The sequence below is a fragment of the Brassica rapa genome, chromosome A05 (genome assembly GCF_000309985.2).
Source record: "Brassica rapa cultivar Chiifu-401-42 chromosome A05, CAAS_Brap_v3.01, whole genome shotgun sequence".
In the NCBI taxonomy this organism is placed as follows: domain Eukaryota; kingdom Viridiplantae; phylum Streptophyta; class Magnoliopsida; order Brassicales; family Brassicaceae; genus Brassica; species Brassica rapa.
The window spans coordinates 9,014,061-9,084,131 of record NC_024799.2 but is presented as its reverse complement, the minus strand read 5'-3'; the positions used below and the strand labels follow the sequence as shown (position 1 = coordinate 9,084,131).

General features: G+C 35.7%; 6 protein-coding genes and 1 long non-coding RNA gene across 17 annotated transcripts; 1 reads left to right on the top strand and 6 right to left on the bottom strand.

Moving 5' to 3' along the window:
• Positions 1-127: 127 nt before the first annotated feature.
• On the bottom strand, positions 128-3,227 carry LOC103868341 (serine/threonine-protein kinase STY13). 2 transcript variants are annotated; one of them, XM_009146451.3, is made up of 6 exons: positions 2,119-3,222; positions 1,927-2,036; positions 1,649-1,845; positions 1,378-1,552; positions 1,171-1,305; positions 128-1,092 (listed from the first exon to the last, which is right to left on the bottom strand). In XM_009146451.3, exons 1-6 carry the CDS (start codon positions 2,384-2,386, stop codon positions 883-885), a joined length of 1,095 nt encoding a protein of 364 aa, XP_009144699.1. In that variant the 5' UTR covers positions 2,387-3,222; the 3' UTR covers positions 128-882. The 2 variants fall into 2 exon arrangements, with proteins under 2 accessions (XP_009144699.1, XP_009144700.1); XM_009146452.3 differs by having other exon boundaries at positions 873-1,092; positions 1,171-1,298; positions 2,119-3,227.
• Positions 3,228-22,385: 19,158 nt separating this feature from the next.
• LOC103868339 (paired amphipathic helix protein Sin3-like 6) lies at positions 22,386-30,301 on the bottom strand. 3 transcript variants are annotated; one of them, XM_009146450.2, is made up of 7 exons: positions 29,498-30,301; positions 29,176-29,301; positions 28,877-29,057; positions 28,682-28,780; positions 28,473-28,577; positions 28,313-28,371; positions 27,816-28,120 (listed from the first exon to the last, which is right to left on the bottom strand). In XM_009146450.2, the coding sequence occupies exons 1-7, from the start codon at positions 29,581-29,583 to the stop codon at positions 28,108-28,110; spliced, it is 669 nt and encodes a 222-aa protein (XP_009144698.2). In that variant the 5' UTR covers positions 29,584-30,301; the 3' UTR covers positions 27,816-28,107. The 3 variants fall into 3 exon arrangements, with proteins under 3 accessions (XP_033148777.1, XP_009144698.2, XP_009144697.2); XM_009146449.3 differs by having other exon boundaries at positions 28,317-28,371; XM_033292886.1 differs by lacking the exons at positions 28,473-28,577; positions 28,682-28,780; positions 28,877-29,057; positions 29,176-29,301; positions 29,498-30,301 and adding an exon at positions 22,386-23,075 and having other exon boundaries at positions 23,150-28,120; positions 28,317-28,382.
• A 1,230-nt stretch (positions 30,302-31,531) lies between these two features.
• Positions 31,532-37,995, bottom strand: LOC103868395 (paired amphipathic helix protein Sin3-like 6). Of its 5 annotated transcripts, none has more exons than XM_033292891.1 (6): positions 36,282-37,995; positions 35,662-36,085; positions 35,465-35,563; positions 35,256-35,360; positions 35,096-35,154; positions 31,532-34,893 (listed from the first exon to the last, which is right to left on the bottom strand). In XM_033292891.1, exons 1-6 carry the CDS (start codon positions 36,365-36,367, stop codon positions 34,881-34,883), a joined length of 786 nt encoding a protein of 261 aa, XP_033148782.1. In that variant the 5' UTR covers positions 36,368-37,995; the 3' UTR covers positions 31,532-34,880. The 5 variants fall into 5 exon arrangements, with proteins under 5 accessions (XP_033148782.1, XP_033148779.1, XP_033148780.1 ...); XM_033292888.1 differs by having other exon boundaries at positions 35,100-35,154; XM_033292889.1 differs by having other exon boundaries at positions 35,256-35,563; positions 35,662-35,842; positions 35,960-36,085.
• Positions 37,996-43,330: 5,335 nt separating this feature from the next.
• On the bottom strand, positions 43,331-43,930 carry LOC117134104. The gene is made up of 2 exons (XR_004458258.1): positions 43,792-43,930; positions 43,331-43,534 (listed from the first exon to the last, which is right to left on the bottom strand). It is a non-coding gene; the product is annotated as an uncharacterized LOC117134104 (long non-coding RNA).
• A 2,494-nt stretch (positions 43,931-46,424) lies between these two features.
• LOC103868337 lies at positions 46,425-50,246 on the top strand. 2 transcript variants are annotated; one of them, XM_033291859.1, is made up of 12 exons: positions 46,425-46,748; positions 46,962-47,165; positions 47,265-47,362; positions 47,527-47,653; positions 47,753-47,905; positions 47,991-48,311; positions 48,406-48,525; positions 48,698-48,771; positions 48,861-48,912; positions 49,034-49,117; positions 49,193-49,766; positions 49,851-50,246. In XM_033291859.1, exons 1-12 carry the CDS (start codon positions 46,656-46,658, stop codon positions 49,889-49,891), a joined length of 1,941 nt encoding a protein of 646 aa, XP_033147750.1. In that variant the 5' UTR covers positions 46,425-46,655; the 3' UTR covers positions 49,892-50,246. The 2 variants fall into 2 exon arrangements, with proteins under 2 accessions (XP_033147750.1, XP_018514301.2); XM_018658785.2 differs by having other exon boundaries at positions 47,265-47,446.
• Positions 50,247-52,054: 1,808 nt separating this feature from the next.
• On the bottom strand, positions 52,055-56,526 carry LOC103868336 (acylamino-acid-releasing enzyme). Of its 3 annotated transcripts, none has more exons than XM_009146444.3 (17): positions 56,297-56,526; positions 55,912-56,082; positions 55,523-55,832; positions 55,191-55,418; positions 54,913-55,128; positions 54,743-54,817; positions 54,425-54,563; positions 54,088-54,239; positions 53,926-54,008; positions 53,685-53,806; positions 53,523-53,601; positions 53,261-53,441; positions 52,989-53,172; positions 52,721-52,912; positions 52,580-52,648; positions 52,416-52,492; positions 52,055-52,300 (listed from the first exon to the last, which is right to left on the bottom strand). In XM_009146444.3, exons 2-17 carry the CDS (start codon positions 56,048-56,050, stop codon positions 52,234-52,236), a joined length of 2,313 nt encoding a protein of 770 aa, XP_009144692.1. In that variant the 5' UTR covers positions 56,051-56,082; positions 56,297-56,526; the 3' UTR covers positions 52,055-52,233. The 3 variants fall into 3 exon arrangements, with proteins under 3 accessions (XP_009144692.1, XP_009144694.1, XP_009144693.1); XM_009146446.3 differs by having other exon boundaries at positions 54,913-55,125; XM_009146445.3 differs by having other exon boundaries at positions 56,244-56,426.
• Positions 56,527-63,879: 7,353 nt separating this feature from the next.
• LOC103868334 lies at positions 63,880-67,962 on the bottom strand. Its single transcript, XM_009146443.3, has 3 exons — positions 67,105-67,962; positions 65,212-67,005; positions 63,880-65,142 (listed from the first exon to the last, which is right to left on the bottom strand). The coding sequence occupies exons 1-3, from the start codon at positions 67,336-67,338 to the stop codon at positions 64,723-64,725; spliced, it is 2,448 nt and encodes an 815-aa protein (XP_009144691.2). The 5' UTR covers positions 67,339-67,962; the 3' UTR covers positions 63,880-64,722.
• Positions 67,963-70,071: the final 2,109 nt, after the last annotated feature.

The window sequence follows — 70,071 nt, the reverse complement described above, 5'->3', positions numbered from 1 at the left end:
ATTTTCCTTGTCGTCAAGTTTTTCTTGTGGTATAAGAAGAGTTTGGACCTACGAACTATATTGTTGTTGCTTGTTTCTCCAATTAAATTATAAATTGTAGTCCTTAATAATGGGTTAGGTTAGATTCTTTGATTTTGGGGCCTTGTTTTAGTCTCTAGGATCCGAAATGCTTTTTAAGCAATCCAGATATCAAGTTTCTTTGTAATCAAACTAATGGACCACCACTTCCGTTCACTCGGCCTCGGCCTGTAGTTCCCATCTCATGCGACATGTCGTGTGTTAATTTTTCGGAGACTCGAAATTCATGTGTTACTGACCATGCAATCATCACATGACCTTTTTCTGTGCTTTGATTTCACTCGCACGATATAACGATATCGGGAATCACTTCTAGTTAAGTCATCAATCATTTTACTAGACCAGTTCAAGCACACTTAATTTTAGAATTTTAAATGAGTGTGTGCCCGAAAAATAAATTCACGCCAAATCAATTTTTTAAGTCTTTCCACTTATACCAGGAATCGCGATGTCACACAAACCTTCGCTAGTTAATGATATTTGTATTCATAGCCAAAAAAAAAAAGTAAACAAAATGCATAGAGAGGAAGGAACTTAAACAATCACAAAAAAAAAGCGAAAAACAACCGAGAAAAATAAAAAAATATGCTCTGTTTTTTTTTTTTTTTACTTTTGTTCACACCACACAAAACCATCACTTGATATTTTTGTTCAACTTTGAATATTCGCAACGACCAAAAGAAAATTGAGAAAAAAAAAGGATGTGTTTCTTGGAGTAGAAGAAACAAATATCATTCAATGTGAAGGAAAAAGAATGAAAACCAGACGATTAAAGAAAAGAAAAGAAAAGAAAAGGGAGCAGCTTTAGGGGCCACGAGCTGGAGCAAAGCAAAAGCAGCCGCCAGGAATTTGATCTTCAGGTATCATACCGCCGCCTTTACTGGTATCAATTCCTTCAAGCATCTTCACCACTTCCTCCATCTCTGGTCGTCTCTGCGGATTCCCATCCCAACATTTCTTCATTATATTCGCCAATACCGTCGGGCAGCATCTCGGAATCTCCGGTCTCATATTCTGTTAGAAAACAAGTTTCAGAATTTTGTTCTACGAAAACGTACGGCATTTTAAGGGTTGTCATAGGTCAAAACTCACATGTAAGACAACAGCTGAAGAAACATCGACAAAGCTAAGATCAGGATAAGGCATTTCACAGCAGTAGATTTCCCATAAACATATTCCAAAGCTGTAAACATCACACCTTCTGTTGTATGGCTTGCCATCTATAACCTACGAAGAAACTCTAATTTTATATGATTCCTGTTTTAGAAACAAACAAAGAGACCGTAGAGAAACTGTTACCTCAGGAGCCATGTATCCAAGAGTGCCCGTTTCTCCAGTCATGTCCTTTGGATTCAGAGCTTCCACTCTCGCTACTCCAAAATCTGCTATTTTCAGATTACTTTGAACATCCAAAAGCATATTCTCTGTTTTCACATCACGGTGCACAATCTTCTCTGAGTGCAGATAGCTTAGCCTGCAACAAGCAACACATACTGCGGTTTTGCTTTTTCAGTCTTCATCACAAAAGTCTATATTATAAGTAGTTGTGTTAGAAAATTCATTGATTTACCCTCGAGAGAGGTCGAGAGCGAGTTTGATAACAACTTTGAACGCGAGTTTCTTGCGTCTATTACGGATCAAGTACTGTTTCAACGTTCCACCAGAAACATATTCCACAACCACACAACAAGCTCGTTGAGGTAACGAGTTTTCTGAATCAGCTGTTGGTATTTTCAGATTCGTTGTTCCCATTGATGCTCCAACAAACTGTTACATTCACAGATGAAAATATATCCGATCCATACACTTTACTCACTTATGTGACCTAACAAACTTATTTTAACTGACCTTAGTGACATTTGGGTGGTTTAGTTTGTGCCAAACAGTGACCTCTTGACGAAATAAAGTCCGATTTGTTTTGCTTTCTTGACCATCATCTTCCCAATCAAGCACCTTCACTGTCATTACTCAATGAAGGACCAAACAAAGTCATAATCTATCATAAAACCTACTTGACGTTTTTTTTTTTTTTAAATTTACCTGCAACAGCTTCACCATCATAGATGCCTTTATAGACCGTCCCAAAAGTACCACGAGCAATAACATTTCTTGTTTCCAACTTAGCCAAATTAATCTCCCACTCTTCCTCCTTAGCTTTATGAGTTATCTCAAGGTTCCTCGACCAAACCCTACTCAGATGTTTCTCAAGCTGTTTATCTAAACTCTTCAAATCGATCTTGTCTGCTCGAAAGATCCTGTCTTTCTTCCCAACACCTCCTTCTTCTTCTTCTCCTGATCTCTTCTCCATGTCTTGAATTCAAATCAAAGACTCCAACACAGACCACACAACTTTCAGAAAACAAAAATTCTAACTCAAAGCTTATCTTTTCATCATTATCATCACAAAATCAAGTTTTTCTTCGGAGTAATATATAGCCAATTAAATGAAACTAGGCGGGAGTTATATAAAACAATCTTTTGATAGGAAGGTTAAACAAATGCGACCAAAATGATGAAAAAAGTCTAAATTTTTAATCAGAAAATACTTTCAACAAACTAAAGATCATGCATATGCTCTCAAACTCATTTTTTTTTGTGAACCAACAAAAAAATTCTCCAAAAGAAAATTTGAACCCTACAATACGAAAAAGTAAACCCTAAGAACACGTTTGCTTACTATACGTATGATCTATCTAATCTAACACAATAATGATCAGGGGATATTGATACTAAGACTCATCAATAAAGAAAACAAATCCAGAAGTCAACTGAATCATGCAGTAGGACATGCGGAAAACAAAGAACCAGAGACATGCAATAAGATTGTTGAAAAATTCTCAAAATCGAATTTTAATGATGGCTTCCGAATTGTTTCTCAAAAATATCCTCTTATTTTTGGTGTGTGGATGAAAAAAACAGAGAATATCTCAAAGAGAGAATCAAAGAAGAGAACAAACAAAAGAAGGCTTAGGAAACGTTGGAAGAGAGATGGAGAGTAAAAGACGGAATGAGAAGCTGTTTCTTTCATGCAGATTTTGTGGAGACGTTTTTATTTGTTTCTATCTCAAATTTATATATCAACAAACAACGCAGATATTTCATCAAATATACGTATCCATTGTTTTGTTTTAGATTATTATTTTTCATTTTTCCATATTTATTTTTACATCAATACTATTAAAAAGGAAGGATTCTTAAAAAATCTACATAACAAAGTTGTTTGGACCATTTTATTTAACTCATTATTTTTTTGTCTTACCTTAAACTTAGACTAACAATATGTTACCATATATTTCTCTAACAATAATTTATTCAATTCCTTTATTTATTCAAATACCACTCCTAAATCTTAATTATTACTATTATTATGTTTACCATTTTGACTTTTAATCATAAAAGCATTAAAACTAATGTTTTATATTATCACTTTTATCATATAATATATAATTTAAAGCAAGAGAAGCTACACGACATATATGTGTACATTTTAACTTGCTCTTTCCTTTATAATAACGTAATCATATCATATATAAATTTTCCCACTAAAATCTCATATTATATACTAAACTTTCAACCGTCTATAGTTTGATAGATATTTTCATATTTAAAAATGAGTTTTCTAAAATATATTTCATCAACCATGTTTTTGTACAATAACGTTAAAAATATATATCAAAAGGTTGTTGGATCCGATATGGACGTAATGGGTCCACATCTGTTCGGGTATTTAGGATCCTAAAAAGATTCGAAATATCTAAAAAATCTGAAAAATATCCGAAACACGAAAAGTACTTGAAACTCCAAATAAATACCCAAAAAATTCAAATACCTAAAAATTCAAAATCTTATTCAAAATCTGACACTGAACTGAAAATATCCAAAATTTTATCCAAATACCCAAAAAAAAATTAATTTGAAAATTTACCTGAAATTAAAAACTATAATCGTAAACCAAAAACCTAAAAACAATATTCATAATGCCGGAAACATATTCAAAATATTCAAATATACCAAATAAACACAACATATTTATGATCGGGTCTAGGGTAGGATCTGGACTCAAACAAAGACATGCGGGTCCAAAAAAACCCCCAATAGGTTATCTTCTCTGGACATGAACTAAACATATATTTTCGGGTCGGTTCGGTTTGTTTTTTTGATCCGGATATAATTTTCATGCCTAAATAAAACTTACGTAAAAGTGTACATATAACATATCAAATGAACTAATTCATAGATTATATAACTGTTAAAAATTATATTTTTCGATATAATAAAACTTTGTATTATAATATAATCCCAAAAACCCGCGCTTTCCAAGCACGGGTCAAAATCTAGTTATTTTTTATAACAGTTCCAAAAATTAATTGACAATGTATATTTTACTATGTTGTGGTCGGGGTTCGAGAATACTGCAGGTAGGTAGAGCCGTTTGTTATGGTCATCTGCTGTAGAGAGCGCTGGTCCATCGAAGATGTCATACATATAGAACCGTCCGTCGATCCAAGTGTTTCGGAGGAGAGCGTCATGTTAAATCATTATTCGTGGACCTGTTCATCAATATCATCATATGTAATAAAGTTAGAAATTATACGATAATATAAATCCAATGTTATAAAATGATTTTCTTATTAAATAGTTGACCAATATCGAAAGTTTTCATAATATAATATGTGAGCACAGCAAAAGCTAGAGATGATTATGGCTCTGAACAGGGATGTGTTTTTTTTTAATACATATATGTTGAATTAAAGTTAAATTATAATAAAAGTCATAACTCAATGTAATTCAGAATTAAAATTATTTGATAGAAACGGTAGATTTATGTTAGGAGTGAGCTTGATGTAAAAAACGAGTTACTATATTTTTCAAAATTATTATTTATTAATATTTTTGATGTATAAGTTGCAGTTACATCTTATATATTAAAATATAAGTCATGACTTCTTTCATGTGTGATTTTTTTTTTAATTTGGACAATCACTTAGAAATCTTATTAAATGTATTTTATTAAGACTAATAATACATAGAATCTTTAAAATACTTTAATCATAATATCTTTTGATATCTTTTCATTTTAAATATAAATATATTTATTTTAAAATTCTAACAAATCTGTTTTAAAATATTTTTACAAGATCTTCATTTTCGAAATTATATTTAAATATTTTCACTAATTTTGAAATTAGTTTGAAATATTATTATATAATAAAAAATTCAGTAATCATTTATAAAAAGAAAAATAAAAAAATTCGGTGATATTTTATATATTATATAATCATAATCAATCATATTAAAAGAAAATCTAATACGTTGGTAAAATGGGTTAACATTAGCAAACTATATAATACATGTATAAAAATTAACATGTATTTCTTTAAAGATTATAATATAAAATCTTTGTAACTACTTTAATCATAATATATTTTCATTTTAAATATAATATATATTTATATATTATATTTTCAAAATTCTAATAAATCCTGTGTAAACATATTTTAACAATAATTTAATGTATTTTAAGTTATCGTTTGTAAAATGAAAAATAAATAAATTATATCCTATTTTATCTACTTTATAGTCATGATCATGTTAAAATACAATTATTATACTTAAATATGATAAAAGTATATTCAATTGATAAATTTATAAATTTTATATTCATAAATATAAATTATTTATTTTAAAAATATAATATGATGATAGAACGGCTTAAATTTAGCAAACTATATAATACATGTCTAAAAAATAACATATCTTAGACTTTTGTAAATACAATAATATATTATCTAAAATGAATAAGCATAAAAATATTAGTAAAAATAAATACATCTTTGAAACACGGGTCAGAATTTAGCATAAATTAAATACAAAATAATTTTCAAATATGTTTTCTCATAAATATATTAATTTGCTTAATAACTAAATACAAATACAATAAGATAAATATATAATAATAAGTAAAAATACATACGGTTTTAAAAATTGATTAATTATAACATGTAAATTATAAAATTATTTTATTTGAAATAGTTATATAAAAATTTAAGTATATGATTAACGTTAAAAATATATACCACTAATGTTTAAAAACAATAATTTATGTATAGAAAAGTGAAAACAAACATCCGCGCGATTGTGCAGGTCAAAATCTAGTATTATTTAAAACTAGACTAGACTTTGATCCGCGCATCCGCGCATTTGTTATTTTAATTTGTAATGTTAACATTTATAAAAATGTTCGGTTAGTAGATGTTTATATATGTTTATTTATTTTTGACCTTTTGATTTTTGTTTTCTTATTCAGTAATATAGATAACTTATTTTTTCTATTGGATAATTTATATATTGTATTTGCTTATAACTTTTCTAAATTAGTATTGTTTTTAAGCTAATTTTATTATGGTTTGTATTGAACGTATTATTTTTGCAAATGTTTTTTGGCCGAATCACGTGGTCTACAAGATTATTTTTAAAATTTTAATAATATATTTTACCGCAAAGTGAGAATTATGCATATATATATATACATATATATATAACTGAAAAAGAGAAAGCATAATTAAACATATATAATAACAAGTAAATTAAGACATATATTAAACAGATTGAAACATAACTTAAAATAATAAAACAGAAATATGGGCGGTTAGACCAGCCACTTAAACACAAAGCATAATACTAAAACGAGAAAAAGAAACAAGAAAATATGATTGAAACTTTATTTATTAAAAACTTACTTAAAAAGAGATTGTAGCAATGTTCTCGATTAGGAGGACATGAGAGAATGAAACAGAGGATATGAATGAAAGAGTAGGAGAATGAGAGAATGAAAACTTGGTTTACAACTGAAGCAAAGATTCCTTTATATAGGAGTTTACACGGGTGAAATTATGCATCAAATAAAAATCAAAATCAAAATCAAAATAAAAGTGGCATGTATGCATAATTCCACTAGCAAAAGCTTGCTCCATTAAGCTTCATAATTGTTTGATGTCTGCTGGAAGTGGAACTTGGTCTCATGGCTACAGGAGATATCACTTATTTGATGTTTTGAATTTTTATCGGTATTGCGACAAGAGATAGTGGAAAATATTCATAACAATGTAACCGTATCTGACAGGGTTGCAACAAAGATACGTTTTAGATTTTGAGGAGATTTGCATTTCTTGGGGAGAGAGATTTAAACTCCACTGTTACCAAAAATTTCTTCATTGATATCTGGCACTTGGGACCCTGAATCACTCTCTGAAGTACGAGAGATATGATCTCACATTGACGGTAGAAATTGTACGGAGATAGCCTTAATTTCTTCTTCAGATTTTGCACCTGACAACATTGCTAACATTTTTTATTTTTGAGCCAAGAAGTTGTCTCTGGTGTTTGGTTAAGTGTTTGGATTTTTTAGTTTTATTCTTTTATCCAGGTAAGAATATTTGACGGATAAAGGTTTGAGGGAATTTTGTATTTATCCCACCATTTGACTCTGATTTTTCTTCGGATAACAGAAATTGGATCAGAAGTAAATTCAAGGGTCCATGAAAATACCCAAGGAAAGTGAAATTTTGAATGGAAGAGGGCTAGTGGGGGAAATTTATTTTCTTCTTCAGACGGAATGAAATTTGTCATGAAGATTTGGAATGATTTTGGATATTGAGTTTAAATATTTCTGTGACAAAACCAAAGTAGTTCCACCATGGTATGAACCAATAGGAAGATTTGGATAAGTTACAGGTAGTGTCAAATAAGATCAACCACGTGTGTTTGTGTTTAGGAGATTGGATCAAAAAAGAATTGTAGCATGCTTGGCAATAATCCCAATATTTTAAGATCTTCTGGAAAATTTAGATTCTCGTTAAGATCATATTCCCAATCACATGGCGCAATGATTTTATGGATTTTGAAGATGGAATAAGCAGCATCCGTGTGGTTTTCGTTTAGATAAAAATGTTTGAAGGACACTGAATTTTTCATTTTCAAAATGCTTTGAAAGAATAACACAGTTTTATATGTATTATGTGGTTTAAAGAAATTGTTTTTGCCAAAATATTTTCCGATTGTTAGAAACGGATCATTGTTTACAAAAAATCCCTTTTCAATATTTATAATATTTTGGTATGTGTGTTTTTCAAAATACTCCGATGGAGCGGTTTGGGAAATCTCCTTCAAAATAATTTGTGAATTATTTAAAGGTTTTGAAACCATTTTTGAGGTCTGGTTTTCTCTTGAAATATTTTTTGAACGGACCTCGTTATATTTTGAAATAGATCGAGAAGGAAGGTTTTTGGAAGATTCTCCTGACTCTTGCTTTGAAAAACTAAGTTTGAAAGCTTTTTGCAACTGCAACATTTGATTCATGATAGCTTTTGGAGATTGGAGAGATTTGAGGTTTTTGGTATTTCTTCCTTTTTAGCACTCTTTTTTTTGTTACTGAGATCCATGGTTCTGTTTTTGGGTGAGTATTTGTAGGTTCGGGTTTTTTCTGATATTAGTTCCAGGGAAATTTTATTGCCTTTGTCAATCATCTTCTTAACTATTAGCTATTCTATTAATATTAAGACAGAAATCCAAAACATAAATGAGATCTCCAAGGAACCTTTGTAATTGAGTTTTATCAATAATTTTGTCTGGAAATTTATTTGCAAATTCTAAAGATCTTTCAATAGGGGTTATCATACCTTGTGATATGTAGTGACCTAAAACTTTGATCTTAGTTTGAAATAGAGACATTTTTTGTTTTGGAAACAACAAGACCATTTTTTCTTGCAACGTAATAAAATATTTTGAGATTTTTGAAAGGTTCATCAATAGAATGTGAAAATAGTAGTATATCATCAATGTAAACAATGCAAAATTTAGAATAATTAGAGAATATATCATTCATGATTCTTTGAAACTCAGAAGGTGCATTTTTTAAACCAAATGGCATTACATTCCATTGGTACTTACCAAAAGGGACTGTAAATGCTATTTTATAACGATTATTTCCAGATATCTGAATTTGCCAAAATCCTGATTTTAGATCGAACTTTGAGAATATGGGGGCTGAGTAAAGTCTTTGAAGTAAATACTTTTATTTGGTATTGGATATCTAATCGACTTTTAAAGCAGTGTTTAAAGGTTTGTAATTAATTACTAATCTTGGGGTTCTTCTTTCAATTTCAGAATTTTTATTTACATAAAAAGCAGCACGAGACCTAGGGGATCTTGATTTTGAAATTAATCATTTTTCTAGAAGATCTGAATTTTTTTTTCTACAATGTTTTTCTAAATCTGAGTTCATTTGAATTGGACGAGCTTTTGTGGGAATCTCATTTTCAAGAAAATTTTCATCATAAGGTAAATCAACAATATGTTGTTTTCGATTTCAAAAAGCAGTTGGTAAATCCGAATAAATTTCTTTCTCAAATAGTTTATTTAAGTTTGAATTTTTTTCCTTTATATATTTTGAATTTAAGGTTTCTAAGGTCTTTTGAAGTAAAACTTCTGATTTTAAATGTTCTAGGTGGAAGGTTTTACTATGAATTAAAGAGTTTAGAAAGTTTTCTTGTATAGAACAAGCTTTTATTAAGTTTAGACTTCGCTTTTTTGGTGTTTCGAGGAATTTAAAAGATAAATTTTATATTTTGATTTTATAGGAAATTTCATCATCCATAACCTTATATGGTGTGATAAAATTAATAAATGGAGTTCCTAAGATAACATTTTGATATATATCATCTGTGAGAACAAAAACAGTATAATGAGGATATTTTCTTTTAATATTGAAGCTTCTACTTTAGATGTTATACGAAGTTTAGAGTTATTTGCAGCAGATAGCTTTTCTTTAGTTTCTAGATGAAAATTTTTTGGAACAAGCCCAGACTTGATGCAATTAAGATTTGGACCAGTGTCGAACAAAGCCATTGTATCAATTTTGTAATTTTCAGAAAAAAATAAATGCTAACTCTAATTTTATATTTTTGAGAAGTTATTTTTCGTAGAACGAAAAGTAAATCATTAGGGGCCATATCTAGACATTGAATTTGTTCTTTGAGATTTTCATCTTTATTATTTAAGCAATCATTTTCTTGTTCTTCCGACCTAGAATCATGACGATCTTTGATAGAAGATATAATCGATTAAAAATATTCAGAATTTTGTTTTTGTTTTCCTTTGAGGATTTTTAGATCATTTTTTACTTCTTTGATTTCAATCCTAAGATCTTGTATTGTTTTTTTCGAGGTGTCTTTCTTTCTTTTGTTGAGAATGGTGGTGAGATCATAAGAGGATTTGGAGGAACTTGGACCATGGGATTTTGGGGAATTATCTATGTTTTTAACATCTTTTTCATTTAAGAGGAAATGATTTTCTCAAGTAATTTCTGTTTTAGGCTTGGATCAGAAATGGAATTTAATATTTCAAGTTGTAATTCTTGATCTTTAGTGAGGACATAGATATTCTTTTCATTTAACTCTGAACTAGATGATGAACTATTTAGTTCATCAACCTGGAGGGCTTTTTCAGAAGCCATAGATGGGTCAGAGTCATATGATGGAGAAGAATCATCTAGTAGAAGATTAGATATTTTAATTGAAATTTCTTCTCCGAGGTTTAGTTCCCGGATTTTGCGATTCAAAGGAAATTGTTTTGAAGTGTGACCTTTCTTATTGCATTTGAAGCATGTAAGTTTTTTATAGAAAGTTTTTTTTGGCTGGAGTTTCCTTTGAAGGAAATTTATTTTGGGGCTTTTTCCATGAATTCTCACGACTTCTATAACTCTTATAGTTTCTAGAATGTTTTCTAGACTTATTTTAGAATACTGGTGTTTCTTGCAATCTCCTACACAAGATTTACTACCATGATTGGGGTCTATTTCAAATTGTTTACAGAATGATCATAATTCTACTTTCTTTCTTTTGAGTTCCCATTTAAGATGTTTCTAGAGTTTCGGGTCTTGGCATATCCTAAAACCTTCTTGTTGACAATACTGATCAACTATAAGTGAAATCATCATAATCTATTATTTGGGTTCCCATGGAATCTCTAATTTTTTTTCTAACTTTGTCTCCTAAGAGAGTAGGAAGGCCCACTAGGAATTTTTCTTTCCAAAAAGGTTGGTTAGACTCCTGACGAAGTAAGACTCTAGTAAGAAATGTATTTTTGTACCATTGGAAATCACTTAGTTTTTTGCATTTAAGATTTGAAAGGAGTTCAACATTTTTATCTCTAAGGACCGAGGGATCTCCTATAAAATGCAATGTTATGGCTATGACTAAAGTAGCAACAGCATCTTGTTGAGAATTTTTGAGATAATCTAGGATTGGCACATTATCTTCATCCATTTTAATTGAATCGAGGATTTCTGTTCGTTGCTGATTGGTTAGGAAATTATCCCACCATCCTTTAAGCTGTCCCGAAAAACCAGCTATGAGGAGTTCAGCTATGGTTTTATCCTCATTTCCTATTTGGATTCTATAGACGTTTGCAGCCATTGTCATTTTTTGGAGGAAAGATAAAATATTATATTCAGATATACCATCAATATTCCAGTCATAGAATGATGATGAGTTAAACCTAGATTGTTCTATTGGTTGGATTTGTCCCTAGATCAGGGGCTGAGATTAATTGACGATCTTGATGGTTTTGCCAATCAAGACAGTTTATTTTTGGGACATAATTTTGATCAGAGCATTCACTAATGTCTGAATCATTGGCTAGAGGGTTTATTTGGATTTTGGAAGTACGAGTGTCGAGGATATCAGAAATATGTGGCATGCTACTATATCCTATTTAGCTTTCCTTAATTGACTTTGGAGAGCACGAATGAATTCTAAGTTTGTGTCTTGGTAAGTTTTGATACTTGAATTGAAAATTTGGAAAGGTTTAAACATGGGACTTTTGTTTTTCTTTTCAGAAGGAGACTCCATCGGAATGGGGTTTTGATTTTGGATTGATTTCTCAATCCTATCAAGTTGCTTGCTTATTGTACCAAGATTAGTGTTTGAAAAATTGTTTTGAACAATGATATTTTTTACATTATCGTTATCATCTTCTTGAGGTCGTTTAAAAGGAATTTCTTCAATTGGGGTTCCTAACCAATCTAGTTTTATCCCTTGGGAAGGAGGATGGTTGGAGAGAATAATTTTACCATTAGCAAGTATTTCCCATTCAGGAGTTTTATTGCGACTGGTAATTGGATTCACTGTTTTACAAAAAGGGAAATTTATATTGATCTTAGAAGTATAATCTTCAAACCAACTAAAAAATAATTTTTTACCTTATGTTGCTTGAAGATAATTGTAAAATTCATTCTGAATATTATTTCTTTCTTTTAAAAAGTTCTGGAAGAACCAAAACCTTTCTGACTATTATTTTCAGAGTAAAAATCATCTCTTAAAAACTCTTTGTCAATTGAAAATTATTTTTCTAAAACATTTAATTCATTTAACATGTTAAATAGTTTACAAGAGTTGAAGAGTTATATATATAGGAGTTTAAAAGAGTTATATATATAACATAATGTAGTAATTCTTAATAAGAATTTGATGGATTTGGTCAACAAAAAAAAAGAATTTGGTGGATCCATTTTTATAAATATTTTTGGAAACAATTGGGCCTAACTATTGAGCGAATTATAGACATGAAAATATATTTGTAGTATAGTCAAAGAATATTTGTTTTACTTGATTTTAAGAGAATAAATTCCAAGTTTTATTAGCTAACTAGAGATTTTTTCCGGGCTACCTCCGAGATTAGATAAATATAAATATATTTAATATATATTAATGAACGTATATTACATCCTTTGTTATAATATATAAACCATATATTGAATTAAAAAGGAGTAAAACTGACAATTTATCAATTTTACAATCTAAAATACATGTAGAAAGATGAAGAAACGAGAAATGAATAAAAAATAGTTAAGTAAGTTATAAAAAATAGTTAAGTCAAAAGTTTTAAAGATAAAAATTATGAATGAGAAAATACTTAAGAATCATAAATGTGAAATATAATTAATTATAAAGACCAAAATGCAAATAAAAAAATGAAACTTCAAATTTAGAGTTTTGAGTAGTGAAACTTCAAATATGAAGTTTCACTTCTTAAAATTCTAAATTTGAAGTTTTGAAGTTCCTTTTTGGAGAGCAAAAAACTCTATATTTGGAGATATATAGTTTCTTTGAAGATGCTCTCAAAACTCTAAATTTGAAGTTTCATCTTTTTATTTGCATTTTGGTCCTTATAATTAATTATATTTCACATTTATGATTCTTAAGTATTTTCTCATTCATAGTTTTAATCTTTACAACTTTTGAATATTTTAAATATTTCAAATTTATTTTTATAAATTTAAATTTTTACACATAATTTTTTTAAAAATTAAAATAAGATTTATTATATTTTAAAAGTAGAATTAGACAATAAGAATATTACAAAAGAAACTTAATAGATTTTTGTTTTAAGAAGATACATGAAGACATAATTATTACACAAATTTATAATTTTATATTTTAATATAAGATTTTATTAGTTAATATTACTATAATATTTTTATATATGTGTTAGTTATCTATAAAAGTTTTATACATTTATATTAATTATGAGAAATATAAGGAGTATAGTGTAAATTACAATTAATTTTGAGGTAAAATTTGAAGTTTTGCTTTTGGAAAATAACACCAAAATATAAGATTTTATTAGTTAATATTACTATAATATTTTTATATATGTGTTAGTTATCTATAAAAGTTTTATACATTTATATTAATTATGAGAAATATAAGGAGTATAGTGTAAATTACAATTAATTTTGAGGTAAAATTTGAAGTTTTGCTTTTGAAAAATAACACCTTAAAACTTCAAATATAGAGTTTGCAAATAGAGAGTCTTTTCGGAGATGCTCTTAGTATGCCTTGAATATTATTTCTTTGTGCCACTGGACCTTAGAAAAAAACTGATTATTTTATAACTGTATATATTTTAATTAAAGCAGTAACAACGTTCTTTTTATCAATAACAAAACCAGTTATTGATTTTCCTCCAGAAATGGGTACGGTTATTATTTTTGATTTTTTATGAACACTCAATTTCTCAGGATTTACCCAGTTGCATAAACTCAGTTCTACTTTTGGAAGAATCTCGATCGAACCTGCAAATAGAAGTGTGAAATGGTTTATGAGATTCAGTTTAGTTACAACCCTTGCTCGAAAAATCGGCTGTGGAGGCCGATTATGCGCTGGTTCACTGTGGCGAATTCAACTTATACGGTGAACAAATAAGACAGTAATGATGAAGTCAACCCCCTACGATGGCGCCGAGCGTAGGTATCAACTGCTCCGCCGATCACTGCTCCAAGTCGAACAGTAATGACGAAGTCAAGCGGCTTCCGCGCAACGAGGCGCCTATAAAAGAAGAGTAAGTTAATAGAGAAGAAAGGGGGGACACAGAAAACCACTGAGAGATAGCAGCTATGATCGCTGTTACCGGATTTAGGATTCAACAGTGCTTTATCCCCCATACTTTTGTGATCAGTGTGAATGTAGTATCAAAGTTACTTGATATGGCAGCTATGATCGCAGTTTCGGTTATCATCCCAGTTGTATAAATCTTGGTCTAACTTTTTGAGATTTGCAATGATACTAGGGTCTTTACTGATGGAAAAATAAAATCGTTAGATATCATTTTGGAAGTGTTTGACCATTTTGCAAAGATCGCTAGTCTGAATACTAGCATGGAGAAATCAAGTATAAAATTGGGCTGGAATTCAAGATGTTAGTTGGGGATGGATTTAACCCATCCACAAAGCCCATCGAACAAAGGGCCCAATCCAGCAGATCGAGTCAACCTCGGCTCGGAAGCCGATTCTCGGGGTATCGGCTTAGCCAGGAAACGCTGTTAGTCGAAGCGGAGAGCAAACGAAGCGGGACCAATCGACTAAGCGGCTCAGAGCGATCATCTCCTAATCAGGCCCGAAGGGCCGACAAGGCCCAATCGGTAAAAGGAGATTAGGTTAAGGTAATCGAACAGAGTATAAAAGGAGAGGAAAGCAAAGGAGAAAGGCATCGACACTTAGCTACACAAACTTAGCGGCGAGATTAGGGTTTATCATCCGTACAATCATCTCTCTGCTATTTGTACTTTTCCGGTTTAAGCTCTCACGAGCTCCGGCTTGCTTTTACTTTCTCCACCTTTGTAACATCATCTCGAAATCTAATAAACGCCTCTGTTCGACCCATTTCTAGTATTGTTTACTTCACCCGAGACCAAACTCACCTTAAACAATTGGCGCCCACCGTGGGGCAGAACAGACCCAGCGTTTCTAGACCGATATGACCACCGGAGGTACAAACCCAGATACCTCAGGAGAGGAGCCGGCACTCACGCCTCCTCCGCCTCCTCCCCTCCTCTCGTCGGAATTCATGAGTTCAGTCATAGCCCGACTTGCTCATCAAGAAGAAGTTCAGAAGACGACGAATGATCAGCTCGCCGCCATTGTCGCTGCTCTTAGCGCCTCCACCGGCAACTCACAACCGCTCCGTCGTTACCTCTTCAATACCAACCCTCCTACTCCGGCAGAAGGACGAACGACAAACCCAGTCGATCCCACTCTTCAACTCGCGGAAACCCTAGCCGCCGATGCTTCTCCTACAGCGTCAGATCCATCAACTGTCCGAGAAATCGCTGAGCTTAAACTAAATTTCCAACAAATGAGTTCGAGGATCCACCAAGCAACGAGTGCAGTACCCGAGATTGACAGTGTCATCGCATCAACATCGCGTACTCCTTTCACCGAGGAACTGACGGAGGTCAAACTCCGAAAGATGGACAAGTTGCGTCTTCCGGAATACAAACCAGGAGGAGACCCCGTCGAGCACTTGACGGCTTTTAATATTGCGGTAGCGAGGGCCAGACTCGCCCCCGATGAAAGAGACGCGGGATACTGCCAACTTTTCATTGAAACACTCAACGAGCAAGCCTTAACCTGGTTCTCAGGACTCGAAGAGAATTCAATTAGAAGCTTCAAAGAGCTCTCCTCGGCTTTTCTCAAGACTTACATCATGTTCACCAAGCGTGAAGCAATGGCGTCGACTCTCTGGAACCTCAAGCAAACGAAGGATCAGAATCTTCGTGATTACATGGAACGTTTTAAGTCGGTCGTGTCAAGAATCAATATCCCAGACCACATCGCCGTCGATGCCTTGAGGAACAATCTCCTTGTGGAATGTAAGTTCCGAGAAGATCTCTATCGATGCACCGCCACGACATTGCAAGATGCCGTTGCTCGTTCTCACAACTTCATTCGTATGGAAGAAGACACTAAAGCCATCTTGAGCAAGCACAACTCGGCGAAGCAATCGGCGCCCAAAAATGCCGCCACAGCTCACGTCGAACCTCGTCAGCATGCTCCAAGCGATAAAAACAACCGTAAGAACGGTCTCCTTTACGTCGTCGACGAAAACGGGAAGAAGTGGAACACCTTTCATCGGGAAACCGATCCTCCAAGCGAATCCCCCCGAGCAACAGCGCCAGCCACGGTCGCCCAGGTCGATTCGGCAGCGGGATCTTCCCGGACCCCACCAGGGCTTACTAAATCGTGCAAACTCCACGGTGTAAAAGGTCACGACACTTCAGAGTGCAAAACACTTTTTGCGCAATTCCTCTCCTCACTCGAAAGCGGTGAAATTAAGATTCCTCCTCCGAAGCCAAAAAGCGAGAACAGTTGGAGCAGAAACAAGGACAGGAAAAATCAGCGAAAAAATCAAGCAAAACCGCGTCAAGACGACCAAAAACCAAAGGTCGCCGAGCAAATCCCACATCAAGACGATGATGGTGACGCCTCAGCTGACGAAGATCCGCCAGCAGCCAGACAAAGGATTGAAGTCATTCGAGCCCAACCGGAGTCCTCATCAGACGAAGAGAGCGATCTCGAGGAAGCCCTCGACCCGTTGGACTTACGTGTACTCCTCAAACGAAAGACCACGTCAACGAATGACAAGACTCCCGGATCTTCCGATCTCCGAGTCGAGCTCAATGGTAAAAGAACTAAGCATTCGCTGAGCCCAGGATCTTCATTGGCAACTACGGAAGGCCATCCTATCGTCGATCTACGAGATCAGCTTAACGCGCGAGTCAGCGATTTGCGTGCAAAACTGGACCACAAAAAGGCCGGGTCGTCGAAAGAAAGCGAAGACCTCCGAGCTCTTCTCACCAGGAAGCAATCAAGTATCAGGCCGCGGATCAACGTCATTATGGGAGGATCTCCACCTTGCGGGGACTCCGTACGAGCAGTCAAAGATCACCGACGAATGGTGGACACCTCGCAGCGCTGGCCGCAGAAGTTCCCAACTGATCTCCCAATCTCCTTCTCAACTGAAGACCTTGTCGGAGTAAATTTTCCTCACAACGATCCTCTTCTCGTCGTTTTAGCTATCGATAAGTACGACGTCACCAAAGTGCTGATCGATACTGGCAGCTCGGTCGATATCATTTTTCGCGAAACTCTCGTAAAAATGGGAATCGACTTAAAAGACGTGAAACCGTCATCCAGGACTCTCACCGGCTTTAACGGTTCTTCCGAAGTAATCATGGGAACTATCCGTCTCTCGGTACAAGCAGAGGGAGTAGCTCGGATGGTCAAGTTCTCGGTAGTCAGCACCAAGGCTCCCTACCACGTGATACTAGGCACTCCATGGTTGTACTCCATGCGTGCAATCGCATCCACGTACCATCAGTGCGTCAAATTCCCGGGAATGGATGGCACGACTAAGACAGTGAGAGGAGATCAACGGGCCGCGCGAGATCTCTTAATCGCCACGGTCAAACTGCAGCGATCTCAGTCGCTAGTCAACTCGATCTCACCTCCTATCAGCAAGATCTGCCCACAAAAGGAAGAGGTGCTCGAAGTCCCAGTCGACGAATCGGATCCAAGTAAAGTGCTACGAGTAGGCGCTTATCTATCGGACGAGATGCAACGTGATATCACGGATTTCCTGAAGCAAAACTTGTCTACCTTTGCCTGGTCGATGACTGACATGCAGGGAATCGACCAGTCCATCACGACTCACGAGCTAAACGTAGACCCAAATATTAAGCCCATCCGACAGAAGAGACGAAAGTTGGGTCCCGAAAGATCCAAAGCAGTTGTCGAGGAAGTCGAGCGCTTACTAAGCGCGGGCTCGATAGCAGAAGTTCGTTACCCGGAATGGCTCGCTAACCCGGTGGTTGTCAAGAAGAAAAACGGCAAGTGGCGCATGTGCGTCGATTTCACTGACCTCAACAAAGCCTGCCCAAAAGACAGCTACCCACTTTCGAACATTGACAGACTTGTTGAATCAACTGCCGGCAATGAAATGCTCACGTTTATGGACGCTTTCTCGGGATACAACCAGATCATGATGCATCCCGACGATCGAGAGAAGACGTCGTTCATAACGGATCGAGGAACTTACTGCTACAAAGTAATGCCCTTCGGGCTGAAGAATGCCGGTGCGACGTACCAGCGACTTGTCAACCGCATGTTCGCTAAACAGCTCGGTACAATGATGGAAGTCTACATCGATGACATGCTCGTCAAATCAATCCGAGCAAACGACCACCTGGCACATTTAAGGGAGTGTTTCGACATCCTAAACGCGTACAAGATGAAGCTAAACCCAGCCAAATGCACTTTCGGGGTATCGTCCGGAGAATTCCTTGGCTACATAGTGACGCAGCGGGGAATCGAAGCAAACCCGAAGCAAATATCAGCTGTCCTTGATCTCCCCAGTCCGAGAAACTGCCGAGAAGTCCAACGACTAACAGGCCGAATCGCAGCACTTAATCGTTTCATCTCCCGATCCACCGATAAATGCCTCCCATTCTACGATCTCCTCAGAGGAAACAAGAAATTCATTTGGGACGATAAATGTGAGGAGGCTTTTAATCAGCTCAAACACTACCTTACGACGCCTCCTATCCTGGCTAAACCAGACATAGGCGACGTTTTATCTCTCTACATTGCAGTCTCGTCCGCCGCAGTCAGCAGCGTACTAATCAAGGAAGACCGAGGAGAACAACGACCTGTTTTCTACATGAGTAGAAGGATGACCGGACCAGAGACCCGGTACCCGACACTTGAAAAGATGGCCCTGGCCGTCGTCGAATCAGCAAGGAAACTCCGCCCCTATTTTCAGTCACACTCGGTAGAAGTTCTCACCGACCAGCCGCTCAGAACTGTCTTGCAGAACACTAACAGAGCTGGCCGCCTTACCAAGTGGGCGATCGAACTCGGAGAGCTCGACATCACCTACAAGTGTAGAACCGCCGCTAAGGCCCAAGTCCTCGCCGATTTCCTCGTGGAGCTATCTCCGGAACTCGCTCAGGATTTGGAAACTTCGGATTCGACCTGGATCTTGCATGTCGACGGTTCCTCAACAAACAAAGGCTCTGGTGCAGGAGTTCAACTTCAATCTCCGTCAGGAGAACTCATTCGACAATCGTTCAGTTTCGGTTTCCCAGCGTCAAACAACGAGGCAGAGTATGAATCACTCATCGCCGGTCTTCGCCTCGCCAAAGCAGTCAAGGCTAAGCGGCTCAGTGCATACTGCGACTCGCAGCTCGTCGCCAGTCAGTTCAGCGGTGATTACGATGCGCGCAACGATAGAATGGATGCTTACCTCCGAGTCGTACAGTCGTTAGCTAAAGAGTTCGAATTCTTCGACCTCACAAAGGTTCCCCGCGGAGAAAATGTATGTGCCGATGCATTAGCAGCACTCGGAAGCAAGCTCCGCGATCAAGTCAAAAGGACTATTCCAATCCATCGAATCGAGAAACCAAGTATCGACATCTCAGCGGAATCGGCTAACTTCGTCACCACTGAATCCGAAACAACGTCCTTGTCTGAGACCAACGACGACTCCGAGATGACAGAACAAGATCAACTGATACCAGATTGGAGGACTGAATTCATTCAGTATCTCACCAAGGGCACGCTTCCTACTGATAAATGGGCCGCAAGACGACTAAAGCGACGCAGTGCGCACTACGTCGTCATGGAAGAAGAACTCCACCGGGTAACAGCTAACAAGGTTCTCCTCAAATGCATTTTCGCCGAGCAAACACAGTTAGTAATGGCAGAAACTCACGAAGGAGCGGGTGGAAACCACTCTGGAGGTCGATCACTAGCCTTGAAAATTCGGAACTTGGGATTCTTCTGGCCAACTATGAATACCGACTGCGAAGCATATGCCCGGCGATGCGACAAATGCCAACGACACGCTCCGAGTATCCACAGTCCAACCGAGCTACTGCGAACTTCCGCAGCACCTTACCCATTTATGCGATGGGGGATGGATATCATCGGACCAATGCCGAATTCTCGCCAACGTCGCTTCGTGCTGGTATTGACCGACTATTTCACCAAATGGATTGAAGCAGAAGCCTTCGCGCAGGTTACAGAGAAGGAGGTTCGCGGCTTTGTTTGGAAGAACATTATCTGTCGCCACGACCTACCATACGAGATCGTGACGGACAACGGATCACAGTTTATGGCCGGAAATTTTAAAGATTTCTGCAACAAGTGGAACATCCGACTAAGCCCTTCAACGCCGAGGTATCCTCAAGGAAACGGACAAGCAGAATCCTCGAATAAGATCATCATCGACGGAATCAAGAAGCGCCTCGATCTCAAAAAGGGACATTGGGCCGATGAACTCGACGGCGTGCTCTGGTCGCATCGGACAACCCCCCGAGGAGCAACAAAATCTACTCCCTTCTCACTCGCTTACGGGATGGAGGCGATGGCTCTGGCCGAGGTCAATGTAACGAGTCTCCGCCGGTCTAAGATGCCTCAGCACGTTGAGCTTAACCAAGAGATGCTGCTAGATGCCCTCGATGGACTAGAAGAGAAGCGCGACCAAGCCTTACTTCGGATCCAGAATTACCAAAACCAAATCGAGAGCTATTACAACAAGAAGGTCCGCTCGCGTCCTCTCGAGCTCGGTGATCTGGTCATGAGAAAAGTCTTCGAGAACACCAAAGAGCCCAACGCTGGAAAACTCGGCGCGAATTGGGAAGGACCATATAAGATTACTCGAGTCGTCAAACCAGGAGTATACCGACTCGAGACTTCCCGCGGAGAGGCAGTCCCACGAGCTTGGAACTCCATGCATCTTCGCCGTTTTTACTCATAAAGTGAGCAACTTTTGAAAGCGAGTAAAATGATCTACATCACCTTTTTGCTCGCGCCAAAAAAAAAAAAAAAAAAAAAAAAAAAAAAAAACCGAGCAGATGCACCCTACGGTCACTTCTACTCGCCCAAGTAAATGACTACCAAGTCACTTTTACTCGGACAAAACGAACTACGAAAGGCTTGATCCTCTTCGGAGGTACGTAGGCATCCCCTCTACGGGGTCCAGCCCCAACAACCCAAAACAAAAAGAGTTTTACTCATCTCGTTCCTCTCACGAGCAAACGATGCCAGCCCCTTAACTCGAAAAGCGGCGCACGAGCACTCGCCCAAATTAATCGAACGTATCCTGATCAGATATCGAACGAAGGGAAAAACAGAGTCACCGATGATGTAAATCATTGACCAAATTCACGAAGTGGAATTTTGGATCTTAACGCAAATCGAAAATAATGAGTTGGCCGACCAAATTTTCTCGATTACTGCGTAGCATTCAGATACCTTTCCCTCGGAAACTTATCAAAAAGAAAATTCTTGCCTTAATTCTTTCCCGACTTATCAGAAGGAAGAATAGTGGGATTGAGTTAACGAGCAACGAATAATTTCATAATCGACTAAGATGTTAGCGGTTATCCGTAACATACTTAAAAGAAAAACACTTGGTAATCATTCAAAGTTTTTAAAAAAAAAAAAAGCAAAGGAAACCTTCCGAGTACTTAAACAACAACAGAGACAAGTTCAAAGGCTTCAAGGAGCCGAAACGAGAAAAAAAGAAATTTTACAACAGATGACAACAGGCATTAATCAACCACGGGAGGATCCTCGTTGCCGCGGCCATCTCCTTCTCCGGGACCCGAGACACGACCAAATTTGGTTGGGGCTGGCGCAGTCGCGTCTGCAGTAGGCATCCCCGCAAGAGCATCATCACCTTTCTCCGGGTCCTCTGACGACGAAGCAGATGAGCTGGCATTCTTCGATGCCTTAGCAGGGGAATCCGTTAGCACGATAGTCGGCACGGCCCCGTCCTTCAGAACAACCGCTCCCGCTGATGCCTGCTTCGCAGGATCAATGTCTTGATCGGTGGGCTGGTTGGAGGATACGGCAGTTTGAGCGGGCTTCTCCACCGGATCTTCAGGACGAAGAGGAGTACGCAGAGCAATAGCGGCCTCCGAATCGATCAAATTAATATTCGACCCAACACTAGCGGAGAAAGGCAAAGATCTTCCGCCGGAATCTCCTTTACCTCCAAACGCTCTGCTTCTTCCTCGTAGTGCTTCTCTTGCCCGATGAAGAAGTCGATGGTTTCCTGCGGGATCTCTGCACCAGAGGCCTTGATCTGCTCGAGACATTTCCTCGTCCCGAAGGCTTGACTATAGAGACACCGAGCATCGTCGTATTTGTCCCTTTTGTCCTCACGAAGGGAAATCCTGTGAAAGCGTTTCTCGGCTTTAGCGATCATGGCAATCAGCACGCGAATCCTCTCGTGCGTGACCTCGTATTTACGAGATTTCCGAAGCCTGTCCATCTCCTCGGAATGCCTTAGCAATTCCGCAGCCATTTTTGCCTCTAGATCAGCCTTTTCCTTCCGCTGCTTATCCACCACGAACTCAAGATTGTTCATTGACTCCTTGCACATCTGCAACTCAGCTGCGTCGGATGTCCGCGTCTCGTCAAACGCCTTCCTAAGGGCTTTTTCACGAGCAATGGCGTCTGCCTTTTCTCGCGTAGAAACCCGAAGAGCCTCCTCCATTCTCTTCTTAGCCTCCTCGCTCTCACGAATCTGTTCTCTGGCCCGTCTGAGAGATGAGTCGTACTTCTCGACCAAAACGTTCCAATCACCATGGCTCTGATCAAAACACGACAAAGAAGACTTAGCTAAGATAAAAAAAAAAAGGGAGAAGGGAACGAACAACCGCTTACCTTTACAGACGAGCAAGAGGCGTGCTCATACTCATCTTTGAAGATGAGATCTCCCACCGAAGGGAGTTGATCGGGACCGCCTTTGACCAACCGTAACAGGCGAGCACAATCTTCCGGGTAGCAAGCCAGCGGAAGCTCACGGTTAAACTCGAATTTGAAGCCATCTGCCGGGGTTTCCTTAGGGCGACCGGATACTCGGGTCTCAGATCCCTCCGTGACATGAGCAGGGGACTCATTCCTCAAGCGGTCCCGTTGTTCTCCCGAAGTCGATATTCCCCTCGGAACCTCAGTAGAACGCAGATCACCGGCCAAGGCTCCACGGGGTACCTCCTCGGTGACTCGACTCTCCCGTCTCCGTCGGCGGAGGGCGATGGTCTCGTTCTCATCATCTTTCGAGGTCCCAACCTCAGGGATAGCTTCAGGAACTAGAACCTGAAGTTCCTCTTCGCAGACCGAGGATGAACGGGGCGGAGCCAGTTCTTTCTTCTTCATCCTCTTCTTCTTGGGAATATCTTCAGTAGGCGGGTCCCCGGCTTTCCTTTTTTTTCCCCCTTTCCTAGAAGAACCATCCGCACCAGGATGTTCCGGCTCGGAGGAATCCTTCGGACCCCCGGCACTTTTCTTGCTCTTCTTCGAGCTTTTACCCTGCGAGGAGCCGCCAGTACGCGCCTGCTCAGTGGCAATTGGAGTCGCCTCTACGACCTCCAGTCCCGAAGGACCAACCCTGCTCTCAGAAGCGCCTCGCTTGGCACCGATCTTCCCGGCTACAATAAGACTGAGGTCTGGTAGTTGCTTCATCGTTTTAGCTCGGTTGATCTCCTTCTGCTCGGCTCTCGTAAAGAGGGATAATCTCTTCGAAGTCGACTGGTTAATATAAGGATGCGGTTCCGAGATCCAGCTTTCTGCAAAAAGAGAAATCCTTAATAGACATCGTTCATTTACTCGAAAATATAGAAAGGTAGTGGAAACTTACGGTTGGCAATCCGGTCTACAGATCTCTGAATTCTCTCCCGAGTAAAATCCTCCCAGTGATCTTGCTTCTGCAACGCAACAATTCGAGCACTCTCCCTCCAATCCTCGGGGTACGTGGCGAGATTCGGGTGACCAACTAAAAAAAAAAAGAGAGAAGAAAGACACACGTTAGACGAGCACACGCTACAATCATCACGAAAGGCAGTGTGCAGTACCCATCTCCGCGTTCCAAAGAACGCGATAACCAGACTTCGGAGGTTCCTCGAACGCTGACCTGTTCAACTTCACATAGAAGTACGAACGTTGCCAATCCGAGGTTTTGGTCGGGTACCCCGTAACCACGTTGTAGTTTGGGCGCATCCTCGTCGAGACGAGCCCATCATCGGAAATTGAAACCGAGGTCAACTCTTCAAACGACCTCACACTCATCGACGTCCCCGCCTCGGCCGCAATTACCGATAGAACGACCATCAACCGAAGAGACCCGTTCATCAGCTGGCTTAAAGCAACTCCTCTGCGGAACGCATAAGTCGTGACGATTCGAGGAATCGGGAACCACAGCTTCGTGTCGTTCCGGAAATATGACTCGTAAATGCACTGATATCCCTTCGGGGGCGACCAAGGCCTCTGATCCCGCTTTGGAATGATGAACGAGACCCCGTGTGCATTGAGATCTCGGAGAATAGCCTCCACCGAATCCACGGTGGACTTCGTCCTCTCGACGTTGGACCAATCTTGTCCATCGACGACCGAAGGTCGAATTCCGCAAACCTCCAGTGGGCTCTCCTCGGCGAAGATGTTCCCAGGGTAGTAGCTGATCGGAACAATCGAGGCGTCGACCGCTTCTTGACCGTCGTCGTCACCCCGGAACTGTTCTCTTGCTTCCGAGACCAAAAGACGCTGCGCTAAATCCATATTCTCCGTATCCATCATTGCTCCATGATGGATACTGTCAGGATTCTCAGCAGAATCCCGAGAAGATACCGCCCCCTTTCCTTTTTGTTCTCGCGTCAAACGATGCGACGACATCTCGGATAACCGCAGATGTAAAAACAGAGATAAAGAGAGAGAAGGAGCGTAGAGAGAGAAAGTACCTTTAGCGCTGCGGAGAAAAATGAAAAGAAGTGGAGAGGGGTGCGCTATTTATAGGGAGATATAAGCGCGGGGATCAAGGCGTCATCATTACGCCTAATAAGGCCTAAGTGGGCCTAAACCCAATTAGGCGCGTGATCGACAGATGCGTCGATCCGTCTTCTCGATCCGTAAGCGTTTATCTCACGATCGCAACGCGTGATAAACAGATGCGTCGATCCATTTCCTCGGTTGAGAAGCGTTGATTAAACGGATTGACTCCTCAACGATCAGTCACTTGCTCGGATTGAACCTTTTGTTCTCCGAACTAAAGATACCAAATTCATCGAAGATCGATTGCTCGACCATCAATGAACTGGGGGGGACTTACTGTTGGGGATGGATTTAACCCATCCACAAAGCCCATCGAACAAAGGGCCCAATCCAGCAGATCGAGTCAACCTCGGCTCGGAAGCCGATTCTCGGGGTATCGGCTTAGCCAGGAAACGCTGTTAGTCGAAGCGGAGAGCAAACGAAGCGGGACCAATCGACTAAGCGGCTCAGAGCGATCATCTCCTAATCAGGCCCGAAGGGCCGACAAGGCCCAATCGGTAAAAGGAGATTAGGTTAAGGTAATCGAACAGAGTATAAAAGGAGAGGAAAGCAAAGGAGAAAGGCATCGACACTTAGCTACATAAACTTAGCGGCGAGATTAGGGTTTATCATCCGTACAATCATCTCTCTGCTATTTGTACTTTTCCGGTTTAAGCTCTCACGAGCTCCGGCTTGCTTTTACTTTCTCAACCTTTGTAACATCATCTCGAAATCTAATAAACGCCTCTGTTCGACCCATTTCTAGTATTGTTTACTTCACCCGAGACCAAACTCACCTTAAACAATGTTGTGAGACATCGAATGGAGGCAAAAAAAATCCTTTTTCAATGAGTGCTCTCCCAATAAGGTAACTAGGCTCCCATATCTCACAAAGCAAATGAGTCCGACGAATTACATGCCTTTGTTGGAGAGGATTCGACAGAGAATGCAATTCTGGACTGTGAGATCTCTCTCATGGAAAAGAGAATGAAACTTTTTAGCTCGGTTATTGGAAGTATGACAAATTCTGGCTCATTGCTTTCATGTTACCCAGGAAATTTCTTCAAGAGATTGACAACTTATGTTCAGCGTTCTTGTTGTCAGGGCCAACATTGAGTAACTGGAAGAAAAAACTATCTTGGGTTGATGTTTGCTGTCCAAAAGAAGAGGGTGAAATTGGTTGAAAACGCCTCAAGGAAGTTAGTAGAGTGTGTTTTCTTAAGCTTATTTGGAGATTTGCAACCTTCTCTTTGGGTAAAATGAATACAAACATATCTCATATGCAAGAGCTAATTTTGGGCGGTTCGGGACACACAGAGTGGTCCGTGGAAGGGTGAAAGCTACTAAAGTAACAGGGAGCAAACATCTCTCGGGTTCGATGTTTGTCCAAGCTTGGTTGCTTACATGATATAATTGGATCTCGGGGATGTATTGATCTGGGCATCCCAATAAATGAAAATGTGTCATCCACGCTAACAAACCAAGGCAGGAGTAGACATCGTACAAAATTGCTCAATGCAATTGAGGATGAGATGGAAAAACAGAGGAAAGGACGAGTACACACTGTGAAGGACATCAACTTATGGAAACATAATGATTATATTTTCAAATCAATTTTTAGTAAAAAAAAAACACTTTGAATCTTATCAGGGAAACTTCTCCAAAGGTATGGTCAAAAGGCATCTGGTTTTATTCAACGCCAAAACATGCGTTTTGCACGTAACTGGCAACAAAGAATAGACTACTCTATACGGAAGATAGAATGTTGCTCTGTAACATGAGAGCTACTGCAACTTGTGTTCTCTATAATGATCTGCTTGAGTTTCTATATCACATGTTTTTATCTGCAGCTACTCAGTGGATGTTTCAAGCTGGCTCAAGACCTGCTCACCATCCATCCTTTTACTACTCCAGTCTCAGCACATTTAACTCTAGAGTTTTAAACGGATGTGCGATAAAAAAAAAGTAAGTCAACTTTGGTGACATAGGTAACTAAATTAATTCTTTTAAGTCTTTCCGTATGTTACAACTCGAGATGTTACACTTGTATCTCATCGATAACATCTGAAACTCCTCTCCTAGTAACACGCTGACGATGCTCATCAGATATGTCTTCCAAATTTCAATTGATATCATTTGGCGGGAATGAAATGCAAGAAGGCATGGGGAAGCAAACACGTATATCCTGAATGGTGAAACAAATTGCCAAGCAGATGTTGGTTTCTCTTGATCCAAGCGATAGGAAAAGAAAAGCATAAGGAAGGACTACAAATTTAGTTTTTCTTTGTAAACTATTTTGGTCTTTGACTAATTTGGCATTATCTTATGAACAAAATTTGATCTTTAAAGCTTATTTACATGTGTTACGTTTAAAAATTTTAAAATTATATTCTCAACTTAATTAGTTAACACTTAAACTGGTTAGAATGGATTAACACGTGATGTAGTGTTTTTCTTGGGGTTCATCCTACGGTCCAGTTTTCAGAACATTGTGAATGCACGACGATTAGGTAACAAAAAAACACCATCATGTTAAAATGTATCTTAATAAAGACCACTTTTAGAATTATCATATGGATATTCCATGGGCAAACACAAACCATTTTATAAGAGAACTGAATAACGCAGTAATTTCCAGTGTAGTAGAACGATGTTATTATGGAAAAAGAGTCATTCACATCCTTTGGAAGGAGGCAATAATTTGGCTTACACTGCTAGCTGTTTTGTCAGCTCTATCTGTATCTCTTCCACCATCTTGACCACTTTGATGATCTTGAATTCGCCCATTTTCTGCCACGTTCAAATAGCCTCCCTGACCTTCTTTAGCAAGGGACTCTGCAAAAGTTAGAACCAGGTTTAAACTCAGAGGACCACTGAAGCCGTTAACAAAGACAAGACTGGCCATGATTATAGTATACACGATTAAGATACATAACAGCAGTATACAAGATGAAGGGTGCATATCACAAAGATATCAATTGCTTATTTATAGAACATTCACTAGAATGTAACAAGCCATCAGAATACCTACTTCCAGTAGGATTACCACCAGAGAAAACAACCAGCTTTTCATCACAGTTTTCGACCTTACACAGAAAATAAGAGTATGTATCAATATCTCAATCGAAAAATGAGACATTTAGTTCCATAGTGAAAAGGATGTATGGCCAAAATGCACTAGACTGACCTTATCAGAATGCCTTGGAAGCATGTCAGAAATTGCAGCACAATTAGGTAAGAAATTAAGGAACTCCACGAGCAGATCATCATGACCCTTGAAGAGAATAGTTACCTACACAACAGACGATAATCAGAGAGGTGCACTACAACTAGCGCTCTAACAAATAAGATAGGAGGCAGAAAGTTCATAAATTTAACCCTCTTTAACATATATACCTCTTCGTAGACATCAATGATGGACTTTCTTTCCTTTCGATACATCTCCATGATGTCTAGAAACCTTTTATACGCATGTTCATCACTTGAGAACCTTGCCTGCAAAGGTAATAATTAAAGTAAATCATAACTGATAAGAGAAAATCAAACATACTCAATATGTAATTTACACATCACGTACATTACATAACATACCTTAATCTTGGTGACGAAACCGAAAGCATCTTGGAAACCTACCCTGGTCTTCGGTTTCTCTTCCTCCAACGGAAAGGTTATTGTATACTTTTTGGGTAAGAAAGTATTAAAACCTAATATTAGGTCGTTGTGACCACTGAACAAAACTTTTATTCTTCTAATGACACCATTATGGTCGTCTCTGAAACCAACATGAATAAACACAGTAAAATCAACAATACACTAATACCTTTGAACTGTATTGAAAAGGACAAAGTCAAACTAAATGGGAAGAGACGAGAGGCCGGTAGGTAATATACCTCTGAGCTTTAAAGTCCTTCATGACCTCAAGGAATGTCTCATATTTCCCTATGTCGTCATGAAAAGTGTTCCTCACAGCACTGACATAATGCAGTGCATCACGTATGGTTGGAGATTGCCCGTTTCTGCATTCCGTAAACACATGTTACTAACTTTTCCAAGAATCAAATTGCATCTACTAGACTTAAGAATCAAAAACAGCTTAATCAAAGAAAAAACCTAAAAATGATAGGCCTCAAATGCAAACTCACAATCTATACAAGTCGAAGATAAATTTGAAAAGAGGAAATGAAAATGTGGATAAGAGAGAGAGAGACTAACGTTTCTCCTCGAGAAGTGTAACCATCTTCTCTATCTCTCCTCATCTTTGGCAAAACATTAAAGGTTGAAAACCCTAATCTTATCATAAAAGACTTAGCAAAAGATAATTTGTGGTGTTACTTCGTGGGCCTATTTTCCATGTATCTCTTTTCTCTGGGCCTTAGAGCAATATTTATCAATAAGAACTTTAAAGAGTTTCTTAAACAAAAATATAAATATTTCAATAATATATAATTAGATAACTGAAATTAATTACAAAAAAAAAATTCAACCAATCTATAGTATACAAGTGTCATATAGAGTTCTAATAGAATTCTAAAATATCCTTATATTAGAATTTTTCTCTACACTCTCTCTTCTCTTTCAATTATTATTACTAGGTGATTTCCCGTGCTCATGCACGGATATAAATATTTCTAAAGTAAAAATATATTATAATAATTGATTGCTACTTACTTTTAATTTTAAATTAATTTATAATTTATAAGCATCATTTTTATTAATAATATTATATTACTTTAATTATACATATGATTTTATATATGTTATATCTAATCGATATTATTGTTTTTCGATCGATTTAGTTATCATTTGGGTAAATTGGATTGCATTTATGAATTCAACTGTAATATTTTTTATTCTATAAATTAAAATTTTGATTAATTTCTTATTTGCATTTAGGTGGTGGTTGTCTTAGATATGTAAATATATTTTATAAAGATTATGTATAACTTAAGATATATTGTGCTTAGAATAAAATTAAAAAATAAACTAAACTGTCTGATTCCAAATTACGTAAATTAATATAAAAATGATAATATTTTGAAGTCTCATGCATATATATAAATTTTAATATGGACAGAATTGTAACAGTTGGTTAATATTTTATTTTCATTTTAATATGTTTTGAGTTGTCCTATGATTTATATTTATAAAATAACTTACTATTCTTATAAAATTATATATTCTTATCGTAGTTAAATCTATGATTTTAGATATAAGTTGGATTAGTCGAATCACTCATGTTGTGAGTATATTGAGTTACATATATTCTTTCAAATTCAAAATGAAGTGTAATTATTTTTTATTCTAATTAATTCAAATGTGCATGTATTTCGTAATATTTTTCAAATTATATGTTGATGTTTTTTAAAAAATATTAGAAAATAAAGTGATGATCAATAGGAAGTTACATGCGTAAGTAACTGATACATTTTTAAAAGCTCATGAACACATATCAATATTTATAATAATAAAACAATAATAAAATATTCAATAAATTCTAAATAATTTATGCCTTTGATTTATTGAATGGAAACTAAAATTTATTTTAAATAATGTTAAAAATTAGAATCCAGATTTGCTTTGGTATTTTGATTATAGTTCTATTAAGTTCCACAAACATAAAAACATAAAATTTAAAAATAAATTTAATATTAAGAAAAAATAACTTTAATAATGATAAAATATAATATACGTACCATATAAAATTATTTTGTAACTATTTGATCAAACGACATTTTTTTTTTTTTAAATTGGTTTTTAATATCTTTTAAAAAAAGCAGTAAAAAATTGTGATTTTATTTAAAAATTATATTATATAAGTAAAATATAATTTATCAATATTTTTTTGTTGTACTTGAAAAATATTATAGTCAACTAAATATATGAAAAATAAATTAAACATTACAATATTACAATTATAAACTATTCTTAGACAATTAAACATATATCAGTTTATGTTACTTAATTATTTTATGTAATCATCTAAGAAAATATATAGATATATAAATATTTTTATTACTTTGAAATATTTTTTATTGTTTAAAATTCTATTTTTAAATAAATAAGATTTCTTTTTCTAATATCAAGACTATATGTGTAAATTGTTTTTTTATTGAAATCACATTATATAGAAATTTATAATTTTCATCTAGGAGAATATAGATATAAGAAAAATATTTTATTACTTCTATATTATATTTTATGTTATTTAAAAGTATTTTTTAAATGTAATATTACTATTTTGTGAACTTTCTTTTTTTATGAAATCATATTATATATTTTCGTTTTTCAATTCCTTTTTTTAGTTTATAAAAAGTTTCCTTTTTTTATTATATGTGTATATTTTCCTGAAATTTTTTAAAAAGAAACTAAACAAAAAATAAATAATAGTATTTAAAATGTAAATTAATTCATTAAAGGTATCATTGTAATCAACCATGGTGAGAGTTAACGTGAGAGCGACATATAAGAAACTGACTTCTCAAATAATATAATAGAGATTATTTTTTAATTTTAAGAACCCACACTAAAACTTTTTATTAAAGATGCTCTTAATGACTCATTAATTATGTTATTTGTCTATATAATAAAGACTGGAAAAAATTTAAAGTTGAAACCCCTTATTCATATTTACACTAGTGGTCGGGTTTTTTTAACGTTCGATTTTAGTTTGAATATTTTGATTTGATACTAAGTGATAAACGTTATTTTTATGTTCATTTGACATTTGTTTACGTGATTTTCTAGATAAAAAAATCCACAATACAGTTGCTAGACCATTTCGTATAAGACAATATTTACATATAAATGTGGTGTAGAAATATATCTTCAAGTGGCAGTGACTTCAATTGATGGCATATTTTTAATTTTAATTTTATATATATATATATATATATATATATATATATATATATTTCAATTTTTAATGTTCGTAAGATATGTTTAAAATCAATTTATACATATATATTGTTCTAACAGATAAAAAAATAAATTTGAAAACAACATATATTACTGAAATTTAGAATTAATACAACGTGACATACATCTTAACGATAATTTTATTATTAAGTTTTTATTTTTTGATAGTTGAAAATATAAATATATTAATATTCACACAAAAATATATTTGTTAGAAAAATATGTTTAAAGTTATTTTTACTATTTTTCTATAAATTATTTTCATAGTTTAAAATGATAATATACAAATAAATATTTTTTTTTAAAAACTGCAATATTTTCATCAATTGTACTTTCTATATGCACATTTTTAAAAAAAAGTTAATTTCGACAATGCGGAAAAAAATAACTAATTTATAGTAACATGAATAATATTTTAAGTTAGATACCATCATGACAATCTAATATTGATAGTTTCTATTTTTAAATATAAATGTCTGTTTGAATCTATTTCTCAAAAAACAAAAAAAAATATGTTTGTTTTCATCTTGGCAGGTATGTGAGAAATATTATGATAAACCAACAAACTCGTCGGGCGTATCTTATTTTAAGTAATGTTTTTAAAAAAAAAAATGTTTGTTTGAATCTATTTCTCAAAAAAAAAAAAAAATGTTTGTCTGAATCTTGGCAGGTACGTTAGAAATATTATGAAATAACAACAAAATCGTCAGGCATATCATATTTTAAGTAATAATTTTGGTACTATCTCAGTGCTCGAGAATATAATACGGCAACATATGGCTACTGCTGCTACTAAAGCTTGATTGGCTTGAAACTCAGCAGGTGGTGGACACCAATTTGATGAAAATGCAATCCCATATTCCTCTACAACGATGCCTGCACAACAAACCTTAAATGCAATCTGAGATGTTCAAGTTCCTGATATTGGCACTTTATCTATTGGAGTATATACGATAGTTAATACGAAATATTCCTTGTAAGGAATGTTTACATAATCCTATAGCTAGGTTCATGGGGATATTACTCTGTACAAGCTGTATATATAGAGTTGATCTCTAACGTGAATAAGACACAAGAAAACCTTCTCTATTCTCTGCAACTATTTCACATGGTATCAGACACAAATATTTTTGTGATTTATATGTTGTCTTAGTCTTGATTCCTTTTTGATTTCTAAACGACTGAAAACTTGGTTCTGCGATATGGGCGATAACAACATGACTGAGAACTCAGCTGTTTGATCTGGAGTCACGGTACCAACGATGGATATTCAAAGGCGTACGATCTTGCCGTATGATCTCACCGAAGCGACAATCCCGGAAGTGTTATCTCACATCATTTTTACAAGGATGGCTATCAATCTTGAGACTGCTTTGAGCTCAATGAAGAAATTTGGATTTGTAAACGGGAGTCTTCCCCAGCCAGCTGAAGACTCATCCGACTATGAAGATTGGAAGACCATCAATGCATTGTTGGTCTCGTGATCAAGATGACGATTGACCAAAGGCTGCGATTGAACATCTCACACAAACCCTTGCTACAGACTTGTTGGAACACATATGCAAACGATTTCATGTGACGAACGGACCTCGTGTTCAGCATCTGAGGAAGTAACTTGCAAACTGCCATTAAGCTGGTGTCATGATCGAGACATGCTTTGGAAAACTTACAAAGATTTGGGACAGTTTGGCATGTTACCGTCCAATGCTGAGCTGTGTTTGCAATGGATGTACATGCAAGTTCAGTGTAACCTTAAGGCTAAGGGCACAATGGGAGGAAGACAAGGTCCATGACTTTCTGATGTATCTTGATGAGAATGTGTTCGGAACTGTTTGTTCCTTGCTACTTATGCAGGAACCAATTCCGAACCTTGAACATGTGTACCTCAAAGTGATTCAAGATGAGGATACTCGGGTACAGAAGCGACTAGGCGTTTTTGTTGGGATTTGTCGTTTGATTCAAAGGAACCAATTCCGAACATGTGTAACCATATTGTGAGGAATTGGGATTTGTCGTTTGATTCAAAGGAACCAATTCCGAAAGATCAAGATCTTAAAACCTCTAGGGTTTCACATGAACATGGAGAATGATATTATGCTAGAGGCAAGTCTGAGAATCACTTGAGAGAATCATTAAAATGCCTTCTATTACAGCTAATTCAAAAAAAAAAAGTCTGAGAAAAAAAATATTGTGAGGAATGTTAGGGTCGGTTCTAGATCACACTCAGGGTCTAGAATTACCTGCTGGTTCTGAAAGAAGTAGGCATATACCAGGAATGACTATTATGATACAAAGAAGAAGTATGGCGAAGAATCTGAAGAAGCGGTTGTGATATATCCCTGATTTAGAGGATGATGCACTATCGGTAACAGATACACAGCGTCATGATAAATTGTATCTTAATAAAGACCACTTTTAGAATTATCATATATATGGATATTGCATGGGCAAACACCAACCATTTTACAAGAAAACTGTATGACGCAGTAATTCCAGTGTAGTAGAACGATGTTATTATGGAAAAAGAGTCACTCACATCCTTTGGAAGGAGGCAATAATTTGGCTTACACTGCTAGCTGTTTTGTCATCTCTATCTGTATCTCTTCCACCATCTTGACCACTTTGATATTCTTGAATTTGCCCATTTTCTGCCACGTTCAAATAGCCTCCCTGACCTTCTTTAGCAAGGGAATCTGCAAAAGTTAATTACCTTAGAACAAGGTTTAAACTACGGAGGACCACTGAAGCCGTTAACAAAGACAAGACTGGCCATGATTATAGTATACACGATTAAGATACATAACAGCAGTATACAAGATGAAGGGTGCATATCACAAAGATATCAATTGCTTATATATAGAACATTCACTAGAATGTAACAAGCCATCAGAATACCTACTTCCAGTAGAATTACCACCAGAGAAAACAACCAGCTTTTCATCACAGTTTTCGACCTTACACAGAAAATAAGAGTATGTATCAATATCTCAATCGAAAAATGAGACATTTAGTTCCATAGTGAAAAGGATGTATGGCCAAAATGCACTAGACTGACCTTATCAGAATGCCTTGGAAGCATGTCAGAAATTGCAGCACAATTAGGTAAGAAATTAAGGAACTCCACGAGCAGATCATCATGACCCTTGAAGAGAATAGTAACCTACACAACAGACGATAATCAGAGAAGTGCACTACAACTAGCGCTCTAACAAATAAGATAGGAGGCAGAAAGTTCATAAATTTAACCCTCTTTAACATATATACCTCTTCGTAGACATCAATGATGGACTTTCTTTCCTTTCGATACATCTCCATGATGTCTAGAAACCTTTTATACGCATGTTCATCACTTGAGAACCTTGCCTGCAAAGGTAATAATTAAAGTAAATCATAACTGATAAGAGAAAATCAAACATTACTTCAATATGTAATTTACACATCACGTACATTACATAACATACCTTAATCTTGGTGACGAAACTGAAAGCATCTTGGAAACCTACCCTGGTCTTCGGTTTCTCTTCCTCCAACGGAAAGGTTATTGTATACTTTTTGGGTAAGAAAGTATTAAAACCTAATATTAGGTCGTTGTGACCATTGAACAAAACTTTTATTCTTTTAATGACACCATTATGGTCGTCTCTGCAACCAACATGAATAAACACAGTAAAATCAACAATACACGAATACCTTCTGTTGAACTGTATTGAAAAGGACAAAACAAAATGGGAAGAGACTAGAGGCCGGTAGGTAATATACCTCTGAGCTCTAAAGTCCTTCATGACCTCAAGGAATGTCTCATATTTCCCTATGTCGTCATGAAATGTGTTCCTCACAGCACTGACATAATGCAGTGCATCACGTATGGTTGGAGATTGCCCGTTTCTGCATTCCGTAAACACATGTTACTAACTTTTCCAAGAATCAAATTGCATCTACTAGACTGAAGAATCAAAAACAGCTTAGTCAAAGAAAAAACCTAAAAATGATAGGCCTCAAAAGCAAACTCACAATCTATACAAGTCAAAGATAAATTTGAAAAGAGGAAATGAAAATTTGGATAAGAGAGAGAGAGACTAACGTTTCTCCTCGAGAAGTGTAACCATCTTCTCTATCTCTCCTCATCTTTGGCAAAACGTTAAAGGTTGAAAACCCTAATTTTATCATAAAAGACTTAGCAAAAGATAATTTGTGGTGTTACTTCGTGGGCCTATTTTCCCTGTATCTCTTTTCACTGGGCCTTAGAGCAATATTTATCAGTAAGAACTTTAAGGAGTTTCTTAAACAAAAATACAAATATTTCAATAATATATAATTAGATAACTGACATTAGTTATAAAAAAAAATTCAACCAATCTATAGTATACAAGTGTCATATAGAGTTCTAATAGAATTCTAAAATATCCTTATATTAGAATTTTTCTCTACACTCTCTCTTCTCTTTCAATTATTATTATTTTTTTTTTAATTCTAAGAACCCACACTAATTTTTTTTATTAAAGATGCTCTTAACCGACTCAATAATTATGTTATTTATCTATATAATAAAGACTGGAAAAAATTTAAAGTTGAAAACCCTTATTGATATTTACACTAGTGGTCGGGTTTTTTTTTTAACGTTTGATTTTAGTTTGAATATTTTGATTTGATACTAAGTGAGAATTGTTATTTTTATGTTCATTTGACATTTGTTTACGTGATTTTCTAGATAAAAAAATTCACAATACAGTTGCTAGACCATTTCGTATAAGACAATATTTACATATAAATGTGGTGTAGAAATATATCCTCAAGTGGCAGTGACTTCAATTGATGGCATATTTTTAATTTAAATTATATACATATATATATATATATATATATATTTCAATTTTAAATGTTCTTAAGATATGTTTAAAATCATTTTATACATATATATTGTTCTAACAAATAATAAAAATAAATTTGAAAACAACATATATTACTGAAATTTATAACTAATACAATGTGACATACATCTTAACGAAAATTTTATTATTAAGTTTTTAGTTTTTGATAGTTAAAAATATAAATATATTAATATTCACACAAAAGATATTTGTTAGAAAAATTTGTTTAAAGTTATTTTTACTATTTTTCTATAAATTACTTTCATATTTTAAAATGATAATATACAAATAGATATTTTTTTTTAAAAAATGCAATTTTTTCATCAATAGTACTTTCTATATGCACATTTTTTTAAAAGTTAATTTCGACAATGCGGAAAGAAATAACTAATTTATAGTAACATGGATAATATTTTAAGTTAGATACCATCATGACAATCTAATATTGATAGTTTCTATTTTTAAATATAAATGTCTGTTTGAATCTATTTCTCAAAAAACAAAAAAAAAATATGTTTGTTTTAATCTTGGCAGGTATGTGAGAAATATTATGATAAACCAACAAACTCGTCGGGTGTATCATATTTTAAGTAATATTTTTTTAAATAAATGTTTGTTTGAATCTATTTCTCAAAAAAAAAAAATGTTTGTCGGAATCTTGGCAGGTACGTTAGAAATATTATGAAACTAGGTGTCTTACCCGCATATGCGGGCTTAATCACTTTACAAATATTTATTAGTTTATTTTTTTGTTAATTCAAAAACCAGCATAATAACTTATTATTTATGTTTTTAAAAAATTAAATCAAACATATATATATATATGAAAAAAATCTACCTACATATATATATGTTTAAGTAAAATTTATTAAGGATAGACTTTAACTATTTAATTTATTATAATTGTTTTATATTTTATTTTTAAATCTTATAATTGAAAAATATGTTTTAAGATAACAACCAATATATAAAAATTATCTTATTTTAAAAAAAAAAGTAAATATTATTTATAAAAATTTGTTTTTGATTATATAATTAATTATATATAAAATACATTAAAGGTAGTATATATATTAATCGTTCTAACTTTCAACGTGAGAGCTTTGTTGTTAAAAATTATTTTGCAAATAATAATATAGATGAGATATGCAAGTCTGCAACACATCTATAATTCATTAATTTCGGATATTATATACTTTGTTTAGAATTTGATAAATTTGGAAATAGTTAAAATATTATATTTTTATTTTAAATTTGATGAATTTGGAAATAATGAAAATAATACATTTTTCTTCTAAAATTATGAACTTACGATATGCATAAATCTTATGTACGTATATGTATCCTGATTCTCTTCTCTAAAAAGTAGCAAATATGATTTTCTGTGTATAAATTATTATTTTTTACTATATACATATGTCTTATGGACATGCATCAAATTAGATAAACAAATAAATGATTACTAAGTGTTTTGCCCGCACATGCGGACATAATCATTTTACGAATACTTATTATTTTATGTCTTATTAATTCAGAAATCTGAATTATAAAACTCTAATTGGTGAACATGTTGAAGGAAAAAAATTATGATGAATTCTTTGTTCCTCAAAATTTATACCAGTTATGTTGAAATTTTAGTCACATTATTGAAAGGTATATCCCACTTTTAATTCTAAATTCTCCATTGAGGAATGAATTTATAAGAAAAAAAAATCCCAATGCAATTTTGATAAGGAACAAACTGAACAAAAATTCATATTTTTTTTATATTTTTTCAATTCTTCAAATGAAATTTTAGTTTTTATTTTGTTCATTTTTTCATTTTTCTAGTGGTGACCAACTGAAGCTATAGTATTTCACGGATTAAACTTAATGTTTTAAATTAAAAGCAAGAAAAATTACTTTGAACTCAGTCACAAGTTAAGTTATTATTTATGATTTTAAATAGTAAAATCAAACATCAAATTATTTATATATGTCAAAAAAACGTTCATCAAAATATATACTTATTATTGTGTTAAAAGTTTTAAAACACTCATATATTAGAAATAGTTTAGAAAATATCTTTATATAAATATTTTTGTTTGACTAATATTTAATTATAAACTGTTTTATATCTTAGTTTTTTAACTTTATAATAAAAAAAATATTGTTTTCAGATAGCAACACATTATATATAAGAATTCTCTTAGTTTTTAAATATATTTTCACAATTTTATTATATTAGTTATAATTAATTATTTAATATAACATATAAATTTAATATTATTAAAATAAAATGCGTCTTTTATTATATATAAATTTCATTAGATTTTTATGAAAGTTAATAAATACTCAGCTAAAAATTAATAATAAGTCAATGACCTGTATAAATGCTTAAAACCTAATAAAATATGACAAATAAGAAAATAAGAATTCTAATATAACATATAGATTTAAATATTATTAAATCAAAATTCGTTTTTAATTATATATAAATTCATTACGAGTATTTTTTTTAATTAATAAATCAGTGATTCAGCTAAAAATTATTAATAAATCAATGATTAAGCTAAAACCTAATAAAACATTACAAATAAGAAAAATTGACTAAAATCATGGAAAACATGACAAATAAGCAAAATCAAAATAATTATATATCTAATTACATATTTTATAGTTATATCTAATTACATATTGACCCTCGAGATACTCTTAAGTTGGCTGAAACAGAGTCTGCCTTATGGGCCGAGGCGCAGATTAATCATGCACAAAGAACTGATCAGGCCCGTTCAGTAGTAACCGAGACGGTTCCAATTATCCCTGGTCGGTGGTGCTTTACGGATGGATCTTAGAAAGAAAATGATAGGTTTTCAGGACAAGGATGGTGCAGCACTCTCGAAGGCTTTGATAATTTATTGGGAGCAAGGAACACTAGAGTGAGTCAATCACCACTTCATTCGGAGATAGAGGCACTCATTTGGGCGATGGAATGTATGAGGAACTTAAGACAGTTTACTGTCACTTTTGCGACGGATTGTTCTCGGTTGGTGAAGATGGTTTCTGAACCCGACGAATGGCCCGCATTTGCAAGTTATCTCGAAGATATAAAGATCCTGCAAGGTAGTTTCCACAGCTCAGAGCTCATCCATATTCCAAGGACGCAAAATTCAAGGACAGATAGTCTAGCACGTAGTGCAAGAAGGTAACCCTCGTTCGTAGTCCATAAGGATACAGAGCTACCAGTTTGGTTTACAGAGTCTATATGAGTCTGTTTTGTTGCTGACAAAAAAAATAGTTATATTATCTAAATTAATAAATTATGAACTCGACTAAAACTATTAATAAATTAATAACTCAGCTTAAACATAATTAAAACATGACAAATAATCAAAATTAACTAAAATCATGGAAATCATGACAAATAAGTTAAATCATTTCATAAATAATAGTATAGATAGATAACAACAAAATCGTCAGGCATATCATATTTTAAGTAATAACTAGATTTTGACCAGCGCTTGGAAAGCGCGGAGTTGTTGGATTATATTATAATACAAAGTTTTATTATATCGAAAAACATAATTTTTAACAGCTATATAATCTACAAATTAGTTTATTTGAGATTTTATATGTACACTTTTACGTAAGTTTCTTTTCGACATGAGAATTATATCCGGATCAAAAAAACAAACCGAACCGACTCAAAATTATAGGTTTAGTTCAGGTCCGGAGAAGATAACCTATTGGGTTTTTTTTTACCCGCAGGTCTTTGTTTGAGTCCGGGTCCTACCCTAGACCCGATCATAAGTATGTGTTTATTATGTATATTTGGATATTTCAAATATGTTTCCGGTATTATAGATATTGTTTTTAAGTTTTTGGTTTACGATTAGAGTTTTGATTTCAGGTAAATTTTTCAAATTAAAAAAAAAAAGGTTTATATATATGATATGAGATTTTAGTGGAAATGTTTATATATGATATGATTATTAGAATGTACACATATATGTCTTGTAATTTATCTTGCTTTAAATCATATATTATATGATAAAAGTGATAATATAAAATATTAGTTTCAATGATTTTACGATTAAAAATCAAAATGATAAATATAGTAATAGTAATGATTAAGATTTAGGAGTGAGATTTAAATAAATAAAAGAATTGACTAAATTATTGTTAGAGAAATATATGGTAATATATTGTTAGTACTTTATATTGGCACTTTATAATATATGGTAATATATAAAAGAGATGTTCAAGTTCCTGATATCACTTTATCTATTGGAGTATATACGATAGTTAATACGAAATCTTCCTTGTAAGGAATGTTTACATAATCCTATAGCTAGGTTACATGGGGATATTTCTCTGTACAAGCTGTATATATAGAGTTGATCTCTAACGTGAATAAGACACAAGAAAACCTTCTCTATTCTCTGCAACTATTTCACATGGTATCAGACACAAATATTTTTGTGATTTATATGTTGTCTTAGTCTTGATTCCTTTTTGATTTCTAAACGACTGAAAACTTGGTTCTGCGATATGGGCGATAACAACATGACTGAGAACTCAGCTGTTTGATCTGGAGTCACGGTACCAACGATGGATATTCAAAGGCGTACGATCTTGCCGTATGATCTCACCGAAGCGACAATCCAGGAAGTGTTATCTCACATCATTTTTTACAAGGATGGCTATCAACCTTGAGACTGCTTTGAGCTCAATGAAGAAATTTGGATTTGTAGACGGGAGTCTTCCCCAGCCAGCTGAAGACTCATCCGACTATGAAGATTGGAAGACCATCAATGGATCAAGATGACGATTGACCAAAGGCTGCGATTGAACATCTCACACAAACCCTTGCTACAGACTTGTTGGAACACATATGCAGACGATTTCGTGTGACGAACGGACCTCGTGTTCAGCATCTCAGGAAGTAACTTGCAAACTGCCATCAAGCTGGTCTCATGATCGAGACATGCTTTGGAAAACTTACAAAGAGTTGGCACAGTTTGTCGTGTTACCGTCCAATGCTGAGCTGTGTTTGCAATGGATGTACATGCAAGTTCAGTGTAACTCTAAGGGCACAATGGGAGGAAGACAAGGTCCATGACTTTCTGATGTATCTTGATGAGAATGTGTTCGGAACTGTTTGTTCCTCGCTACTTATGCAGGAAGCCAGGAACCAATTACGAACCTTGAACATGTGTACCTCAAAGTGATTCAAGATGAGGATACTCGGGTACAGAAGCGACCAGGCGATGAACGACATTAGGGGTGGGCACTTTACCCGATATCCGAAGCCGCACCTGAACCCGATCCAAAAAACCGGAACCAAAATCCGAACCGAAGTAGCAAAATATACTAACGGGTATTGAATTAGGAGAGATTAGATATCCGAACCCGAACGGTAATATCCGAACCCGAATGGATATTCGACGATAACCGAATATATGTATAATTAATCTTATATTTGTAGTTTACATCTTTTATTTTATATAAATATTTATATTGATACTACACATACTTTAAGTTTATATGATATACATACAATTACAGAGTAAATAATTTACTACTCACTTAAAATGCATGTCAAACTTTTTATTTCAAGAATTAACAAAAAATTACATCCAAAATTTAAAAACAATAACCAAATTAATGTCTTTTTAGTTTCAAAATGTTATGTCCAAATCTATTAACCATCCAATCTATTAAAAATAAAAAAATAGTGAAGTGAAAGTTAATCCCTCCGTTCCTAAATGTAGGATGTTTTACAGAATTTTGATTTTCCAATATAAAAGATGTTTTTATTTTTCTAGGTAACTTTTACTTTATTAAAAACTGTGTAACTAATCATATTTAATAATTTTTAAATACCATTAATTGGTTGAATATCATTAATTTATAGTTTTACAGATACTTTCAAGACTAAAAGTAATTTTTTTAATATGTGTGATTTTACCTAAACATCTTATACTTAAAAACAGATGGAGTATATTTTTAAATACAAGAATTTGAGAAATGAAAATTTTAATATTTTTTTTTTTAAATCTAAATATCCGAACCCGATCCGAAATAATCGAATCAGAACTAAAAATACCCGAACCCAAGCCGAAGTTTAGAAATACCTGAACGGGTTCTACACCTCTATACCGAAATACCCGAAAATTTAAAATACTCGATCTAAACCCGAACGGGTACCCGAACGCCCACCCCTACCGTACCGAGTCATAGAGTTGTGTTAGGTTGGACTAACCTAAAATCAGATTCAACATGTCACGAATATCAAACATATTTTATTTCATATATATAAAACACGAAGATCACAAGCCTAAAATATTATACATAAGGGTCCATGGATGCAGCCAAAAGCAAAACATATATTCATATATCTTGAAAACGAGTCTTTAGCAAAAGATTTCCAATCTACACTAGCTCCTACAGTTCCGCGGGCGCTATGGTCCTTTCTACTGGTCACCTGCAAAAGGATATGAGGAGGTTCTCACACAACAGTACCAACACGAGGTACACACCATAAAAACATATAATAATCACACAATCACAATAATCCGGGTGTTAGACTAGTCTTGCTATCCACTTAGCCCATACAACGTCTCAAGCCTCAGATCCACAAAATGACACCTAGACCGGTACGGCTTTCATAGCTCAGAAGCCGTCTCTGATGTCAAGAACCTGCATTATAAATTTGTTAACAAAAAATTAACCATGACTCACAGTGATTAACAGATGTGGCTTGACTTTCTGATTCCGGAAGTTGACCAAACCATTTTTCTCCCCTCCAAATCTTCGTCTTCGTACCGTGATGTTAATCCCAAAACCCAACGTCAATGTCTTGAATGGACTGGTCTTGACTGATCAAAACTCCGAAAGAACCTTCTTTCTCTTCTAGACAGTCTTTCGGAACTTCCTGGCAGTTTATCGGTCTACGGAAATGTCTATACTTCTAAAGAACCTCACTTCTTTCTCTCTCTCTCTCTCTCTCTCTCTCTAACCCACGTTTTGGAGTTTCCTTGGTGTGTCTCATTGAGTGAAAATGAACCAGGTAGCTGGGTATATATAGAAGTTGCCAGCCAGGAAGAATGAGCCACCCGATCGCATGTGTGTCATCATGCATGCTTGTGGTCGCATGCGTGGCGACACATGGGCGTCCACATGCCCTGATGCATGCTTCCTTTACATTCCAGGAGACACCACCACGTCCACATGATTCTCAGCATGTTTGGGGTTCATGCGTCGCGACACACGGCCACTGGATGTCAGTTCGCATGCGCTATTCGAAGATACTGTGACACCTCGTGCTTCTGCTTGTCAAGCTGCATGAAACACTCATTCCTGCAGAGACATGTCGTGCTTCGTAGACAGATAGCTTGCTAAGTGATTGACACCACTTTCTGATCCCTTGTGTTGTGACACCTCGAGCTTCTCGGTCGATTTGCGCGATTGCGACCCTTCCAGCATATTTTTGACCTGTGATCAATCCTGAATATTTTCCCGTTCCTAATTTTATGAGCTGAATATTTTTAATAAACTCCAGACTAACTTTAACTTTGAGGGTAAATATTTCCCGAGCCTTCGGCTTCTCCGAAAAATTCCATAATACCAAAATTAGGGTTTTTGTCCAACTTCGGGGTTTTCCATTGATACTATTCCGAGCTCTGTATTTATTTTATTTTTATTTTTTTTTAAAGACGGAGTATTACAACATCTGTCTGTCCTTGGTTTAAAGGATGTATTTGAAGAGTCTATGTCACCTTCGGTATCAGAGATTCAGAAGGAGCAAGACAAAGATGTATTTCAGGGAGAAGTTGGTGAAAGAGGAAGCTGAAAGGCTTGAAAGATCAGATACGACGATGAATCTGATCATTCTTAGTGTGGGAGATCATGTGTTAAGGAAGATCGAATTGTGTACTTCAGGTGCTTCTTCATGGTTTACACTGGAGATGTTTTACCTTTCCAAGACTTTACCGAATATAATTCACTTGGAGCACAAATTCTATATCTTCAAGATGGTTGATACTCAGGATATGGATGAGAATATCGATGGCTCTTGTGTCTTACCTGTCAAGCGTGAATGTAGCTATGTCAGGGGAGGTGCAAGGTGATTATGTTGTTGAATTTGCTACCTTCACATTTTGGCTCTCTCAAGGAAACGCTTAAATACGGCAAGGAAACATTATCCTTGGAAGAGGTGACGGGTTCTGCAAGGTCTAGAGATCAAGATCTTAAAACCTCTAGGGTTTCACATGAAGATGGTGAATGATATTATGCTAGAGGAAAGTCTGAGAAAAAAGATTTTGTGAGGAATGTTAGGGTCGGTTCTAAATCAAGCTCAGGGTCTAGAATTACCTGTTGGTTCTGAAAGAAGCAGACATACACCAGGAATGACTGTTATGTTACAAAGAAGAAGTATGGCGAAGAATCTAAAGCAGCGGTTGTGATAGATCCTTATTGAGAGGATGATGCACTATCGGAAACATATACACAGTGTCATGATAAGTGGGTGATTGGTTATGGATGTTCTTACTATATGACGTGTAGGAGGGATCGGTTTCACATGTTTAAAGAGCTGACTGCGAGACAAATACTTCTTGGTAATAATTGTGCGGTAGGAGTGCAATGGATTGATACAATCAACAAAGCTTATGGAGGGTTGGTCAAGACACTCACAGATGTCACTCCGTGGAGACGCTGGCGGTGGTGTACTACCGATCGATATCGACTCGTCTCATCAGTCGATGCTCAGAGCAATCGTCTCCTCGGATAATTTTTTTCTGAAACAAAGCAAACACGAAAATAAATAAAACTGACAATGAAAACTTATCAATGGGTTGCCTCCCATTAAGCGCTTTGTTATAGTCCTTTGTTTTCTGAAGATTGTTTTGTAAAACTTGTTATTTCTCGCAAAAAAATTCCGCAAGAATGTTTTTCCGATCATTTCATGTTCGGATAGAATCCCTATCATTCCTTTCCCGAAATGATATATACGAAGTTTGATCTCGTATCTTTATTTAAACATGCTCGGCTTATGCGGCATAGTTTCTTCGACATTTCTGGCTCGTATTTGCTCAAAGCATAATTTCTCTGAAGATTTTAACAGTTGATTTCATCATTGCGACTTTCAAAGTGACTCTACGGGAGTATCCAGGCTATTCAACAAGAATTGCAGCAATTCGCCAATCCTAAGTCTAAGTAATCTTTTAAGTTGTGAAAATAGTTAATGAATTTTGATAAAAGTACTCTTTAGTTTATTCAGTATTTGTTTACATGTGATACTGAAAATGATTAACTATAAAGCGTTAGTAAAACTTTCTACTGCAAAACAAACATCCAAATCATGATTAGATCGCACTAAGACGTCGTTAGTCCTCAACAAACGTTACTAATATCTGCATATAAAGACAATGTATGCTTTATATTGAGGTCTTGTTGTGAAAAGTTGGAGTCTTTATTACATTAAAACAAGGCTGAGGACCGAGAAAGTTTCCACCTTTCCTTATTGCTGTTCAGCGACCGTTCGAGACTCTCGTCGCTTCTTCTCTGGTAGGGTTTTTGAGAAACTCAAGGAGGAGGTAGCATTCATGTCTAAAGAGCTCGAGAAGCGCCTTCTGGAAGCTGGCAAAGCTCTTCTTCTTCTACCGTCTTCTGTTGATACGCTTCTTCACCTTCTCGACGTGAGCTCCTTTTGTTACATTCTCTCCAAAGAACCCAACTTTTATACTCTTTCCGACCAAAGAACACAACTTTAGTATTACTAGGAGGATCAAGTTAAAAAAAAAAACTGTATTTTTTTTATGTGCTTAAAATTTGAAACATGTTTTGTTGAATGCTGCTTCGATTTTGTTAGAGTTATCTTCTGAAAGCTCGTTCCTTTAATTTGTATGCAGAAACTGTTCATCTGCTTGGTAGAGGTGGAACAGTCACCTCCTAGCTCGATTCAGGAAGCACTCTCTCCGTTGAAGAAAGCATTAGTCGATGAAAGACTCTTCAAGCATTGGAATGTCCATGTGAGAGTCCATGTCGCTTCCTGCTTCATCCAGGTTACGAGAATAAATGCTCCCACTGCTCCATATGTTGACGAACAGATGAGGGTAAGTTACATTCTTGTTTTTTTTTGTAGTTGTTTTCATCTTAATTATGAAAATATAGTCAGTCACTGACAGCTTTCTTTTGTAACCATTTGGGGGCAGGAAGTATTGAAGCTAATTGTATCATCATTTGAACATCTAGATGACAAAAATAGTCTCTCCTATACCAAAAGCACTTCCATCCTTAACACTGTGGCTAAGTACGATGTCTCTTATCTGATGTTGGATCCTGTGTATGATGCACTCTGTATTGAGATGTTCCAGCATTTTCTCAAGGCCTTAAGGTAAAAAAGCTCATTAACTGTCTATACTGCTGCTTGGAATAACTGAGTGTTGCTTATATTTCATTTCATTTCCTTTCCAGGGATGATCATCCAGTGGAAGTATTTTCGGATATGGAGAACATTATGACCCATGTTTTAAAAGAAAGCGATGATTTGCCTCCAAAGTTGCTTGCACCAATTCTGCATTATGTCAACGAGACTGATGAGGTCATGCATCCATCCATCCATAGCTTCTTAGTCTTGTTTCAGCAACCAATATATGCATGCATCTTTTGTTTTTAACTCTTTCCACTTCTCTTCCCTTAGGTTCCCTCAATATCACGGAGATTGGCAGAAAAAGTTCTGCTAAACTGTTCTACCAAGTGCCAAACATATCTTGCTGAAGCAGTGAAATCATCAGGCGTTTCTTTAGATAAGTATAGTAATGTGGTGGCTTTCATATGCGAAGGTGCATCCAGTGTAAGCTCTCTCTCTCTCTCTCACCTGTTTGTTTCTCTGGCAGTTGTTTTTACATGCCTTGTTAAGTATATTTTCTAATCGGCAGGATATACCAAAGAAGAAAGATGATGATGAGCCTCAACAACTTGACAGCAATGCTATCAACAGTGGTCTGGATGAGGAAACTGGTCGTGCTGTGAACCAGAAGAAAAAGGAAAGCTCGATGGAGGCCAAACCATCTGCTGCTACTGCTAGTGCTTCTCAAGAAATAGGTACGGCCCAAGCTAAATTGACAAAGGAGTCTGGAAAGAAGATAGCTTCTGCTAGTAATGCCAAGCCTACTGTTCCTCCTACAAAGAGAAGCACCTCTGAGATAAAAGCAACGAAGCAGTCAGAGAGACCCATTTCTTTGGGTGATAACAAAAAGGTAAAGATGTTCCCTGACCTGTATTCGAGTAATTTACATGGCTGTCTTCCCTGTCCTTGTGCTGTTTACGAGTGTACTTTAATTGTGTTTTCAGACAATCGTTTCCTCTGGAAAGTCAGTCTCAAAGTCAAAGACAGAAGTGATGCAACAACCATCAGAGAAAACTCTTGCTAATACAAACGCAAAGAGAAAACACAGTCTAGACACAGAGAAAGTATGTTTTTTTCTTAGTTTCACTCACATATAGTAACTGTTGGCTGTTGGTCATATAAAGGAATGCGGAAAACAATAGTTAGCTAGGCATGGTTGCAGCTTCCTATCACTATGCATGGCTCTGATCGAGTTCTTTCTATTTAAATCTTTGTTCTGATTTAATTCAATGGCAGGCATTTGATGACCGAAAGTATGATAAAACTTTAGTTGGATCAAGAATCAGAGTCTGGTGGCCACTTGATAAGATGTAAGCGTTATTTTCTCTCTGCTTCCTTTGTGCTGAACCTGGTTGCATATTTATATTTGTAAATGAGCTATATCACATTTTTACTGCAGGTATTATAGAGGTGAAGTTACTTCATATGATCCTTCCAGAAAGAGACATATGGTAAGGCCAAATTATATCAGGCTTCTATATAAATATAAATATATATATCTTGTTTGTTTGTGCTACACTTTTCTTTCATATGGTTCTGTTTTTTATTTTATTGTTGTATGCTGGTTAACAGGTTGTCTATGAGGATGGAGATCAAGAAACTTTAGACTTAAAAAATCATAACTGGTATCTTGTTGAGGCATCAAAATCGTCAAAGGTTTGTGTCTGACTTTTCTCTTCTTCTTGATGTTGGGAGTAAGATGGTTAACTGTCATTTGATCTTCCCAATCAGCACAAGGATAAACAGAAGGCCGCAGAAGTTTCCAACCGTGAGCAAACAGGTGCACCTAAGAGGAGGCCGAACCTCTCACTTCCTCATGAAGAGGATCCTGCAGAAGCTGAGACTCAGGCACGCAAGCGAGCTCGAGTCCAAAGCCACAGCCTCCATACATCTCATGGTGAGATGGAGAAGCCCACTGCAGAAGGAGAACCCTTTTGCCACCATCGCAAACCTGGTTCTGAGCTTGGACACTCTCAAACTTGCTCTATCACACATCAGTTGGGTAAGGTCAAACAGAGCATCACAGACACGATAACCAGTGTAAGAAAGTTTGGCTCTGAGGTCGAAACAAAGGAACAGACTATTGTTGACATGTTAACCAGTGTGAGACAGTTTTGCTCTCAGCTGGAAACAAAGGAACAGAGCATTGTTGACATGTTAACCAGTGTAAAACAGTTTCGCTCTGAGCTCGAGACAAAGGAACAGAGAATTGTAGACACTTTAAACAGTGTACAACAGTTCAGATCTGAGATCAAGAAAAAGGAAGATAACCTAGTAGCTTCGCTGCATGAAGTTGACGTGTTAGGTACGTAATCTGTCTTTTTTTTTTAATTTATTGGTTGTGTACTTTGGTTCTTGGTCTCTGATAATGTGATGTTGGAACTAACAGGGGAGAAGATATCTGGAATCAACAAAATCCTCAACTCATAATCAAGTTTAGGGTCAAGAAATGGGATCAGAGACTTTTGCAAACCCATTTTGTTCAACGATGGAGTTTAAGTAGTTGACCAAAGAAAAAAATCTTTTGTGTAGCATTCTCTCTAGAGACATTTTAATTTTGGAATTCTCGTCTAAAATATGCAAACTAAACAGTGACATTATGGTTCAGCGTATGCTCTAGTTCGGGGTTGAACTTTGTGTTGTATATCCTTTCTTCTCAGCACCGTCTTGGTTCTCTGCTATGACTTATTCTCAACTTATCCACTTTTTAAATGTTTGCAAATTTTCTTTTTCTTTTATATCGATTTTAAACGTTTATAATTGTTAAAATTCTTCTACTGCTACATTTTAAAACTTATCGATATGTTATTAGCTTCAAAACACCTTGGTTCTCATGTTCACGCACGGTTTGAAACGTAATTATGTCAAGTATGTACTATTCACATAAATTACATTACTATTTTGAAATTTAATATTCAAATTATTATGCACGAAATGATATAAAAATGAAAAATTGACGAGTTGATTTTCAGTTCATTCCGTATTCTATATGTTTAAATTTATACTACTTAAAAACTTCTCACTGGAAAAAATGAGAATGCTTACCAAAAAGAGAGAGAAGATCCTGATTCCATATGATGCACAAGTTTAACATGGTTTTGTTAGCAAAACAATTATGGCAATTAGTTCAATTTCCGGACTCTATGTTAGTTAGGATGTTGCGTGGAAGATATTGTAGACTTATGGATATTTGAGACCATTTCTCTTCAAAATTTTGTTTTTAAAAGCATAAACACTTGGATAATTGAAATATATTCTTAACATTTGCCAAGTAACAGCCCAAACAGAAATTTTCTACAAAACCAAAATAGTGATTTTTTTAGAAATTACACTAATTTAAATCAATATTAATCTAATCAATTTTAAATATTGAGTACTTAGCAGTTCATTTTAACCGATATTTTTAAAGAAAAAATTGCAAAATTTTGTATCAAATATTATGTACAAGCATATTTATAAGAGGTTATAAAACCTACTTAATAGAATAGATTATATATATATATATATATATTTTTTTTTTTTCTTTTGAAAAAAAAGAATAAATTATATATTGGTTTCACTAAATCTTAATTATCAACATATTAACAGTTGTTACGAAATCGGATAAGACTGATCCAACAATAGTAACACAAATCCAAACAACAGTATATCTAATCAAATATTTTAAATTAACAATAATTTGGATTTTCAGTTTGATGAACTAAAATGAAAAGGATATATAACCAAGTTTCAACGATGGTCAAAATCTAGGACAATATTATTCCCAAGTCTTTAAGAGTTTAATTTGCTCTCAATATTCTGAAACCCGACCCAGATCCACGGTCGAACCGGAAATCCAGTTATCCTATAAATAATTTGGTTTGAGTTTTAACAAAAACCATTATTTAAAAATCCAATAAAACTCATAAAAACAGTTAAACCCATAATCAAGCTACTAGTTGAACCAATAGTTGACCCACTAGGTAACTTTTACCTTTTTTATAGATTTTTAATTACGTTCTTAGAATCTATTTGTATTCTAAATAGGAAGTTAGGTTTTTAGTTTTCTGTAATATTTTCTTCCTTTGTTATCATCTTTGTATGTTCTTCGACACTTTTTTATGTTTTTGATTTTTTTGTTCATACTATTTATAGAAAATGAAGTGAACGATGTTAGAGATAACAAAAATTTATTATTCAGACATTTTAACACTTATGAATTTGAAGTCTTGATTTTTTTTTTATATACCATAACTCCTAATTTGTTACAAAAAAAAAATGTTTAATAGTCTAAATATTTTTGATATTTTGTTTGTAAAATGAAAATAAAAACAAAAAATAACTAAATTTAAGTATTTTTATATATTGTAAAATAATAAAATATTTCTTATATTTTTCAAAATATAATATATTATTATATAACAAAATTAGTTTATTTGTTAATCAACGGTTTGTTCGCGGACGATCCAATATCCGGGTCGAGTTTAAAAGCCTTAATTTCCGCATTCAAGTTTTTCATTTGCAGACACCTCCCAAGCTACATTATCTTCAAAATATTTATGGTATGAGATGAAAGTAACCTTGTTCTAAATTATCATCTAAATAGTTATGGCATGAGCTGAAAGTACCCTTGTTCTAAACTCCAAATCGGAAGTCGTCTTGGTGCAAGCAATCGAAGATAAGCCAGGCTATATAACCGCACTGGACCAAAGTCTCTTTAATTTAAAAGTTCTTTTTTTTACCCCTTCAGTTAATAAACCCAATATTCAGAAAATAAAAAAGAAATGAGGTGTTCACAGCTTGCAGTACTTGTTGAACCATACAGCAATGTTGAGAAAGCTTTCATAATCCGTCCGCGGTCTGCATAATTAAACAATCACAAGATGATTTAGCTATGAACAAACGTTCTCATAGAGATGCTACAGCTATACACAATATAAAAGAAGACAGCATTTGTTTGTTTGTGTTTGTCTACCTGTCTAGGGGATGATTGTCATTGGGAAAGACTAACACTTTAACCTCAACGCCTTTCTCCTTTAAGGCTCTCACGTACTATACAAATCAAGAATACATGAATAAACAATATTACCAATAATGTTTTGGATCTGCAAAGTTGAACGAGTTGCAGATTGATCTTACTTGAATTCCGTTTGAAATGGGAACACGGAGATCCATAGTTCCCAAGAGAAACAAAGTGGGTGTTTTCACCTGCACAAGAAGGATCATTAAATGAATGTCTTCAAACTTATCGAAGAAGAACGGAAGTGGTGTGGTTTTGACCTTTGAGATGTGTGATATGGGAGACATTTGATGAAACCGAGACATATCTTCGGGTGATGGGGCTTCTGTATAGTGAGTCCGGTCACCATAGGCTTCAAAGAAACACCAATCAGGTATATCCGTAATCCCAACCATTGACGCAAGGTTGCATACAGGATTTCTAGCAGCTGCTGCCACAAATTTATTCGGGGCCTATTGCAAAACTTTGGTATAAGAATTCTATTCCGGTGCCATAACTTACAAAGGTGAGTGAAGTGAACTACATTACCTGGCCAATCAAGTGTGTGGTGAGAAACCCACCATGAGAACCACCTAGTACGGTTATTCTAGACGGGTCTGCAAGTCCCATTTCAACAGCGTGGTCTACAGCCGAGAGCACATCATTCACGTCTTGTGATCCAACTTTCCCAGGTAAAGACTGCAAAGCATCTTCCCCAAATCCCAACGAACCCCTTTCAACCCAAATGAATCACCAAAAACACAAGTTAGGATCTCCAGAAGGTTGTTGATTAACTAATGGAAATGGAGCTGTATGTGAACCTGTAATTTACAATCAGCAGACTGTATCCAATTGAGGAGAGATATGCCAAAGTCTTGGAGAAGCTGCAAGGTGCGACTGAATGAGGGCCTCCATGGACAATAACAACTAAAGGATCACATATCCCATTCTCCTTGGACTTTGAAGACGATACATATATAGCTTCAATTGGTTTTTTGGCCCCTTGATCATATGGAAATTAATTAGTCAGAAAGTTTATCAACCAAAAACGAAAACAACAAATAAGATTGAGAGTTAAAGTACCTTTGGTAAGACATTCAGAAACATTACTGACTGGAACTTTGAGAATTTTAAACTCAAGAGATGAAAGCCCAGATGTGACCTGAAGCGGTGGAAACAGAAAGATTAGTACAGAAAAAGATTAACATCATTCGAATCTAGAGGATTTGGCTAATATGATTTAACCTTCTCAGAGCTTTTAAATATTGGGTTTTGGATATCTAACCACTGCCATGAAGGCCTCCCAGCTGGATCAACAACTTTCTTTCCATATTTAATTTCAGGAACACTCACTGGACTGCTACACACTACTCAGGAAAAAAAAGAAGAAAAGAAAACATACAGATGTTTCAAACCTGGTGTGTGTTTTAAGTTTAAGGTGACATTGTCACAGTTAGTAACTGAGATTAAGAGTTAAGGATGTTACCGGCAACAATATCATCACCATCTAGCGCAAGAACGCTCCATGAACAATCTGAATCATTAGGGCTGGCACGTGACAGTTCACCACTGTAATTTTTCTACCATCAGTTAGCGTAGCAGCAGAAGAAGATAACTTGGAAACTTATCATATCAAATCATCAGTCACCTTAGCATATTTAGGCTGAGTATTACCCTACAACTGTGCCAGTAGGAAGACAACATAAGAGTATGTCCATCTGACAGCCACGGATCACTCAGCAGGCCAGTAACATAGAGTCCAGGGAAACAACCATCATCAGGACAATTCACAACTGGAATCTGCATTACAAGATGTATTTGAATATATCAAATAACAGTTAGTGATTTTTTTAGTTTAATTGCCACTATAAAGACAGATTCATTGGTGTAGAGAGAGTAGTTATAAGTTGTTAAGAAACAAAAAGTGTCCAGCTCATAGAAAGTTTGAAGCTTCTATAGGGAAAAACAGGTACGTATAATCTCACCAGATCAACAATATCAGCTATCTCAGAAAGTTTCCCATCACTTGGCCAGTTAATCTTATGAAGCGACTCGGTTCCCCAATGCGCCCCGGAATCAACAGCGGTCTTTGCGGATAAGAACAGAAGAAACTTGCCATCTTTGCTGTGAGAGAAGGAAAAAGATGAGAGTAAGTTCTTTAACTAGTCATAACTAAAACGAACATTGCACGTTAACACAACTACAAGTAAGCTGTGTAAGATGGCTCAGTTGTAAACAGAGTAGAAAGGAGAACAAATGCTTTTGGTAAATACATAATTCAAAAAATTTCATAAGATGTAAACCTGAACAGTGGGGAAAAACCGCTGCTTATGCTCTTGGTCAAATTATGAATAGGGAATGCTTCCTTTGCATTATCTCTGGAACACAAGTAAACGCAAACTCTGTAAGATTTTATCGGAAATTAGGAACTACCAAGTTGTCTTCTAGTGAGTTATAGTAACCACAAACTCACTTTGGTTCATCCGATCCAGACGAAGCGTCTCTAAACTTTATTGCGTATATGGAACATGGTCTGTTGTAGCAGTACTTAATACCAAACTTTCTTTTATCTCCTAACCATCCGGCAAAAACTAAATACTTAGCTGAGCCTTTACTGCTTGGACTCCAAACAACCTGTCCAACACTTATCGATCTTGGAACTCCTTTGATATGCTCGACCTCTCCACTGCTAGAGAGACGAGAATTAGAAAATGTAAAGAGTAACTATTCTTGTTATTATTTTTATGAAACCTGTCAACATTGATAACAAACAGGGCAGGCTGCCTTTTTCCGGCATATGCTTCTCCCCATTCCTCTTCCCAATCTCCTTGACCTTTCCAGCTTCCAATATCCTTGTCCAAACCAACATTGTCTTTCGTGTAATAGCCTAGATGGTCAAATGTAGGTTTGGGAAGAGATGGTTCCTCAGCAACATAAGCAACACAAGTCTCATCTGAGTTCCAAGAGATTCCTTCAAACCTGCATCATACACACACTCACACACACACACAAGCCTCACTCAATTTTTCTACCTCTCCAAGACCTTGAATTTGAAATAAGCCAAAAAAAGAAAAGTAGAGTACCATCCATCAACGTATACAGAGCCATGAACTTTCTGTGGAATATGAAACTCCTTCTCTAGATGAGAAGAACTCCATATCTCAAACTTTGTAGAAGATTCTTTATCATCAGGATTCCGGACAACAAGGAGCTTCAGACCCGAAGGAGAGGGGACAAAAGCAGATGCGCCGGTCATCTCCACAGGAAATGGCGCCCAGTGAAAGTTTACAGACAGGTTACTACTCTCTTTTGAGATATGTCCAGATAACATAAACTTCCTCCTCTTATTAGCCAAAAGGTTTGCTTGACTCATGGCAACCATTGCCTGAGGACCTGCAGTATAAGTGAATTTTTTTAATTCCAAAGTTCTCAAAGAAGTTTGATATGTGAAAGGTGGTTGGTCATTCATTACCAGAACCAGAGTTAAAGATCCAAGCTTTGTCAATGCTGGGAATAGTTATAAACTCTTTGATTAACTTGGACTGTGTTGCATACTCTTCCTCACTAGTTTGGTCTAATTCCTTAACCGTGTCAGTTCCATAAGAATCCATGGTTAACTGATCTTGTAATCCAACCTTTGCAACTGAAACACATAAATTGCTAAAGAGTTTCAGTAATCAATCATATTCATCATCCATAGTTTTAAAACCAACCAGTATACAATCAGACATCATTTGGATCAATTGTCGATTGAATCAAAGAATGAAACTTTACAATTGAAAACCATCAAACAGAAGAAGAAACCTGTCGTGATAACACAGATCGAGAGACAAACAGCGCAGAGAAAAAGGGCTTACGAAGATTGAAAGAGTGATGATGATACTTGGGAGATGAAGATGAGAGGAACGGAAGTCAAATTCCAAATGATGGAGAAAGTGAGTGAGTGGGTGGGTGAGTAAAGATTCTCGACATCTAAATAAACAAAATATAATAAATTACGTTGTGAACTTTCGACGTTGCATTAATATTTTTCATTATCTTCAAACTTTTTTAGTGGCAATCAATAAGCAGTGATGGCAATCAAATCAAGGACTGGGACCGCGGGCCTAGACTGTCGGCCTGGCCCATAAAAGCTTGCTGCAGGGTAAGATTGGATCTCTATTTGGTAAGTCTGTAAAATTGCGGGCCTCGTGAGACGGATTCAAAGCGGAACAGATAGAAAGCGGGACGGGTCGAAAACGAGAGGGGCTTAACCTGCGGGATTTTGAAGATCCGCAACCCTAAGTCCTCATTTCTGCTTTCACCTAAAACATTGAGAGATAGAGAGAAAGAGAGAGAGAGAAGGCCTTCGATCTGCACCGGTGGAGCTTCTTCAAGTTATCATAAGAAATTTGAAAACTCACTTTCCACCGAAGAAAAAGATCTAGTTCCCGCCATGGGTTCTTCATAGTTTTGCCAATATGTACTTGTTCACATTATCATACATTTTGGAGTTTTAGGTTTCAATATATCTTTAACTACTTCTATTATTCTTATTTGTAGAAGATGAAGTTGATGGTGAAGAAAAGAATTTTCATCTTTTTGTCGCTTGTTGGTGATAAAGATGAAGAACAAGAAGTGTGATTGGTGTTTTCTTTTTATTTATTTTTGAGATTAGCATCTTTTATTTGGTATTGGTTTTATTTAATTTTGGATTCAGAAAACTAAAGCATTTGTTATGAACTTATGAGTTATAATATTTGGATTCAGCAACTAAAATATTGTTTATTTTATAATGTTTGGAGTCTAACAAAAGTAAATAAACTAGTGTTTTGATCCAACTAAAATCTTCAACTAACAAGTATATTGCCTTATCTAGTTCAATCCGACTAAACACTTATGATGCGTCATAAAACTAATAAAGCGTCATGAATCATGTCTTCAAGCGTTCAGAAGCCATATGTCTGTTTGTAATTAAATGTTCCGCGGGCCGATCCGCAAAGACCTATATGTTTTTGCGGTACGGGTTTGGTCAGCCATTTTGAGGACCGCAGCCCGCGCGGGCCTGACCCGCCGTGACCCGCTCGAAGACGAGCCCGCTGCGGTACGAAACGGAACGGGACGGATCAACTTGTTTGACATTCCTATCTATAAGCCCTACAAATTGTAAACACTACAAATAAACATATCTTTGAATCCTCAAAGAACTTTGATTATTGTGACGATAGGGGTAAGCGTTCGGGTATCCATTCGGGTTCGGTTTGGTCTATTCGGATTTCAGATTTCAGATTTTTGGGGTCAAAGATTTCGGTATTATTCGGGTATTTCTAAGTTTCGGTTCGGGTTCGGTTTGGATCTTTGCGGGTTCGGATAACCCATTAAAATTATTTTAAAATTCATTATATACTTTAAATTTCTCAAAATCTATAAACAAAACAATATATTACAAAACAATTTGACTAACATATGTCAAAATACCTAAACTTAACATATAATTTGATTTGGTTTGAATATTTGGATATATAATCAACAGATTAGTATTTTTGGTGTTTTGAATATATTTTTGCTATTTTAGACATTTACTTTTGACTATTTATATATATTTTCAAGTATTTTAGATAATTTAAAAGTATCTTATATATTTTGGATGTTTTTAATAGACAATAAATCTATAATATATATTTATATAGGGGGTATAGAAATCTATTTCGGACACATTCGGGTACCCAAAATACTTCGGTTCGAGTCGGATTTGGTTATGGTTCTTTAGATACCAAAATTTTGAACTCGTTCGGATATTTAATCAATTTTGGTTCTGGTTCGGTACTACTTTTTCGGATTGGGTTCGGTTTGGTTCTTTGGATTCAGACTTTTTGCCCAGCCTTGTGACGGATATGAGAAGAAACAGATTAACAGATTGATAAACAATAAAAAAAACACACACACACACACATAGATTTAATATGGTTCACCCCTAGCACGCCCACGTTAAAAGAAAGTACTTTATTGATGGATGCGATTTTTTCAGAGTACACTCCATGCTACATAATAGGGTAAAAACTTAAAAGATTATATAATAAAACGTTAAATGAAACTTTCCATATTTCTCGGATTTGGCAAGGGAACGAACGATCTGTGCCAGGGATCGACAGATCCATACTTCTGGGATCGATAGATCAATTATAGAGATCGGTAGATCCATGACTACTAGATCGACCGATCTATGTCAGCTCGCAGATTAAAGGCATATTTCAACAAATCTCCACCTTTACTTGAATCATCCATAATCAGATGTACGAAAATGCACTTCTTCGTGCTTAGAATAAAGATGTACCAGACTCTCTCTTTTCCTCAGATGTTCCGTCGAACTCAGATGTCAGATGTCCCGTCAGACCAGATGCTCCTCAAAGCCAGATACCCTCACTTGAGCCAGATGCTCTTTCGAGCCAGATGCCCCTTAGGTCCAGACGCCTATCAGGGCCATATTTAACAGCTTAAGCTGTTTAGCAACTCAAGACAATGCTTGAACTTGTTGTGAGGAACCGGCTTAGTGAACACATCCGCAAGATTATCGGCTGTTCCTACCTTTTTCACTTCAATCCTCATCTCATCTCTTAGAAAATGGTATCTTATGTCGATGTGCTTGGTTCTCTCATGATGAACCTGATCCTTAGCTACACAGATAGCACTCAAACTATCACATAACACAATAGTTTAATCATGATGAAGACCAACATCCTTGACCAATCCTCTCAACCATATCGCCTTTTTAGCAGCTTTTGTCGATGCCAAACCTACGATTGAAGTGGCATTTAATTTTGTCACTTAAGATTAGAGACATATATCTATTAGGACAAGTAGTTGATGAATAATGTTGCATTTCAAGCTTGACTCATGCAGCTACTAATATTAGTTTTCTACCTTCTCATGTGGATGAGTATTCTAATGGCTAGGCTTACAATACCACTAATCAATCACTGATGCAAGTTTGTAAACATTGTGGAAAGTAAGTTACACAATATACAAATGTTTTAAGTTACATGGTTTTTTCCCGGTATACTAGACGAACGGTCATGTTAACTATTACAAGAATTACTAAGGGCATGTGCATCGCTAGAACCCCACTTGGGGTTTCAGATTTTTAATTTTTTCTTTTTTTTTCTTTTTTTTTTAAAAGACAAAAAAAGAAAGGAATCAATCGCGGGCCGCCACGTGCCAGTGGGGCCCGCGAAAATCACAAAAACCCCCAAAAAAAGTCGATCATTAGACCATCTTTATTGGTGTCCTTAGACAGAGTCCTAAGTTATATTGGGCTGAGAAATAAATGAAAAATGCAGAAATTACAAAGAAACGGAAGTCATTTGTCCTTAATTAAGAAGTTTTTTGAGATGGTCCTTAGTGACAGCTGGCGAGTTTTTTTCTTCCTCCTCCTCTGATGATTGAACAATGGTGTTCTATCTACCCATTTTTCGAAACCCTTAAACCCTTCTAAAATCATTTAGTGAAATAGAAGTAAGAGAGAATCATCTCATTCCACGAAAAGATTCGATTCAGGTATTAAACTCTCTTACGGAACCAAGCCATAGGGTTGATGAATTGCATTCTGCTTTGCTTAAGAACAGTAGCTCACAACTTCTAGTCAATGATTCATACGATGTTGGTGTTTGGAGTGCTCCAAAGGTTGAACAAGCATACATTTTAGATATGGATTCGGTGGAAAAGTTGGCTCAAAAGTCAGTGGGGGCTATTGATTTAGTTGCACACCAGCTGTTTGATCAAATGTGTTTAAGAGGAAGAAGAGAGAATCAGCAGAAGATCGTGAGTAAAATGCTAAAGACATTGGAGAATGCAAAAGGTATTGATGGGAAAGGGACTCTCGGGTTTATCTCTTTGTGTTAGAGTGTGGGAACCGGGTGGTGTCTTCGTTAAGCTAGCTAAGTGGAACAGATTGGAGACTTGTCATGTATATGGTTGGCTGATGAGAGTGATAGGTGTTGGTGATGTCAAGTTTGTCAAGAACCAGAATGCAAGCTTGCTATCTGTTGTGGGTGTGATGAACCTTGCTGGCCACGAAGTGCTAGAAATGCAAGAATGTTTTTATAAAACATGGAAGGATAAGTACAAGAAGATAGAGCACAAGGAATGTTCCAAGAGTTGGTTCGTTTTATTTTCAAAATCAAATGTAATACAAATTCTGCTTCTTCACAAATTTCACCTTCTTCAACAAATGAATTTCACCTTCTTCAACAAATGAATTTACCCTAAGGACCAACATTAAGTCCAACCAATAATCCTAATTTTCATTAAAAGTCCTTAATATTGTCCTAAGCTAGAAATAATAATAAAAAACACTAAAGACCAAAAAAATAGGGACATGGATAATCATGCTCTTATCTCATAGTTTTCCTTCTAGGTTTTTTTCCTTTTTGCGGGGTCCAAGCCTAAAAATCCCTCTAAGAACCCTGCGATGCACATGGTCTAAGTTAGTGGTCTATCTCTTGTTTCAGAAGGGATTAATGAAACTCATCCTTCTGAAGGCGTCTTAAACGAGGACATCTGCAGAGTTTCCTGTGTCGACCATCACTCGTGAGAGTTCGCATCCTCCGGCGTCCAGGCTTATTATCAAAGCGTCGTCGTGAGGTTACTCGACGTTAAAGGTTTTGTGCTCGTTGAATGTTATCTCGTGGTCTGAGCCGGACATTGGTTCTCGGATTCCGATAATGATCTCCCATCCAAATTGACCAATTTGCAAAATTTTGACCTTCCGTAGATGAAGTTGATCCACTACTACGTCTGGTATTGCCATTTCCTTGTCGGGTGGTACCATTTTTACATCGAGCAGTAAGTACCCTTGCCCCCCAGGTTGAAGCCGTGAGGCTTCGAGCTATTTTCTAGTTCGTATTCTTTTTTAAGTGATTGGATTTTCAAGGAGTTTCGGGACTTTGAGCATCCGTCGAGCTTGGTTTTCTTTAGAAATTCTCTCGAAACGTCGTGCTATCGCTGTCTTATTGGTTCGAGATGGCGAAGCAGGTTTGGGCTCGTCTTTCTTGTTCAGACTTTGTGGGCGTCAGATTGCTAATGTTATGCCAATGCAGGGTTGCGACATCATTAGGGAGTCGTTGGTTAGGGCGATCTGATTTGTCTCGTCGTTTTGTCGGGGTGGACGTGCTTCTCCAGAGGATCATGTTGACTCTCTTCTTGGGTTCTGGTGGAGGCGAATTAGGTGATTCTTCTTTAACTTCTCGGGTTCTTTTGTTGGAAGGGTTCTCACCTTCAGGTTGTTCCTCAGCGTGACTATATGGTTTCGGCCCTGGTCGTTTGCTCACCCAGGTGATCCATCTGGGTGAAGATGCAAATTGATGTTCGTTTAGTGCATTATAATGCTACATCCAGATGGATCACCCAGCTGAACTCATCTCAAATTCCCACCCAAATGAAGGTGAGTCTTGATGGTGCATCTGGATACAGATGCATCTAGTTCAGTCCAAAATAATAAATGACAAAAATGACCTTTTAAAATCAAAATATTATTTTCAAACCGTAAATTCTATTTTTTTGCATATACAATTTTTCGCTATAACCAAAAAATATATTTTCTCGCAAAACGGAAAAACACACTTTCCCGCCAAAACCGCAAGATGCATTTTTCCGCAAAAAAACATAAAACACACATTTTCATTAAAACACATTTTTCGGCTAAACCTGTAAAACCACACTTTTCGACCAAAACCCAAAAAACGCATATTCCCGCCAAAACTTCAAAAGCATTTTCTGGCCAAAACCGCAAAAAACATTTTCCCGCCAAAACCGGAAACAACGCATTTTCTCGCCAAAACAAAAAAAAACGCATTTTCTCGCCGAAACCAAAAAATACAATTTTTCCGCCAAAACCGAAATTTTCCCGCCAAAACTGGAAAACGGAAGTTTCCCGACAAAACCAGAAAACATAATTTTCCCACCAAAACTGGAAAAATGTATTTTCCCGCCAAAACCGGAAAAATGTATTTTCCCGCTAAAATCAGAAAACATATTTTCCCGCCAAAACCGGAAAATGTATTTTCCCGCCAAAACTGGAAAAACGCATTTTCCCGCCAAAACCGAAAAAATGTATTTTACCGCCGAAACTGGAAAATGAAATTTTACCGCCAAAACCAGAAAACGCATTTTCCCGCCAAAACCGGAAAATTGTATTTTTTCCCGCCAAAACGAGGAAAAAAAAACTTATTTTCCCACCAAAACCGGAAAAGCGCATTTTTCCGCCAAAACCGGAAAAGCGCATTTTCCCGCCAAGACCGGAAAAATGTATTTTCCCGCCAAAACCGGAATAATGTATTTTCCCGCCAAAACTGGAAAAATGTATTTTCCCGCCAAAACTAGAAAAAAATGTATTTTCCCGCCAAAATCGTGAAAAAAACTTTTCATGCAAAACACTTTTCCCGCCAAAACTTCAAAACACATTTTTTCCGTCCAACCCGCAAAAAACGTATTTTTCCGCCAAAACCATAAAAATGTCTTTTTTCGCGAAAAACACATATTTCCTCAAAAACCGCAAAAATATTTTCGGCCAAAACCGTAAAAATGTTATTTTTCCGCTGAAACGTAAAAAAATATATTTTAGTTATTTTATTAACAAGTCCACCTAGATGCAGATGAAAGTTAAAAAATGACAAGCAAACGAACATAGTTGCATTCATTTGGATGCATAGACGAAATGAAGAAACGAACAACACCCAGATGGAGCATCTGGATAAGATATCTAGATGGACCATCTGGATGCATCTTTCAGATGTACAAACGAACGGGGCCTTCTTCTATTTCGGAGTCGTCACCGTTCTCTTATTCTATGTATTCTTTATTCCTTAGAACACCTCGTCATTCTTCTGTAGAGTGTCCTTTTCGTTTATGGAAGGTGCAATACATGTTCGCATCGAAATTGGATGGTCTACTTTGGTTTGGGTTGCTAACTGCAAAGGAATGTTGTCATCGAGTAGCGGGATCTTTTGGATTTAATGGTATTTTTTTATGTTAGGGTTATTTCTGTTTGCATTATATTGTTCCTTTAGGGCTGTGACGTCTTCTTCGTGTCCTGTAAAATACGAGGCTAGATTGAATGCGTCATCAAGTGATGTAGGCGCTCCTACCGACATTTCTTCTTTGGAATTCGAAGAGAACCACACTCTGTTCTTGAGCGTTGTGAGGGCCACTCCTTCGTTTAAGTGTTAGATCATGGCTTTGATATCTCTGGGCTTGGGAATGTCTGATCTTAGTGGCTTGTTTAAGGTTCCGTAGATCGGCCTCCGTTGCTCTCGTTTCTATGAAGACCAAGTATTGTTTTAAGAACGCGGGAGACGAGTGGAGTGAAGTTATCAATGTAATTTCCTTGAAGTCCTGCGAACCACTCTAGAGCAGGTACGGTCTGATTCTCAGCAAAGAAACGACAATATCCAGCTTTTTTTTTTCTTTCGTCATTTAGGTGGCTTTGGAGATAGCCAGTCAGAAGGCCCAGACGTGAGAGCCTTTGCATGAACTTATCTACTTTCTCTCATTCGTGCAAAGATGACCTAATCTCTCTCCTATATGCAAATATATCATTTACGTATTCTATATCTTAATTCTATATTCGTATAAATATGTATCTTCTTGTATATAGAAATATAAGCAATATACATATCCTTTCTGTTATTTTCTCCATTCTTCGTATTCTCTTTCGTTCTCTAATATTTTACTCTAAACTCTATCCTTTCCTACCCCTTTAACAAAGTTTTCTGTAAGTAAAAGTAAATTTGTAGCCTCTTTTCTTGTGGGATTTGTTCTGCCTACGAAACGGTTTCCACATTGGTTACTCAGTTTCTTCAAAACTAGATAATTTTGTTTTGGTTTGGGAAAATTAGAAAGGAAAGCTTAAGTGTTTAAACGGTTTGCCACGACAAGTTATCATCTAGTTATGATTTATATAAATATATTCATGACCTAGTCAGTCTTGTTAAAGAAAATCATCTCTTGTTGGCTTTGACCAAAGATCTTTTATCCTCTAGTTATGAACATATAACGAGATCATCATCTTACCTATACTTTGATCACTAATCGTATTTATAAACATATAGATGCATCTCACATGTATTTTGCTCCCATTTCCAGGAAGCAAAGCAGATGATGTGGAGAACGAACATAAGAAAATGGGCCAATTTGATACACATTTTAAAGACACTATGATGAGCAAAGACAATGATTTGAAGACAACTTGGGATTGAGACAAAGTCAATGTTGTTTAAACTTTTATTCCATGTGGCTGTGAGGTCTGAGACTAACTCAATAACCGTATTGCGTCTTCGGTGAGTTCATTGATCGTTAAGCCATGGCGTGCCAAGCCAACCGTGCCCGAGAATATATCAAAGTTCTCAACCTCAGCTGCAGTCTCAAAGACTGTCTCTAATTCATTCTTCATCCCAAGGTTTAGGAAAGTCTTGACCGTCTCAGGATTAGTTCTCATCATCTGAATGGTTAGTTCAATTGCAAACCTCCTGATTCTTGGAACTTTTGGCACTGGCTGTTCATGTCTCTTGAGAATGTTGACTAATGCATTGGCTACTTCTTCCTTGGTTACTCCCGCTTCCTCGAACAATTCTCTTGATTCATCAGCACTCATTAACCTGAAAATGTGCGGTGCTAATCCCACCATAACCTCTTGAGGTTTGCTCTTTTCAGACATTATTGCCTTAAGAACCTGTAGTGTGACAAGATAACAATTAGTGATGATAATGAATTCTATCTAATCAAGATCATCAAGACTTACTGTTGCTCCAGCTGATTTAACTTCCTTCAGCTGTTCCATAACTTGATTAGGATCTGTATATGCACATAGATTCCTCAAGATTCTCGCTGCATTCGACCGAATCAAGGGGTTGTTCAAAGCCTCAACAAGGCCCTGAAGAACATCATCTGATCTCAACATGCGTTGGCAATTGCTCTGACTTCCTTGAGCTAGCATTGCTATAGTCTCACCAACAGAGTCTCTCACGCCACTAGTCTGATTCCCTGGAATATCATCATTCAAGAATATGCAGAGAAGTCCATTTAGAACCCCGCCTGTGCCGCCAATTTTCTCAGTTGCACCTTCGTCAAGCGCAAGGGAAGTCAAGATCTCTGCACCAAGCTTCTGCAGACCAGGCTGCTTCTTTCCATGGCGTAATGTTTCCCTAATGTTGCTTACTGTGAAGACAATCCCAGAGATGTCTCTCCTCAAGTTTCTCCCTGTTGCACCCGTTGTTTTCACCAGTTTCCTTAACAGCTTTAATGACCGTTTCACAGCTAAGATTCTATTAGCCGCAAGATTTGGATCCTTCAGCAACCTCTTCTCAGCATAAGTGAAGTCAATGATCTTTGAAAGCAACCCTTTTGTTTTCCCAATCTTCACACAGTTATCATGATCTCTAGCTAGCCTTTTCAAAATCAACAATCCAAGATTGTTGAACGTCCAGCGATCGGTTTGATTGATACTATTTTCTCCAATCTCATCAGTGGCTTGACCCGAATCTCTCGTGCTATCTAAAATAGAAGAGATGGACTCAATCGCTCCAGGGATCCCTGCAACTCTCAGAGAGTTTTGCTTCTTACTAGCTAATCTTGAGAGAATCTCTGCAGATGACATTCTCATAACTTCTTGATTCTTGTTTCTCCAATTCAACATCTCAACCAACCTCTCTATGATCTCTAGATTAGTCCCAATCTTCTGCAGGGTATCAACGGAATAGTCTTGGCTTGTTGAGAATCTATAGAGAATCTCTGCTCCAATGAGCTGCTCATCAGGAGAATTTGACACCAAAAGCTCCATGGCGAAAACGACCATATCCATCTTCAATCCGTCAAAGATGCTCCCATTTAGACATCTCGAGTAAGCGTTGTAGAAGAATCTTCTCACTGAATCAGTTCCAGACCTCTCGAGACCGCATTCTTGATTCACTTTATCAAGAATCTTGTAAACGCTGATCATCCATTCCCAGTAAGCTTTCTCAACAAGAAAGAGAAGCGCCTCCGCGAGCGCTAGAGAGTAGAAGAGAGTTAAAGACGAGTGAAGATTGGTGCTTCTGGATTTCAATTCGCTGCCTCCATAATCTTGCCTGATGAGCTTGATCATGGAGATGATAATGCTAGCGAAAGCAGAAGCAATCTGGAGCCAGTAGCAGACTCGACTCACGTTTCTTGAAACGAAAACCCATCCTGTGTAAGGCAACATTGGAACATCTGAGGTTGTCCATGTCCTGGTCCGCTCGATCTGCCTCGCAGTCCTCTGTTCTGTTTTTCTTTCCTGAACCGATGATATATCGTTGTTCCCAGCAATTTGAGCTTCCTTGCGGAAAATTCTGATAAATTGTCTGACAAGTAACCGGAAGGTGTTGATTCCAGAGATTGTGTATTTAGACTGATGCTGCATTTCAAGCTCATGACTTCTGCTGAAAATCCGAGCTCCTTCCACAACAAGAATCACAGTAACAAACCAAAAATCTGATGTCTCTAAACTTGCGGCGAAACCACCAAGAAGAACAACGGTGGCCCATACGAATCCTAAAGATCCCAACCGTGAAGCAATCTGTGGTTACAAGTTCATTAAAAACACATTAAGAACTTGAGAAAAAAGACTCATAAATTTAAAAAGAAAAACAGAAGAATATTGTAATATATAAACAACCTTCTCAAGAACAGCGAGTCGTAAGGCAAAAAGAGTCAGTATTTTCTCCGGAGCAGGAGCTGACAAGTGTGTCTGTCTCCTAGGTTCTGGGGTCAATGCGTTGTCTGGTCGGAAAATATTTCCTCCAGAAGAACTGACATGTACAACCACATCCATAGTTTGATCAACCATTTGAAACAAAACAGAGGAGAAAGAAATTTTCTTGTTTTGGTTTTGGTTTTGGTTTTGACGCATATAATTTGATTTATATCTAAAAGAAACTACGAAGTTGCTTTTCTTAAGTCTTGGACATTCACCATGCACGTCTTTGAGTTCGATCCATTGACTTTTGGAAGATAATGCGTCTTAGACAACAACCTTGGACGAACCATTGGTTTATCAACTACCCGTCTATTTCATAATAAGTGTCACTAGGTAATCCGCGCTTTTGTGCGGAATGAATGTGATTATTAGTTTTGTTATTTTTTAATAAGGCGACATTAATCTGTTTAATCTGGATATCGGTTTGGTTTTAAGTTGTTTTTTTGGTTTTTAATCTCCTAAAATATAACTATCATTTTAAATCAATATTTATTTGGTTTTGTTCGGTTAAAATGTTTGATGTTTTTGTTTTTTTAATCCTATGATAATCAAAAATTACTATTATTTGTTTGTTTTTATGTTATGAATCTTAGATAATCGTGATGTCGAACCAATAGTTTCATATTATAGTTTCTAAACGGATAATAGTTAAAAAAATAAAAAAAATTATTAAGACAAATTATTTTACTACAATTTGGTCGATAGTAAAAGAAGCATTAAGAAAAAGAATATTTTATCTTCCAAAAAATTAGATATTTCAGCTGTGGTAAATACTTAGTTATAAGGTGTTCATGTCAATGTGCACATGTATGTGTATGTAAAAGTATATAAAAATGGTTGATAAATATATAAAGATATTGTTAATTAATATTAAATGACATTTTTAAAAAATAATACATGAAAAATAAAATTCTTAAAATAAAATTATTTAGAAACAAAAATATTGTCAAATTTATATAAACTATAATATACAACTTATATATAATTCTTTAAATATATGTATATATATGCATATAACGGATCGTATTGGATATCGGTTCCTATAAATATTGATATTTGTGATTTACTTCTTTTTTTACGGATATTGCATTTTAATATTTGATTTGCTTCGTAGAGTAACGGATATCCGGATTTTTTGGTTCAAATTAAAATGGATAAGGATTTTTCGGTTCGAATCAAAACGGATAACGAATCGAATCAAAATTTATGAATAATTTATCCAGCTCTATTCGTAAACAGTAAAAATAACGTAAAGAATAACCATGCATGTGAGTTTTTTATTAAAAAAACTTAAAGTACATAGTGTGAACGCATTTATTACAATGTTTGGCTGAAAAACTCTCTACATATGACATGTGTCTATTTTAGTATGAACGCATTTATTACAATGCTTTTACACGTGACATGTTTCCAGTTTAGTGTGAACACATTTATTACAATGTTTCTCCTTTAATATATAAGGAATTTAACATTTTTCTTTGTTACACAAAAATGTAATTTTAGAATTTTAATGCAAATTATATTTACTTTCAGCTGAAAATTAATTGCAAACGATATTAATTTTATAAATAGTTTTATTTATCTAAAATATTATCGGTGAAAGATGTGTAATTAATAACAATTTAAATACAATTCAATTATGTTCTTAATCTGTGTGAAAAATGTCAAAGTGACACTTATTCAAAAACAGATTAAAAAATATCAAAGTGGCACTTATTCATAAACAGAAAGAGTACATAATAGCATTTTAATCTCGTTTATTGTTATATAGAAACTTTTATTAATCTTGCTTATTTTTATTTTTAATTATGTATACCAAATAATCATCCAAAGTGTTGTTAACTAAAAGCATTTAAGTATTGAACGTTTTAGGAACGATCATATCATTGTGAATCTTGTAATGGTTGAGCTGGATATATCAAATCATAGGGTCATAATCATGTCAATGTACTCCCTCCGTTTTTTAATATAAGTCGTTTTACATCTATGCACGCAGATTAAGAAAATCATTAACTTTTTATATTTTCTAAACAAAAACATCATTAATTATCTACCTAACCACAATTCAACCAATAAAAAAATAGAAGATATATTACCATTGGTCATACAACATTAACTATTAATAAATTTTACATAGAAAACCGAAAACGACATATAATTTGGAACAAAAAAGTTTCTCTAAAACGACTTATATTAAAAAAACGGAGGGAGTATTAATTTTCTTTTCTAAAGAAATTGCACTGATTCAAAGATCATAGTGACTTTATTTTGCTACAGATGCAAACGTTTTAACGCACGTCGCTTGCGATCTGAAAATACATGACGAGGCATGTCCTGACATTATAATCAATTAATTATTAAAATTGCAACTAACTAAACAAAATTTGAGAACGTAATATCGTCGTGATCAAGTTATATACTATACTAGAGTCGGCCCGCCCTACGGGCGGGATGTACTTTAGTTGTGATCTAAGTTATTAAGTTTGTACGATTTTTTGGTTTGTGTTTCAGGTTTGCATTTGCAAGAGATGTATATGATAATAATTTTTGTTTTTTGGAAATTTTTATGTGAAGAGGAATTATACGTGATAAGATATATTTTACTTTAATATGTTTCTTTTAGTATAAGTTATTTAATTTTTCTACTTTTTTTATTGTCGGGTTTTTACATACAGTAAAACCTCTATAAATTAATAATGTTGGGACTTTGAAATTTTATTGATTTATAGATATATCAATTTAAAGAAGTTTCCTTATTTAGATTTCTTATTTTAAGATATATTTATTCTAAGATATATTTATTCTAAGATAAGAAAAATATTTGATTTTAGTGAATAGACATTAATTGTTATTTTTAAAATTTTGAAATTTATATTAATTTTATTA

Bases quoted from the DNA above. Each gene is read 5' to 3' on its own strand.
- LOC103868337 (XM_018658785.2), top strand. From the start codon at position 46,656: ATGTCTAAAGAGCTCGAGAAGCGCCTTCTGGAAGCTGGCAAAGCTCTT. The intron at 47,166-47,264 runs GTAAGTTACATT...ATTTGGGGGCAG, and splicing joins ATGTTGACGAACAGATGAGG to GAAGTATTGAAGCTAATTGT. The intron at 49,767-49,850 runs GTACGTAATCTG...TGGAACTAACAG, and splicing joins GCATGAAGTTGACGTGTTAG to GGGAGAAGATATCTGGAATC.
- LOC103868341 (XM_009146451.3), bottom strand. From the start codon at position 2,386: ATGGAGAAGAGATCAGGAGAAGAAGAAGAAGGAGGTGTTGGGAAGAAA. The intron at 1,306-1,377 runs GTAACAGTTTCT...GTTTCTTCGTAG, and splicing joins TTGGATACATGGCTCCTGAG to GTTATAGATGGCAAGCCATA. The intron at 1,093-1,170 runs GTGAGTTTTGAC...GTTTTCTAACAG, and splicing joins CTTCAGCTGTTGTCTTACAT to AATATGAGACCGGAGATTCC.
- LOC103868336 (XM_009146444.3), bottom strand. From the start codon at position 56,050: ATGGATTCTTATGGAACTGACACGGTTAAGGAATTAGACCAAACTAGT. The intron at 53,442-53,522 runs GTACTTTAACTC...CATATGATCAAG, and splicing joins TTCTGAATGTCTTACCAAAG to GGGCCAAAAAACCAATTGAA. The intron at 52,493-52,579 runs GTAAGATCAATC...TGATTTGTATAG, and splicing joins CCATTTCAAACGGAATTCAA to TACGTGAGAGCCTTAAAGGA.
- LOC103868334 (XM_009146443.3), bottom strand. From the start codon at position 67,338: ATGCGTCAAAACCAAAACCAAAACCAAAACAAGAAAATTTCTTTCTCC. The intron at 67,006-67,104 runs GTTGTTTATATA...TTGTAACCACAG, and splicing joins GACTCGCTGTTCTTGAGAAG to ATTGCTTCACGGTTGGGATC. The intron at 65,143-65,211 runs GTAAGTCTTGAT...GTCACACTACAG, and splicing joins TTAAATCAGCTGGAGCAACA to GTTCTTAAGGCAATAATGTC.
- LOC103868339 (XM_033292886.1), bottom strand. From the start codon at position 23,947: ATGAAGCAACTACCAGACCTCAGTCTTATTGTAGCCGGGAAGATCGGT. The intron at 23,076-23,149 runs GTAAGCGGTTGT...TGTTTTGATCAG, and splicing joins CCTCTTGCTCGTCTGTAAAG to AGCCATGGTGATTGGAACGT.
- LOC103868395 (XM_033292887.1), bottom strand. From the start codon at position 36,367: ATGATAAAATTAGGGTTTTCAACCTTTAACGTTTTGCCAAAGATGAGG. The intron at 36,086-36,281 runs GTTAGTCTCTCT...TACGGAATGCAG, and splicing joins TACACTTCTCGAGGAGAAAC to AAACGGGCAATCTCCAACCA. The intron at 35,155-35,255 runs GTCAGTCTAGTG...TTTCTGTGTAAG, and splicing joins TTCCAAGGCATTCTGATAAG to GTCGAAAACTGTGATGAAAA.